Source organism: Equus caballus, chromosome 12 (genome assembly GCF_041296265.1).
Source record: "Equus caballus isolate H_3958 breed thoroughbred chromosome 12, TB-T2T, whole genome shotgun sequence".
NCBI lineage: Eukaryota > Metazoa > Chordata > Mammalia > Perissodactyla > Equidae > Equus > Equus caballus.
In genome coordinates this window covers 40,803,166-40,874,016 of record NC_091695.1, presented here as the reverse complement: position 1 = coordinate 40,874,016, position 70,851 = coordinate 40,803,166, and the positions used below count along the sequence as shown (strand labels likewise).

General features: G+C 47.2%; 3 protein-coding genes and 1 long non-coding RNA gene across 8 annotated transcripts in view; 2 read left to right on the top strand and 2 right to left on the bottom strand.

Moving 5' to 3' along the window:
* The window catches only part of LOC106781485 (phospholipase A and acyltransferase 4), a 13,625-nt gene extending 13,083 nt beyond the window's left edge, over nt 1-542 (bottom strand). For 2 of the 3 annotated variants that reach the window (XM_070228828.1, XM_070228829.1), the window contains exon 1: nt 489-542. In XM_070228828.1, the coding sequence (XP_070084929.1) occupies nt 489-530 (42 nt within the window). In that variant the 5' untranslated portion in view covers nt 531-542. Of the gene's footprint in view, nt 1-129; nt 303-488 lie in introns of those variants that run through there. The other variant, XM_070228830.1, reaches the window with a different exon arrangement.
* A 21,582-nt stretch (nt 543-22,124) lies between these two features.
* On the top strand, nt 22,125-24,586 carry LOC106781484 (uncharacterized). Its single transcript, XR_002811931.2, has 3 exons — nt 22,125-22,180; nt 23,459-23,497; nt 23,848-24,586. It is a non-coding gene; the product is annotated as an uncharacterized lncRNA (long non-coding RNA).
* A 2,352-nt stretch (nt 24,587-26,938) lies between these two features.
* Nucleotides 26,939-31,736, bottom strand: LOC100053834 (phospholipase A and acyltransferase 2). The gene is made up of 2 exons (XM_023654254.2): nt 31,361-31,736; nt 26,939-27,046 (listed from the first exon to the last, which is right to left on the bottom strand). The coding sequence occupies exons 1-2, from the start codon at nt 31,664-31,666 to the stop codon at nt 26,939-26,941; spliced, it is 414 nt and encodes a 137-aa protein (XP_023510022.2). The 5' UTR covers nt 31,667-31,736.
* Nucleotides 31,737-44,399: 12,663 nt separating this feature from the next.
* Nucleotides 44,400-60,936, top strand: LOC111775957 (phospholipase A and acyltransferase 4). 3 transcript variants are annotated; one of them, XM_070230052.1, is made up of 5 exons: nt 44,413-44,958; nt 47,778-47,886; nt 49,941-50,209; nt 58,342-58,491; nt 59,004-60,936. In XM_070230052.1, the coding sequence occupies exons 1-5, from the start codon at nt 44,950-44,952 to the stop codon at nt 59,148-59,150; spliced, it is 684 nt and encodes a 227-aa protein (XP_070086153.1). In that variant the 5' UTR covers nt 44,413-44,949; the 3' UTR covers nt 59,151-60,936. The 3 variants fall into 3 exon arrangements, with proteins under 3 accessions (XP_023510021.2, XP_070086153.1, XP_070086151.1); XM_070230050.1 differs by having other exon boundaries at nt 58,258-58,491; XM_023654253.2 differs by lacking the exon at nt 58,342-58,491 and having other exon boundaries at nt 44,400-44,958.
* Nucleotides 60,937-70,851: the final 9,915 nt, after the last annotated feature.

Sequence of the window (70,851 nt, the reverse complement as noted above, 5' to 3'; positions counted from 1 at the left end):
TGAAATTTGAATGCGCTTAATAAGGGAGGACTAATGCCATGGGGGAAAGAGGCGAGAGAAAGGACTGGAGCCGGGAAGGCCCCAAACTCCAGCCAGCAGCTGAGGCAGACAAGGAGGGGGTTCACTCACTTTCAAGTTCCGCGGTCCCTCCATGGCCATACTCCAGCTTCTTTCCCAGCTCAGCGAGCCACAGCTCCCAGATGCGCACAGCTCCTCCTACACGTGGATCCCAGCCCCACCCCCACCACATACACACACTGTGCCAGACACAGAGGAGCCTGACTCTGCTGGAAGACCGCACAGTCCTGCAGGAAAAGGGACTTTTAAACCACAAATACAGTTTTCTGTGAAAGCCATGTAAAGCCTTTCCAAGCTCTAGAGTTAACAGTGCCCAAGGCCAGGAACCCAGACCGAGCTCTTTGGAGCAGCAAAGTGCCCACGACCCGCCCTGCTATAGAGCCACTGATGGAAATGTCCCAGGGACTTACCTGAACCATGGTGTTCTGGCCTTCTGGGCTTCTGCTGCTCATGGATCAGCTTTTATACCAAATTGGAGAGTTTCACTTTCACTTTCTTCTGACACTCAATTCTGCTCAGTCCTAACCACTTTTTAAAGAGAGACTAAATATTTGCTCAAAATGGAGAGGACCTAACTCAGAACACGGCATCATTGGTGCCTTAAGCCACGGGGAAGCAGTGAGAGCAGGAGGGGAGGCTGATAATTTGCTCCTGCTTCAGAGACCCCAGGTCTCTCCCAACAGAAGCCCTGGGCAAGTGTTCCTGCTGCACGAAGGGGTGGCCTTTAGGGTGCTGGTCATCGAGGTTGCACTGCTCGCTCAGTGAGCAAGTGACAGGGGCTGCCGGGGGTCTAACTCTGAGATGACTACCCCATGCAATACCCAACACACAGTGGGACCTCACGTTGGAGTGTTATTCAACAGGAATCATCTGAGTGCCCACTGTGTGCCAAGCACTGTTGCAGGCATGGAGGGATCCACCAGTCAACAAGACTGATAAGAATCAGTGCTGTTGTGGGCCACATCTTCTTCTTGGGGAGACCGACAAAATTTAATGAGATAGATATTATGTGAGATGGAAAAGACTGAGAAAAATGGGGCGGGGGAAGGGATGGCGGAATGGGGAGGTGTGATTTTAGATAGTGTGGTTGAGGACGGCCTCACTGAGCAGGTGATTTTTGAGTCATGAACTCAAGGAGGTGGGAGGGAGCCCTTCACATACCCACAGGGAGAGTGTCCCAGGCAGGGAAGCAGCCATTGCAGAGACCCTGAGCCTGCAGGTGTCTGCCAGTGTCTGGAGCCAGGAAGCAGGTCATAGGAGGTGACAGCTGAGAGGTAACAACAGCCCGATGTACATGGGGCTGCAGGCTGTTGTCCCGGTGTTGATGTTTACCCTGAATTAGATGAGAGCCAGTGGAAGGTTGGGGCTCAGCGGTGACATGCTCTGACTCATGCAGTTTTCATAGACTACGTCTGGCTCCCGTGTTGAGTATATTCTATGGAGTCGAGGGTGGAGGTGGAAGAGCAGTTTGCAGTCTTCAGGCAACAGAGCAAGAAGAGGTGATTCGATTCTTGATCTGTTTTGAAGGTAGAGTGTATTAGTTTGCTGGGGCTGCTGTAACAAATACCTCAGACTTAAACAAGAGAGTTTTATCTTCTCATGATTCTGGAGCCTAGAAATCCAAGATCAAGGTGTCAGCAGGGTTGGGTTCTTCTGAGGCCTCTCTCCGTGGCTTGTAGATGGCTGCCTTCTCCCCGTGTCTTCAAATGGTCAGTCCCCTGTGTGTGTCCTAATCTCTTCCTCTTATAAGGACACCAGTTGGATTAGGACCCATCCATGTGACTCCATTTTAACTTAATTACCTCTTAGAGACCCTATCTCCAAATGCAGTCATATTCTGCGATCCTGGGGGTAAGGACCTCAACATGTGAACTCGGGGGAGGGGGACAGACTGACCTATAACATTGACTTTCTGGCATAGCAGTATAATCCAGGGTCGTCTTGTGCTTTCCCTGTCCCTACGCTGGAATCAGCATCTCTCCAAGGAGCCTGGTTCCTTTCAGTGGATAATGGTATATGAAAAGCAAAATCAGATCATTTCAGGAACTTCTAACTTAGTTCTATACCTTGGAGCCAAAAATATTCCGATGGGGACATTGAGCCTTTCTCTCTAAAACACTATAACACACCCCACTGACAGGATTTTCCTTTGTGGGTGAGGGCCCCCTCCGATCTGCACCTACTGCCCAACACATTCTGGGATTTGCAGCTACCTGATGGAGAGAGGGAGAGAGGCTCCTTCTGGCAGTGGTTGTGGGAGCCCAGCACTAAGGTCCCATTAATTTTTATCTCTCTGGGTGTCAGCTCCTAGGAATGCATGTCCTGGGGCTGGGGAGGGAATCTGAAGAGGGAATCCTGTGTCACGTGCCAGGGACACAGTGGGTGGGAGGAACATGGTCGGGCTCTGAGGGTCAGTCTGAAAGGAGGGAAGGGGAAACAGCTAACCCCCAGTTCTCCTGGGCTGTGGCTGGTGCTCTGACACACTGAACGTGCCTGTCCATGAGGCACTTGTGTCCACCTGCACAGACTCATAAAACAACTCGCGCACACACACGGTCAACTGAGCACACATACAATATACTTGTGCACACACACATACACCTGGACAACTCTCCCCTTCTACATCTCTCAGAGGGCATTTCCCTGGGCTCCAGTCCCTGGCACCCCCACAAAGGGGACCCCCCAATGAGCGACAGCAATACTGGGGCAGCCTACCTGTGATAGGAGCTTACCCCAGCTGGATTCACCCAGGAAACCAGAGCCTGGTTGGGGAAGTCGGATCTTAGTCTACACACCTTCCTCTCTGTTCGTCTCCTGGTTTCTCTATGGCAGACAGTCCCAAAGCCTGGGGATGTGATGGCAATTTTTACCCCGGCTGTGATCACTGGAGGATGGTCATTGGTCCACATGGCTTCTCCAGGTAGGAACATGTTTTTCTATTTAAACATCAGCCTTGAGTTTAGAAGTAGGAACCTTTAGTAAACTAAGGTCAGTATGATGGTCTAAGGAGCCGAATAGCTTGTCTTGGTGGAAATAAAATACTAAAGACTTTTATTCACTGTCCAATGGAACTTATTCTACATCAGTTGAGTTGTACTTTTTCCATAAATGCTCTCATGTGTCTCCCACGTGCCAGGTGATAGGATGTAAGAGAAATGTGAGGAACAGAACCTGTTTCTAAATGATCCACCCTGTATCAGCCTGTCAACAGGGAGGGTTAGGCCTTCAGAGCTTGTGAGCCTGGGTCCAAATCCTGGCTGCACAACAGCTCAGCAGAGACCTTGAATACGCTGCTTAATCTCTTTGAGGCTCAAGAGATAGACTGATAAAATGGGGATGATAAAAGTTACCCTGTGAGGTGATGGAGGTGATTAAGTGAGATAATGTATAAAATGTCACCCAGCATAAGTGCCTGGCAGAAAGGAAATACCGAGAAAGTGGTATTCTCTTTCCTCATCAGACAAAGGTACAAAGTTATTCACAACATCATTTTAATAAGAAATAAAATCAGAAACAACCTAAATGTTCAAATTACGAACTGGTCAGATAAGCTCTAGTTCATCCAGGTGGGATTGACGAGGAGCTCGGCAACGCTCTCTGCAGGTGTCCGCTCACATCTGCGCAGGTGGACGTGCACATCCACTCGGACACACAGTAGACACAGTCACTCAAAACATGTGCTCGAGACATGTGCTCATCCAGGGACACAACAGGTCACACACCCAGATAACCCCTTCACTCCCTCTGTCCCCAAGGGCATCTTTGCCAGTCTCAGCACCGTCAGCCATTAGTGGGCAGTGACAGGGATAGCGGGGAAGGGATCCCATCTGTGAGGAGCACTTTCTCCTTCCTGTCACTGAGCCACAGATCCACCCCAGCCAGGGGAGCTGGCATTTCCAGAGACTTCTCAGATTTATCTTTATCCATTTTGTCACATTACGGACAGCGTACCAGAGCCACATTCCAGAGAGCTGATTGAAATTTTATGTCCTGACAAAGGGCACTGGGTCCTACATGTGGGAAATGATAATGCGCTCTGTGTTCCTTATTCATGTAAGGCTGAGCCAGCTCTCCATGTCACTGTCCACTCAGGAACACACTCAATATTTCAAACAGTGGAATTTAACACAGGGAATGGGTACATAGGTGTTGGAAGCCGAGAAGGGGGACACCAAGGTAACATTTATGATGATGAAATATCCTTGGTTATCCCTATTAATGTTTTGGGTCTTGATTATTATTTTATATGATATCCAAGAAATTCAATGCAATAACGATGAACACATCCCACAGGCACGTGCATGTGAACACACAGCTGAGTGAATGACTACTGAGCAGACACACTCCCTGCACCCTCCTTCCTCTCCCACGTCTTGGGTGGTGGGGGTGGAGGCTGGAAGGAGGCTTCCCCAGGCTCCAGTTCCCAGCACCTGCACAAAGGGGACGATGTGAGAGTGACGCAGGGCCTGGCTTCCCTCTTGCGACAAGTGCTCCCATCTCCCTGGTTTCCCATGAGGGGATGAAGCTGCAGCATTGCCCCTTCCAAAAAAGATGCCACTATCTCGGGTGGGTGGGAGGTCAAGTGGATGCACTCCTGGTTGTTCTATCACAGGCAGGCCAAACGCCATACCTGCAGACCTGGTGGTGAGTCTGGAGTGGCTATGAGCACCGGGCCATCTACATGGGAGACTAGAATGTGGCCCAGCTGGCCTCTGCAAGTAGGCAAGGATTTTCAGTTTAAATATCAGCGCATGAGTTTAGCATCATGAGCGTGTGTGCAGTGAACTGTAATATCGTTGTTTCCTACTGAGCACCTTGGGTTCTTTGGAAATAAAAGACTCTGGACCTTTGTTCCCTATAGGATGGAATTTGTTGTACGTCATTTGTGTTGCATGTTTTTGGTAAACCCTCTCATATGTCCAGAACACAACTTGTTTGCAAAAGGTCCACATATGTCAGCCTGGCTCTATGGAGAGGGCAGGCCCTTCAGAGTTTGCGAGTCCTGGTTCCAAATCCTGGCTCCACAACATCTCAGCAGAGACCTGGCGGTGCTGCTCCATCCCCCTGCGGCTCTGGAGACACTTTCACGAAGGGGGATGACAACCCTTACCCCTTTGGGATGGGGAAGGGATGAAATGAGATAGCATGTCAAACACCAGCATGGGGCCTGGCACAAGAGAGGTAGCTAAGAAAAGCTGTCTCCTTCTGAATAATCAAGTGAAAAGAGCAGGATTCATTGAATCATTGAATCTTACACACAGTGAGAGAGAAAGAGAACGAGTGGCAGAGGGTCACCGTGAAAGGTGAGCCTGGAGCTCCCTGTCCTGCTCCTTTCCCCCCTCTTTCTGCCCTGCACCCTGATACTGTCTGGAGCTGAGAGTCTCTCAGTCTGTGATTCCCAGGTGAGTTCTTCCTCCTTAAGCAACGAGGTCAAGAACCCCCTGGACTACATACAATACAGACCCTGCGCCACGGATGCGAGCATCAGTTCTGCAAAGGAGAAGTTTGTTGAATGGATGGAGTACACCCCCATGTGGAAAGCAACATGAGCCCTTCCTCACTGATCTGCCATAGGTGCCCACAGGTGAGACGCCTTTGGCAGGAGGCCTCATTTCCTAGAGTTCTGCTCATGAGAGGGGGCACTGGCAACATCAATGGGGTCAACACATTATTTCTCAGAATGCAAGTAAGAGCCACCATTTATTGAGTTTCAACTCAGTATGAGGCATTTTAAATAATTTCGACTCATGAGTTCTTACAACCACCCCACTAGGTTGATGTCATTTCCTACCTTTTCATGTGAACACACTGAATTCGCCCAAATGGATGAAATCTAAGCCCGTTGAGGTGTGATGGTGGTGTTTTTCCCCCTGGGACAGCACTGCTTGCTTGGGGAACTGTGCTCACGAGGATGGTCAGTGGAGAACTCTGAGAGCGCGCACTGACCAAGACAGAAGAGCTGGTTCTGACTCTGGCGCCCCACGGCCCAGCTGTGTGACTTCTGACCAGTTATTAGCCAGTCTTCCATCCTTCATCCCTCTATCCCGTCTACATCCCAGGGTTCTCACGAGAATGCAGTGTATGGGAAGTGCCAGAAAACTGAGAGTGCTGCTCATGTGTGGGCCACTGTTATGAATGGCTTGTTGTCCCCACAGCCCTGGGGGTGATCAGAGAATGACTTATCATCTCTGTTCTACAGTGGAGGGAACTGTGACTCAGAGAGGTCACATGATCTACCTAAGGTTCACCAGCACAGATCCTGCCACGCTGAGTCTGGCTGTTCTCTAGTCTCCCTCCTGCCGTTGGAATGCACAGGTGACAGGATACAAAGTCAGCACACAGAAATCAATCAAATTTCTACACAACTGCAGTAAACAATTTCAAACTGGAGTTAAAAAATACCATTTCCAATAACCCTAAGAAAATGAGATACTCAGCTATAAATCTAGCAACACTGTACAGGATCTGTATACCAAAAACTACAAGATGCTGATGAAATCAATCAAAGCTGTGAGTAAATGGAAAGACATATGGTGCCAATTGATTCAAAGATTCCACATAATAGAAAGGCCAATTCTTCCCAAGTTGTTCTATAAATTTAATTCCATTCCAATCACAATCCTGAGGATCTTTGGTGGGTATGGACAAGCTGATTCTAAAATTTATATGAATAGGCAAAGGAACATGAATAGCACAAACAATTTTGAAAAGGAAAGTTGAAGGAATTACATTACCCAACATCAAGATTGACTATAAAGATACAGTAGTCAAGACAGTGTGGTATTGGCAAAAGATGCATACACAGACTAACAGAACAGAATAGCGAGTCCAGAAATATGGCTATACAAATGTAGCCAGTTGATTTTTGAGAAAGTTGTAAGAGCACTTGCTTCAATGGAGAAAGATAGTCTTTCAAAAAAAAAATGTTACTGGAAGAATTGGACATCCACACGTAAAAGCAAAAAACAATCACAAACCCTTCAGCCCAAACTGCACATCATAATTAACAATTAACTCAGAATGGATCTAAATGTGAACTATAAAGTACAAAACTTTTACAAGAAAACAAAGGAGAAAATCTTCGATGGGCAAAGGATTCTTAGACATGACACCAAAAATACAATCCAGAAAAGAAAAAAATTGATGAACTGGACTTCATCAAAATTAGACACTTTTGCACTGTGAAAGAAAGTGTTTCGAGTGTAGGAAGACAAGCTAAGACTGGTTGAAATTATTTACAAATCACATATTTGACAAAGGACTTTTATCTTGCATATATAAAGAACTCTTAAAAGTCAATGATGGGGCCAGCCCCAAGGCTGAGTGCTTAAGTCCGCACACTCTGCTTTGGTGGCCTGGGGTTTCCCCAGTTTGCATCCTGGGCATGGACACGACACCTCTCATCAAGCCACACTGAGGTGGTGTCCCACATAGCACAACCAGAAGGACTTACAACTAGAATATACAATTGTGTACTGGGGGGCTTTGGGGAGAAGAAGGAAAAAAAAGATTGGCAATAGATGCTAGGTCAAGTGCCAATCTTTTTTAAAAACAAAATAACACAAAGAAAAAAAAATCACGCGTAAAAGTCAATGATAAGAAAACAAACAACTCAATTAAAAACTAGAGAAAGGAGTGATTTCAGCATCATGGCAGAGTGAGCTTTCCTGGTAATCTCTGCCCTCCACAGCACAATGAAAAAGACATTCATACACCAACAGAGGACATCCAAACACAACACAAAAGATGTCTGAGAGACCCACGCAGCCACACAACAGAGAGCAGACAGGCTGGAGCCCCCTCAGAGGAGGTGGAACGAGGTAAGAGAAAACTTTGCTCCCTCCCCAAAAGACCGTGATCCAGGACAGCGGGCAGCCTCCAAGAGGGAAGGAACAGGGGAGCAGACATTCGTTCACGGGAATGTCAAATATCCCGGAGGGCCCTTGCAGCCTGGAGGGAAGCCCTCTACCGAGGTGGAAGCTAATGCAGGGCTGACCTCATCAAGCCAACACCCCAGGAGAGCAGATAGTGAGAAGAGAGCAAGTAAGCCCATGAGAGCACGCAGAAGAAAGTGCTCCTCCTCCCCATCTGCCCAGTGCTGGCTCCAGTGCCTGGGATCTTGGTGGAATGCAGAAGGCTCAGAATACGTGGCTCTTGACTACCACCCAGTGGTGATAGGCAGTAACTATGGGCAAATAATACTCTGATGCACAAAAACAGAGCCACACCCTCCAGCAGGATAAAAAAATTATATTAAATGACCAGACCAGACAGAAAATGACAAGTACCCAGAAATCAGTCCTGAGGACACAGAAATATGTACTCAAAATGACAGAGAATTGAAAATAGCTATCATCAAAAAACTCAATGAGTTAAAATAGAATGTAGAGAAACAATTCAATGAGTTCAGGAGCTAATTCACAAAAGAGATTGAAACTATAAAGAAGAATCAATCAGAAATATTGGAGATGAAAGACACAATGGAAGAGATGAAACAAAATATGGATTCCCTGAATGCTTGAGTGGACATCATAGAGGAGGGAATCAGCATAATCAAGGACAGACATGTTGAAATGCTCCAGATAGAGGAGGAGAGAGAACTAAGACTAAAAAATAATGAAGAAAGTCTCTGAGAAATATCCGACTCAATTAGGAAATGCAATGTAAGAATTATAGGTATTCAAGAAGGAGAAGAGAAAGAGAATGGAGTAGAAAGCTTGTTCAAAGAAATAATAGCAGACAACTTCCCAAACCTAGGGAAGGAGTTGGAAATCCATATAGAAGAGGATATCAGATCTCCTAAATATGTCAGTGTAAAAAGACCTACTGCAAGGCATATAGTAGTGAGACTGGCAAAAGTGAATCACAAAGAAAAAATACTAAGGACAGCAAGGGAGAAGAAAATAACCTACAAAGGAACCCCTATTAGACGTTCAGCAGATTACACTGCAGAAACCTTACAGGCTAGGAGAGACTGGAATGACATATTCCAGTCTTTGAAGGATGAAACCTTTCCACCAAGAATACTCAATCCAGTGAAAATATCCTTCAGATATGAGGGAGAAATAAAAACTTCCCCAGGTAAACAAAGCTAAGGGAGTTTGTAGCCACAAGACACTCCACCCCCACAAGAAATCTTCAAGAAGGCCCTCACACCTGAAAGAAAGGTAGAAAGGGGTTACAAAGCATGGAGTAAGGAGATAAATAAGTAGACAAAATTAGAAAATTCTACCTATACATCAGAACAGGTTAGCAAACACTCAAGTATAGTATTAAAGATAAAGGGAAGAAAAACACCAAAAACAAAGATAATCTTGTCATTTTAGCCACAAGCTCACAACACAAGATGGAATAAGATGTGAGAAAAACAACTTAGGAGGGGAAGAGGAAAGGGACTCCATTGATTTAGTCTAAAAAATAAGAGGCCATCAAAAAATGGACTATCTTATGTATGAGATTTGGAATACAAACCTCATGGTAATCACTAAACAAAAAAGCAGAACAGAGACACAAATAATAAATAAGGAGAAAACAAAGAAATACATAACTCAATTGGTAGACCAAAATACACAGGACAGGAAACAGAGGAAATGCAGGAGAACTGGAAAATGAGTGATAAAATGGCAGCATTAAGCCCTCATATATCGATAATCACCCTAAACGTAAATGGATTTAATTCACCAGTAAAAAGACACAGAGTGGCGAGGCAGATTAAACAAGACCCAACAACATGCTGCCTCCAGGAAACACATCTCAGCTTTGATGACAAGCACAGGCTCAAAGTGAAGGGATACAAGACGATACTCCAAGCTAATGGTAAACAAAAGAAAGTAAGTGTCTCAATACTTGCATCAGACAAAGTAGACTTCAAGATAAGACAGGTAAAGAGAGACAAAAGGGGCAGTATATAATAATTAAAGAGACACTCCTCCAAGAAGACATAGCACATAAATATTTATGCACCCAACACAGGAGCACAAAAATACATAAAACAACTATTAACAAACCTAAAAGAAGGCATTAAGAATAACACAATAATATTAGGGGACATCAACACTCAGCTCACATCAATGGATTGATCATCTAGACAGAAAATCAACAGGGAAACATTGGAATTAAATGAGAAGCTGGACCAGTTGGACTTAATAGACATATATAGAACAATCCATCCCAAAACACCAGAATACACATTCTTCTCCAGTGCACATGGAACATCCTCAAGGATAGACCATATGTTGGGAAACAAGGCAAGCCTCAATAAATTTAAGGTTGAAATAATAACATGCATCTTTTCTGACCACAATGCTATGAAGCTAGAAATTAATTTCAAGAAAAAAGCTGAGAAAAGGACAAAGATGTGGAGACTAAACAACATGCTATTGAACAAGCAATGGATCATTGAAGAAATTAAAGGAGAAATCAAAAAACATCTGGAGACAAATGCAAATGAAAACACACCATACCAATTCACATGGGATGCAGCAAAAGTCATATTAAGAGGGAAATTCATCACAATACAGGCACACTTTAACAAACAAGAAACATCCCAAATAAGCAATTTCAAATTACACCTAAATGAATTAGTAAAAGAAGAACAAACAAAGCTCAAAGTCAGCAGAAGGAGAGAAATAATAAAAATCAGAACAGAAATAAATGCTATTGAAACATAAAGGCAGTAGAAAGAATCAAGGAAACAAAGAGCTGGTCCTTTGAGAAGATAAACAAAATTGACAAACCCCTGGCCAGATCTACAAAGAAAAACAGAGAGAAAGTTCACGTAAATAACATTAGAAATGAAAGAGGAGAAATAACGACAGATACTACAGAAATACAATAGATTATAAGAGAATACTATGAAAAGTTATATGCCAACAAAATGGACAATCTAGAGGAAATGGATAAATTCTTAGGCTCTTACAACCTCGCAAAGCTGAATTAAGAAGAAATAGATAATCTGAATAGACAAATCACAAGGAAAGAGATTGAAACAGTAATCAAAAGCCTCCCCCAAAATAAGCCCAAAACCAGACGGCTTCCCTGGGGAATTCTAGGTAACTTGCAGAGAGGATTTAATACCTATCCTTCTCAAGATATTCCAAAAAATTAGGAAAGATGGATTGCTTCTTAACACGTTCTTCAAGGCCAACATCACTCTGATACCAAAGCCTGACAAGGACAACACAAAAAACGAAACCTACGGGCCAATATGGCTGATGAACATAGATGCCAAAATCCTCAACAGAATTTTGGCAACCCGTATACAGCAATTCATCAAAAGGATCATACGTCATGATCAAGTGGGATTTATGCCAGGGACACAGGGATGGTTCAACATCCACAAATCAATTAACGTGATACACCACATCAATAAATTCAGGAATAAAAACCACATGATCATCTCAACAGATGCAGAGAAAGCATTTGACAAGATCCAACAGCCATTTACATTAAAAACTCTTAAAATGGGGATAGAAGGAAATTACCTCAACATAATAAAGGCCATATATGACAAACCCACAGGCAACATCATACTCAATGGGCAAAAACTGAGCGCCATCCCCCTGAGAACAGGAACAAGACAAGGATGCCCACTATCACCACTCTTATTCCACATAGTACTGGAGGTTTTGGCCAGAGCAATTAGGCAAGAGAAAGGAATAAAAGGAATCCAAATAGGGAGTGAAGAAGTGAAACTCTCGCTGTTTGCAGATGATATGATCTTATATATAGAAAACCCTAAAGAATCCACTGGAAAACTGTTAGAAATAATTAACAGCTACAGTAAAGTTGCAGGGTACAAAATCAACTTACAAAAATCAGTTGTATTTCTATGCTCTAATAAAGAAGTTACAAAAAGAGAACTCAAGAATACAATTCCGTTTACAATCGCAACAAAAGAATAAAGTATCTAGGAATAAATTTAACCAAGGAGGTGAAGGACTTATACACTGAAAACTATAAGACATTACTGAAAGAAAGAGATGATGATATAAGAGATGGAAAGAGATTCCATGTATATGGATTGGAAAAATAAACACAGTTAAAATGTCCATACCACTCAAAGCATCTCTAGATTCAATGCAATCCTAATCAGAAGCCCAATGACATTCTTCACAGAAATAGAACAAAAAATCCTAAAATTCATATGGGGCTACCATAGACCCTGAATTGCTAAAGCAATTCTGAGAAAAAAGAACAAAGCTGGAGGCATCACAATCTCTGACTTCAAAATGTACTACAAAGCTACAGTAACCAAAACGGCATGGTACTGGTACAAAAACAGGCACACAGACCAATGAAACAGAACTGAAAGCCCAGAAATAAAGTCACACATCTACGGACAGCTAATCTTCAACAAAGGAGCTGAGAACATGCAATGGAGAAAAGAAAGTCTCTTCAATAAATGGTGTTGGGAAAACTGGACAGCCACATGCAAAAGAATGAAAGTAGATCAGTATCTCACACCATACACAAAAATAAACTCAAAATGAATCAAAGACTCCAAGATAAGTCCTGAAACCATAAAGCTCCTGGAAGAGAATATAGGTGATACACTCTTTGACATCGAACCTAAAAGGATCTTTTCGAATACCATGTCTTCTCAGACAAAGGAAACAAAAGAAAAAATAAACAAGTGGGGAGTTCATCACACTAAAGAGCTTCTGCAAGGCAAAGGAAACCAGGATCAAAACAAAAAGACAACCCACCAATTGGGAGAAAATATTTGCAAATCATATATCCGACAAGAGGTTAATCTCCACGATATATAAGGAACTCACACAACTGAACAACAAAAAACAAACAACCTGATCAAACAATGGGCAGAGGATATGAACAGACATTATTCCAAAGATGATATACAGATGGCCAATAGAAACATGAAAAGATGTTCAACATCACTAATCATCAGGGAGATGCAAATAAAAACTACACTAAGACATCACCCTCCAGCTGTTAAAATGGCTGTAATCACTAAGACTAAAAATAAAAAATGTTGCAAACTGGTGCAGTCACTATGGAAAACAGTATGGAGATTCCTCAAAAAACTAAAACTAAAAATACCATATGACCCAGCTATCCCACTAGTGGGTATCTACCCAAACAACTTGAAATCAACAATCCAAAGTAACATATGCACCCCTATGTTCATTGCAGCACTATTCACAATAGCCAAGATGTGGAAACTGTCCAAGTGCCCATCGACTGATGATGAGATAAAGAAGATGTGGTGTATATATACAATGGAATACTACTCAGCCAGAAAAAAAGACAAAATCGTCCCATTTGCAACAACATGGATGGACCTGGAGGGAATCATGTTAAGGGAAATAAGCCAGACTGAGAAAGACAAACACCATATGATTTCACTCATATGTGGAAGATAAACAGGCAGATGGACAAAGAAAACAGTTCAGTCATTACCAAGGGACGAGGGGGTGGGAGTGGGAGTGGGCACAGGAGGTGAAGTGGAGCACTTATGTGGTGACAGACATGAAGTAAAGTACAACTGAAATCTCATATTGATGTAAACTATTACAAACTCAATAAAAAAAATGAAGAAAGATCTGAATAGATGCTACACCAGAGAGAATACACGAATGGCAGATGAGCACATGAAAAGATGCTCAACATCCTTAGCCATTAGGGAAATACAGATGAAAACCACCATGAGATACCCTTACACACCAAGGAGATGGCTAAAATAACAAACACTGACAACAACAAGTGCTGACGAGGATGCAGAACAACTGGAAATCTCATACATTGTTGGTGGGGATGCAAAGTGGTACAGCCACTCTGAAACAACTCTGAGATTAGTTTGGAAGCTTTCTATAAAGTTAGACAGGCATTTACCATATGATCCATCAATCCTATTCCTAGGTATTAACCCTAGAGAAATGAAAAGTTATGTTCATACAGACACTTGTACACAAATGTTTTTAATAGCTCTATTCATAATTGACAAAAACTGGGAAAATCCGAATGTTCTTCAATGGGTCAATACGTAAACAAATTGTGGGACCATGGAACACCAGTGAGCAATAAACAGGAATGGGTCACTGATACACACGGCAACTTAGATTAATGTCAAAAGGATAATGCTGAGTGAAATAAACCAGTTTCAGAAGCCCACGTTCTATATGACGTCATTTACACACCATTCCCAAACAGACAGAACTGGAGTAATGGAGAAGAGATTGGTGGGTCACCGGGGCTCAGGGAGGGGGTGGAGGAGGTGTGACGACAAGGGGTGATTAAGGGCGTATTTGGGGTGAAGGAGTTCTTACACATCCTGATAGTGGTGGTGGTTACACAAATCTATATATATGTTAAAACTAGAATTTTACCCACTCCAAAAGGTCAATTTTATTGTGTTAATAAAAAAATAAAATAAAAAGTAAGGATAACCACTAGAGGCGTAAAACCATATCTATAACTTCCAAGTCAGTCTAAAAAGAAGGGAGGATGATAAAGAGATTTCATCAATCCAATAGCAAGTAACAAAGCTGAAAATATAGGCAGGGTAAATAGAAAACACACAATCAGACGGTGTAAATAAACCCAAAGATACCAGGAATCGCAGTAATAGAACCGTGACTGGGCACACGCCCTCCCCCCAGGGAACATTGCCAGCGTCCCTTGCAGACAGCGTGGCTCTGTGACTGCGTGCTCGCCCCTGAGAGCGAGTGTAAACAGTGTGTGCCAATCCCAGGCCCTGGGCTTAGGAAATCAGGGGCCTTGTCCACATTCCCTGTTTGCCTTCTCAGTGGCTGAAACCTAGACATGGCTGCCACTGAGCATCAGCCTGGGAGACGATGCTGATGCTCTGGGAGTGGCGGGACGATGACCAAGATGACCCTGAAGGTCCATGGGGAGCAGAGCTGCCTCACTGACCTGGACCATTTTCTCCTAAACTGTTAGATGAGAATGAAATAAACGTCTAAATTCTTTAGGCCACTGTATTTTGAGTGTCTTTGTTGGGCTACAAAACCAGCCTCCTGCTCTAGGTCCTGAAGGGACATGAGACACATCTCAGGCTCCTGGTGGAGGGAGGGGCAGAGTTTGAGGAGGCTTCGCACCCTGGTGCCTTCTCTCTGCTGTGGGGCCCAACACTCCTGCAGACACAGGCTCATGGCTCCAGAACTGAGCCAGGCCTGACATGGTGGTGACAGGTGGACAGTCCAATGAGAGGAGGAGAGCCAGGCCATACTGGGGGCCCCGGGGGTAGGATGGTCATTCTCTGGTTGGGACCCTGGATCCTTCCTCAGTAGTGGACACAGTAGAGCTGGACGCCGCCACTGATCTGGAGCTCCTGCAACCGCTCCAGGGCCGGCTGGTCCAGGCTTGTGGCGCCAGCTTCAGCCCTCCCTCCTGGCACAGGAGCAGCACCCGGAAAACGAGGCCATGATGCGCTGCAGGCTTCCAGATAGACCCTCCATCACCTGCCTGATGCCCTGCCCAGCGAGTCCCTCCTCCCCTCAGAGGACACAAGGACTGGACCCATGTGGTGCAAAAGACCAGGACTAGAGGCCCGGCTTGTCACAAGCCCACTGTGACCTTCCACAAGGATCTTCCCAGCCCTGGGCCTCCGTCTCACCATCTTTAACTTGGGCTGCTTCCCCTGGAGGAGTGGTTTTCAACCCAGGCTGCAGATTGGCGTCATTACGGGGCTTTTTAATAATGCTGTTGCCATGGCCTGCCTGATTAATTAGATCTGGGTTTCTGGCTGTGGGATCGCTGGCGCCACCGCAGAGGGCTGAGAGCCACGGCATGATGTTCTCTCCCCTAGCAGGCTCTGGGTTCCACGTCCCGGGACGTAACCCCCCCAGTCTCTGGGATGGGAAGCCTGCTCTCTGCTCCCCCACTGGAGGGTCGGAGGGACAGGCCCCTTCGCTCTGACCAACTTGAAGACTCGCTGGGGGTACAAGAGGAAGGGGCCGAGATCAGCGTCTTCCGTCCCCAGGGCGAGATCCAGGCCAGAGTCCTGTCTGTGAGGGAAGCCCTGAGCATCTGGGGGACGCGGGCGGCCTCGTCCCGCAGGCTGAGTGTGAGACTGCAGAAGGGCCGAGACGGGGCTCAGCTTCCATAGCCGCCAGCCCACAGCTCCCGGGTCCACTGGGCTGTGGCTCCTGGGCCCTGAGGGGAGGACGGAGGTGGGAGAAGAGCTGGAAGATTCAGCAGGTTCCATCCCAGAAACAGGCAAGCGCTTGGACACCTAACAACTCAGAGGGGGGGCAACTGCTCATGGAGTCTTAGGCACACCTGAGGTGACCTGAGATTAACTCCCACTGGTTGGAGGACCAGAGGAGCCAATTACCTTGCCTGAGCCTCAGTTTCCCCTCCCTGAAATGGGGATAATTATAATACTAACAGCTAACATTTGTTGCCTGCTAACTTTGTGCCAGGTATTGTCTTAAGTATTTTTCCAACAGTGAATTAGAACAAATAAGAGAGATTAGAGTGAAGCTGTCTGGGATCAACCCTGCTCTGCTGCTTTCTAGTCCTGTGACCGCCTGTCTCTGTGCCTCAGTTTCCTCATCTGTAATGTGAGGATAACAACAGTATGTGCCTACCTCATGGGTTGTTGTGAGAATTAAATGAGTTTTTTTAAATTGAGTTCATAACAATTTACATCAATGTGAGATTTCAGTTGTACATTATTTCTTGACTGTCACCACATCAGTGCTCCCCTTCACTCCCTGTGCCCCGCCCCCCCCCGCCCCCCCGCCCCGGTAACCACTGAACTGTTTTCATTGTCCCAGTACTTGTTTATATTCCACATATGAGTGAAATCATCTGGCGTTTGTCTTTCTCAGTCTGGCTTATTTTGCTGAGCATAATTCCCTCTAGGTCCTTCCATGTTATTGCAAATGGGATGAATTAGTCTTTTTTTCTAGCTGAGTAGTATTCCATTGTCTATATATACCACATCTTCTTTATCCAATGATTGGTAGATGGGCACTTGGATTGTTTCCATGTCTTGGCTGTTGTGAATAGTGCTGCAATGAACACAGGGGTGCATATGTTACTTTGGGTTGTTGATTTCAAATTGGGTAGATACCCAGTAGTGGGATAGCTGGGTCATAGGGTAGGTCTATTTTTAGTGTTTTGAGGAATCTCCATACTGTTTTCCATGGTGGCTGCACCAGTTTGCATTCCCCCCAGCACTGTGTGAGGGTTCCCTTCTCTCCACACCCTCTCCAACATTTGTTATTTTTAGTCTTAGTGATTATGGCCATTTTAACATGCATAAGTTGGTATCTTCGGGTAGTTTTGATTTGCATTTCCCTGGTGATTAGTGATGTTGAACATCTTTTCATGTGCCTTTTGGCCATCTGTATATCTTCTTTTGAAAAATGTTCATCTCCTCTGCCCACTTTTTGATCAGGTTGTTTGCTTTCTTATTGTTCAGCTGTGTGAGTTCCTTATATATTATGGAGATTAACCCCTTGTCAGATATATGATTTGCAAATATTTTCTCCCAATTGGTGGGTTGTCTCTTTGTTTTGATCCTAGTTTCTTTTGCGTTGCAGAAGATCTTTAGTCTGATGAACTCCCCACTTGTTTACTTTTTCTTTTGTTTCCCTTGTCTGAGAGGACAAGTTGCATCTGAAAAGATCCTTTTTAGTTCAATGTCAAAGAGTGTCCCACCAGTATTATCTTCCAGGGGTTTTATAGTTTCAGGTCATATCTTCAAGTCTTTGATCCATTTTGAGTTTATTTTTGTGTATGGTGTGAGACAGTGGTCTACCTTCATTCTTTTGCATGTGGCTGTCCAGTTTTCCTAACATCATTTATTGATGAGACTATCTTTTCTCCACTGTATGTTCTTGGCACCTTTGTCGAAGATTAGCTGTCCGTAGATGTGTGGTTTTATTTCTGGGCTTTCAGTTCTGTTCCATTCATCTGTGTGCCTGTTTTTGTGCCAGTACCATGCCATTTTGGTCATGATGGCTTTGTAGTACATTTTGAAGTCAGGGATTGTGATACCTCCAGCTTTGTTCTTTTTTCTCAGGATTGCTTTAGCAATTCGGGGTCTTTGATTGCCCCATATGAGTTTTCGGATTCTTTGCTCTATTCCCATGAAGAATGTCCTTGGGATTCTGATAGGGATTGCACTGAATCTGTAGATTGCTTTGGGTAGTATGGACAATTTAACTATGTTTGTTCTTCCAATCCATGAGCAAGGAATCTCTTTCCATCTCTTTAAGTCATATCAATTTCTCTCAGTAATGTCTTATAGTTTTCATTGTATAATTCCTTATCTCCTTGGTTAAATTTATTCCTAGGTACTTTATTTTTTCAGTTGCGATTGCAAATGGAATTATATTCTTGAGTTCTCTTTCTGTAAGTTCATTATTGGAGTATAGAAAAGCAACTGATTTTTGTAAATGGACTCTGTACCCTGCAACTTTACTGTGGTTGTTAATTATTTCTATTACTTTTCCAATGGATTTTTTTTTGATTTTCTATGTATAAGATCATGTCGTCTACAAACAGCGAAAGTTTCTCTTCTTCATTCCCTATTTGGATTCCTTTTATTCCTTTCTTTTGCCTGTTTGCTCTGGCCAAAACCTCCAGTACTATGTGGAATAAGAGTGGTGATAGTGGGCATCCTTGTCTTGTTCCTGTTCTCAGGGGGATGGTGCTCAGTTTTTGCCCATTGAGTATGATGTTGCCTGTGGGTTTGTCATATATGGCCTTTGTTATGTTGAGGTAATTTCCTTCTACCCCCATTTTATTCAGAGTTTTTATCATAAATGGATGTTGGATCTTGTCCAATGCTTTCTCTGCATCTATTGAGATGATCATGTGGTTTTTATTCCTCAGTTTGTTGATGTGGTGTATCACATTGATTGATTTGTGGATGTTGAACCAACCCTGTGCCCCTGGTATGAATCCCACTTGATCATGATGTATGATCCTTTTGATGTATTGCTGAATTCGGGTTGCCAAAATTTTGTTGAGAATTTTTGCATCTATGTTCATCAGCGATATTGGCCTGTAGTTCTCTTTTTTCATGCTGTCCTTGTCAGGCTTTGGTACCAGAGTGATGTTGGCCTTGTAGAATGTATTAGGCAGCAATCTATCTTCCCTAATTTTTTGGAATAGCTTGAAAAGGATGGTATTAAATCCTCTCTGAAAGTTTGGTAGAATTCCCCAGGAAAGCCGTCTGACCTGGGGTTTTATTCTTTGGGTGCTTTTGATTGCTGTTACAATCTCCTTCCTTGTGATTGGTCTATTCAGATTGTCTGCTTCTTCTTGACTCAGCTTTGGGAGATTGTAAGAGTCTAAGAATTTATCCACTTCCTCTAGGTTATCCATTTTGTTGGCATATAACTTTTCATAGTATTCTCTTATAATCCATTGTATTTCTGTGGAGTCTGTTGTTATTTCTCCTCTTTCATTTCTGATTTTGTTTATTTGAGCTTTCTCTCTTTTTTTCTTTGTAAGTCTGTCCAGGGGTTTGTCGATTTTATTTATCTTCTCAGAGAAACAGCTCTTTATTTCATTGATCCTTTCTACTGCCTTTTTTGTTTCAATAGCATTTATTTCTGCTCTGATTTTTGTTATTTCACTCCCTCTTCTGCTTTGGGCTTTGTTTGTTTTTCTTTTCTAATTCAGTTAGGTGTAATTTGAGATTGCTTATTTGGGATTTTTCTTGTTTGTTAAGGTGTGCCTATATTGGGATGAATTTCCCTCTTAATATGGCTTTTGCTTCATCCCATATGAGTTGGTATGGCATGTTATCATTTTCACTTGTCTCAGATATTTTTTTATTTCACCTTTAATTTCTCCAATGATCCACTGCTTGTTCAATAGCATATTGTTTAGTCTCCATATCTTTGTCCCTCTCTCCGCATTTTTCTTGTAATTAATTTCTAGCTTTATAGCATTATGATCAGAGAAGATGCTTGTTATTATTTCAATTTTTTTAAATTTATAGAGACTTGCCTTGTTTCCCAAGATATGGTGTATCCTTGAGAATGTTCCATGTGCACTTGAGAAGAATGTGTATTCTGCTGTTTATGGATGGAGTGTTCTATATATGTCTATTAAGTCCAACTGGTTTAGCTTTTCATTTAATTCCAGTGTTTCCTTGTTGATTTTCTGTCTGGATGATCTGTTCAATGATGTGAGTGGGGTATTGAGGTCCCATGCTATTATTGGGTTGTTTTTAATATCTTCTTTTAGGTTTGTTAATAGTTGGTTTATGAACTTTGGTGCTCCTGTGTTGGGTGCCTAGATATTTATAAGCGTTATTTCTTCTTGATGGAGTGTCCCTTTGATCATTACATATTGCCCCTCTTTGTCTCTCTTTACCTACCTTATCTTGAATTCTCCTTTGTCTGATATAAGTATTGCAACACCTGCTTTCTTTTGTTTACCATTAGCTTGGAGTATCATGTTCCACCCCTTCACTCTGAGCCTGTGTTTGTCGTCGGAGCTGAGATGTGTTTCCTGGAGGCAGCATATTGTTGGATCTTGTTCTTTAATCCGTCTCACCACTCTGTGTCTTTTTGTTGGAGGATTCAATCCATTTGTGTTTAGGGTGATTATTAATACATGAGGGCTTAATGTTGCCATTTTATCACTCATTTTCTGGTTCTCCTGCATTTCCTCTGTTTCTCATCCTGTGTATTTTGGTCTACCAATCAAGTTATGTAGTTTTTTGCATCGTGTTCCTTTGTTTTCTCCTTATTTATTATTTGTGTCTCTGTTCTGCTTTTTTGCTTAGTTATTACCCTGAGGTTTGGCTTCCAAATCTTGTGGATAAGATAGTCCCTTTTCTGATGGCCTCTAATTTCCTTAGACTAAACCCTTTCCTCCTCCCCTCCTAAGTTGTTTTTCTCACATCTAATTCCATCTTGTGTTATGAGTTTGTGGTTAAAATGACAAGATTATCTTTGTTTTTGGTATTTTCCTTCCCTTTTTCTTTAATGCTATACTTGAGTATTTGCTATCCTGCTCTGACTCTGTCTACCTATTTAACTCCTTACTCCGTGCTTTGTAACCCCTTTCTCCCTTCTCTTTTTCAGGTATGAGGGCCTTCTTGAGGATTTCTTGTGGGGCGAGGCATCTCATGGCTACTAACTCCCTTAGCTTATGTCTGTCTGCAAAAGTTTTTATTTCTCCATCATATCTGAAGGATATTTTTGCTGGATAGAGTATTCTTGGCTGAAAGTTTTTGTCCCTCAATGATTTGAATATGTCATTCCAGTCTCTCCTTCCCTGTAAAGTTTCAGCAGAGAAATCCACTGAAAGCCTGATGCAGGTTCCTTTGTAGGTTATTTTCTTCTGCCTTGCTGCCCCTAGTATTCTTTCTTTGTCATTCAGTTTTTCCAGTTTCACTACTATATGCCCTACAGTACGTCTTTTTACATTGACATATTTAGGAGATCTGGCAGCCTCTTCCACATGAATTTCCTTCCCTAGGTTTGGGAAGTTCTCTGCTATTATTTCTTTGAACATGCTTTCTGCTCCATTCTCCTTCTCTTCTCCTTCTTGAACACCTATAATTCTTATGTTACATTTCCTAATTAAGTCAGATATTTCTCGGAGACTTTCTTCATTTCTTTTCAGCCTTAGCTCTCTCTCCTCCTCTATCTGGAGCATTTCAACATGTCTATCTTCAATTATGCTGATACGCTCCTTTATGGTGTCTGCTCAAGCATTCAGGGAATCCATATTTTGTTTTATTTCTTCCATTGTGTCTTTCATCTCTAATATTTCTAATTGATTCTTCTTTATAGTTTCAGTGTCTTTTGTGAAGTGGCTCCAGAACTCATTAAATTGTTTCCTTACCTTCTCTTTTACCTCGTTGAGTTTTTTGATGATACCTGTTCTGAATTCTTTGTCATTTATATTACATATTTCTGCGTCCTCGGGAGTGATTTCTGGGTACTTGTCATTTTCTTTCTGGTCTGGAGGTCTAATGTAGTTTTTGATATTGCTAGAGGGAGTGGCTCTGTTCTTTTGCATCCGGCATTATTTGGTCACAGTTACTGCCTGTTGCCACTAGGTGGGGGTCAAGAGCCGTGTATGCTGAGCCCTCTGCCTTCAGCCAAGATCCCAGAGGCTGGAGCCGGGTGCTGGGCAGGTGAGGGGAGGAGTGCTTCCTCCTGTGAGCTCTCAGGGTTTTCTCCCTCTGCTCTTGTTATCTACTCTCCTGGGATGTTGGCTTGACGAGGCCATCCCCCGGGGAAAGCTTTCACCCTGGCAGAGGGCTTCCCTCTAGGCTGCAAGGGCCCTTGGGAGTCCCTGACGTTTCCGAGAATGAACGTCCCCTCCCCCTCCTGGGGTCCCAGATTACGGTCTTTAGGGGAGGGAGTGAAGATTTCTCATGCCCTGTTACACCTCCTCTGAGAGGGGCTCCAGCCTCTCCGCCCTCTGTTGTACAGCTGTGTGGATATATCTGATGTTTTTGTGTTGTGTTTGGGTGTCCTCTCTTGGAGTATGGATGTTTTTTCCATTGTGTATTCTAGGGGAAGGATGTTTGAGAGACCTCACTCTGCCACAATGCTGATGTCACTCTCTGTACTTTCTCCTGATAAGCTCATAAAATGGTTGTGCTGCCTCTGGACAATCCTTGGTCTCAAGAAAACTTTGTTTTAGGACTATAACTTGCTTTAGAGAGCATGCATATCTTCCACAGACTGTGTTTCAGCTCAGGAAAAGTTAATCCAGACTGTTGCTGGAGAAACAAGAATCCTGAGGCCTGTGTAGTATGATGCAGGTTCCTCTTTTAATGTCATTCTGTTACTTTTGTAAGACAGCATCTCTGTCCCCATCTTAGAGCTGTGGGACAGCTGGCAGGACACAGGGAAGTCTCCAGTGTTGACCTCCTGCCTTGTGGATGGCTAGGTGTTTTCCTCCGTGTGCATCCACCAGAATCACCATGTTCTGAAGGTGGTTGGGATCTGGGACAACAGGGTTGTGAGAGAAACAAGTGAGCTCTCAGGGCTGCCAGCCGACTGGATGCGCCATGGAGACGTCCTCCAGGCGAGAGACCCTGTGCTGCCCTGGGTGAGGGGACAGGTGCTCAGGGGAGCCACCTGCCAGGGTGACAGCAGTGCGGAGAGCACAGGACCCCTCAGCAGCCCCTCTCGCTGCAGAGAAAGGGCCAGTGTCCCAGCTCCTCATGGCTGGGTCACCTGGAGAGCTGCCAGGGTCATCACTGGCCACTCCCATCAGTCCCTCTGTAGGTTTTGGGGGGACGGCCTCCTAACCCCAGTCTGTTTCTATCTGCCCACCTCTGCCTGAAATTTGCCATATTGAATTCAGGTTTTAGCATTTGCCTTCCCACGTGACATTTGCATTCAATCTCTTTTTAAGCCACTGGAATTTTAGTAAAAATGAGTCCTATCATGGCTTTCAGATCACTGGTAGGACATGGAAGAAATGGGACTTCGGACGGGTAAGTCTTGGTGTGTGTTTGTGTGTGGCCTGGAACCAGGGTGGTGGGGAGGTGAGTGTGGCTGTGGCGGGTGGATTCTTTGAAATAAGTGATCAGGGTGGGAGTAGGGGAAGCAACAAGGGGTCAGGAAGGAGGGACGCTGAAGTGGGAGGTGGGGGACGTGAAGACGAAGCCCACTACAGATTTCCCAGGAGCCCCCTGCATCCTACACAGCATGAGGGTGAGTCCTGCTCTGGGAGCTTCAGGAGATGAGGGGGGCGGAGGGCTCTGTGGATTTCCTCGGGAGGGCTGGTGAGGAGTGAAGGCAGGAGGCCAGGTTTGTGGGGATCCCCTCTGCCTTTCCTCCGCAGGGCACGTGTTGGCCCCATCAGACTGCTCTCTACGCCCTCCCTGTCTGCTTTGCTCTCTGGGCAGCTCTAGCTGACCTCCTCCCTTTAGACTTTTCTGGATAGAAGTCATGCTCAGTCCCTAGGCGCATTCTCCTGCTGCCTCAGAAACAAGAAGGATAGAGGCTGGGTTCCCCCAAGGACTCCCAGGTGTGGCCAGCTTCTACTCAGGAAACCACACCCAGGGCAGCAGGCTGGCACTGTGTCTGAAAGAGGCAGTTACCACAATGTCTTTATCTCTGATCACCGGATGTGTTTTGAATCAGCACAGTGAATATTCAAAATGGTTTTTCCTTGGACAAATTAAGGACTCGATGATCAGCGTAACAGGGGTAGAAAGGACCTCTCACTGGCGAAGTGGGCGCTGTTCACGGGAGGTGGACTGGCTACCGCATCTCAGACCCTCCTCACCTTGTGGGAGCAGAGTGTGAGAGAGGAGACTGCAGACCGTTCTTTAGGGGCGACACCCGAAGCTGATCTCTGGCTATGCCCGTGCCCTCCCTGCGGGATGATTTCTGGTTACCTAAGGCTGACAGTTCGGACAACAGAATCCTGCGCTGGGTGAACCTTTCATGCAAGATGGGGTCACAGCACCTAAAAGGACAGAGGCTTGTGTCTTCATTCAGCTTTCAGAACAGGATGGATGACAGCTCTGTGCCTCTGTGGTGAACATGTTTAATAAATGCCTGTGTGAGTGACGTAATTTGGTGAGATTTACTTTCATTATAAGCTGCAGGTGAGGCTTGGGGAAGAGCTAAGGTGAGCTCAGGCAAATGTTTCAGTGGTGACCATTATTCCCAAATGGGAACCCAGGAGCTGTGCGTGCTGGTGAGAGTTCAGCCGCCTTTGCTGCAGTGGGTGACAGGCTCTGGCTCAGAGAACCAGTTCTGTACCTACAGTGGTCCTCACAGGTGCTGGCCCTCTTCCACTTCACACCTTTGGTCCTCAGCGGAGACAGAAGGTCTGGCCAGGTGAGGGGTAGGAACAGAGGGGACAGAGCTGTCTTCCTTCTCACTGCTCCTGATGCCTCCTAATGAAATGGGCATTTGAGACACGAAAAGATAAATAAAAGGTTTGGAATCAAACAGTTTATTATCCAAATAGTAGTGGTAGGTTGGGGAATGAGGCCTTATGAGCGATGTGAGTTCCACCCTGTAATTCCAGCCATTGAATCTGCCCTGGGACAAGACCCAGGCTCCCAGCAGCTCTTGAGGGGCCAAAGACTGGTGCTGGCTCTGGCCCCTCCCCTGAGCCCCTGTAGTGGGTGTGTCACTCACACTGGGCTCACCCACAGTCCCCTCCAAGTGAAAGTGCCTCTGGGACAGGTTGGAACCATGTGACCCCATCCCACTGGGCAGAGCTGATTGGCCTAGTGGGGGTCACCTGACCCAACAGCAGCAAATCCGTAGGCTTAGCTAGGATGTGGTGAGTCAAGCCAATTGGATTCTCTTGCCCACAGGCAGCAGGAACTGGACCTGGGAGAACCAGAGGCAGCTGGAGAGATGGAGCTGAGCTGATGCAGGAAGAGAAACCACAGGAGGGGATGTGGGATCAGAGACTTGGGGGTGGCTGAGTCACATTCATGGCCGGGAATCTTCCACACAATTCCAGGTGATGAGGCCCCAGTCCCTGGCAGGCCAATGGTCCTTGTTCTGTCCATCACAGTTCTGTCTCTCCCTGCCCCTCGCGTATCCTCACATCACATAAAGAACACAGCCCCACCAAGAGAAAACTAAGAAAAGCAGTGACTAGCTGGGACCCACCTCCGTGTAGCTGGGAAGGAGCCTGTATCAGTCAGCTCCAGCTGTGTGATATTGTGACTTATATAAGAAATATATACTTAGTCTTTATCCCGGATTCTGAGTTCCTAAAACCCTTGGAATTTCATAAGCGGTGAGAATGATAAAGGTGTCTTTTATGTTAATGAGGTGACTTTTGGAAAGCCCCTAGGTCACCTAAGGATTGAACTGGTTGCCAGTGGAGCCAACCATGTGATTGGAGGGTTGGAACTTTTGGTCCTACTCCCTAACCTCCCTAAGCTTTATATGGTGGAGGATACACGAGGGGCAGGAGAGACAGAACTGTGATGGACAAGGAGGGGAGAAGGGCTGGAGATTGAGTTCAATCACCAATGGCCAATGATTTAACCAATAAGCTTATGTACTGAAGCCTCCTTAGAAACCCCAAATCCAGGGTCCAGAGATCTTCCAGGTGGATGAGCTGTGGAGATTTGGGGAGAGCGACACGCTCAGAGAACATGGAAGCTCCGTGCCCCTTCCCACGTACCCTGCCCTATGCATCTGCCCTATATCATCTTGTAAGACTGAACCCTGAAGCTGTGGAATTGACCTATCTCCCAGCAGCTGGAGTCAGAACTGAGTTGAATTATAGGTCACCCAGCTGGTGTTAGAGAATTGCTCGATGGTGTGCGGAAAACACACACACACACACAGACACTAGAATTTGGTATCAGAATTGGAGGCTGCCATAACAGCATACCACAGACTTGGTCACTTAAACAACAGACGTTTATTTCTCACAGTTCTGGAAGCAGAAAATTCCAAGATCAAGATTTGGTTCCTGTGAAGACCCTCTTCCTGGCTTGCGGATGGCTGCCTTCTCCCTGTGTCCTCACATGGAGGGGGGAGAGAGAGAGAGAGAAAGAGAGAGAGAGAGAGAAAGGGACAGAGCTCTGGTCTCTCTCTGTCTTCTTGTAAGGACACTAATCCCGTCATGGGGGCCCCATCCTCATGACCTAATGGTAATTATCCCCCAAAGGCCCCGCCTCCAGGTCCCATCCAATTGGGGGTTGGGGCTTCAACATAAATTTGGGGGGACACAAACGTTCAGTCCATAACAGAGCCCAACTGTGTCTTTAATAGAGTTCACGCTAGCCTGCATTTCCCCAAATAAAACCTTCCAGTGCTTTTATTTAGCTCCATTAAAATAAATCTAAATGACCACAAAGAGCGAAATCAATAAACCAAACTCCATGCCTGCTGGCTAAACCAGGTTTCTCCATAAAACGGGCTGCTCTCGGGGCAATTCCTTGTCCTTATTGCTTTTCCCGCTTGCTTCTGGCCATCCCGATGAGGACTGTGGCAGCCAGGCCCACCCCTAGGACGCCTGCTGTCACGCCTGCTGTCCTGACCACATCAGTGACCTGCAGCAGAAGAGAGGAGGGGTCACACTCAGCATCAGGCATCTGACGACAGATACATACACCAAGAACCTTCATCTCAGGAACGATCTCTCTGGCCCTTGTTCTCTTTAGTGGAACCACAGAGGGAACAAATATGGGCAAGGAGGGCAGATCCCAAGAGGGCAAGCCACCCAGGAAAGAGCGGAGGAGGTGCCCGGTGGGGAAAGAATGAGAGGAGGAAGGAGCTGTAGGTGTGAAATAGAGACTCGAATAGAGACTCGATCCCCCTGTGGGGATTTAAGGCATAATAACCCTTCGAGGAATGGCTGTGGAAATGACAGAGGGACAGTGCCCGGATGTTCCAGGTCAGGGCTGGCCAACTGGGCACCTTGAAGCAAGTGTGAAGTTGGGAAACCCGCCCTGTGAACTCTCACTACTCAGGGCTTGAGGGCAGAGAAAGCGCCTGGATTGTCCTCAGAGTCCCAGGTGTTCACTCAGCCCACCTCCAGGCAGAGGAGGCACTCACGATCCGTCTGCTGAACAAATGTCTTCACTATGAGTAGCACTGAGTCTGTGCTTTTATGAAATAAGATGACTTCACTTGTGATCTGATAGGAAAAGGGCTCTGCTAAAGGAAGTGACTACTCTGAAAAAAACACACGATGCAGTAGAGACATAAGGTTGACCCCTGAGCATCGTTGTTCTCAGCACAGCTGGTGAGAGCCTGTGGGCCCCACCCTGCCCACATCACTGTGTCGGGGGACCAGCAAAGGCCACGAGAATGGCTGCTTTCCAGCTGTCAGCGCTGAGCTGGGAACTTAACAGGCACCGTATTTTTCTTAATCTGCCCAACAACCCTATTTATAACCATAGTATATTCCCACTTTACAAAGGAGAAGACTGAGGATGGACAGTGGAAGGAACTCACACAAAGCCACACAGCTGGCAAGTGACAGGGCCCAGAGCTGCTTGACATCCTAGCAGACACACTTAAGCCCTTCACAGGGAGTGAACAAATACTCCAAATAGCGGCCAAAGAGCAGATTTCTGCGGCTCATAGATGAATTTGAGCTGTGTGCGTGGCTGGGGAAAAGACAAACAAAAAACGCTGTTTCATTCAAAGGCACCCAGAAACCTCTCCAAGTGTCAAAAATAAACAAAGCTGGATATTAGCTAAAGCAGTGAAAACAGATTTTGTTCACAAGTATTGCCAGTCGGGAAAAGAGCTGAGATCCATTCTGATTTGCACAGAGGCAACCGGGTGTTTTAAAGAGAGAATGAGGGAGTTGGGAGAGCGGGGGCTCAGGAGAGTCAGAAAAGTGAAAAACTGTAAAGAATTGGTCAGGGTAAGTGGGATTAGGCCAGTTGTGTCTGCTAGTTGGCAAATACGGAAGTTAGGATTCTACCCTCCCACGAGACAGGGGACGGGCTGGTCCTTCCTAATGACTGCATTCAAGGGAATGGCTTCCAGGTCCCGGAGGGAGAGCTTCTGAGTTGTAGGATATACGAGATACACATACACCTCACAGGGGCAGAGATGGGATTTATAACTGTAAGCCCCTTTTAAGTAAAGGCTCTAAGACAGGGAGGTCATGGCCCCATCCTCAGACGTTGGCTGGAAGGAGCAGTAAGTTCTCCTGGCAGCGGGAGCTTTTCCAGGCAGGCATTTAAGGGGAGCTGGGGTCACCCTAGGGACGTGGCCTCCTGTTGCTGGAAGCCCTGCTAGAGTGTGGTCATCTCTAGTGCAGAAGTTTGGATGGAGTCTTCTGTGCTGAGAGCTCTGCCCTTGTCACAAGTCCACTTTCTTACAGAGAAGGAGATGGACAGAGGAGTGTCTTTCTGGAGAGACAGAGTCAGAAGAGGAGTGGAAATTAATGTCAAAAAATCTTAACTAAATTGGAGTCAGGAAGGCCTGTAGGGGGAGCTCTCATGCCCTGTCATGCATCGTCAATTAGACCAAATGAGGGAAAAGGTGGACGGGAAGTAAAGCTACGTAACTACTGAAGGAAGCGCAACAGCCCAGCCAGTGAGAAATTCTGTAGCTCAGCCAATGAGAAATTCCACAGCTCAGCCAATGAGAAACGCCACAGCTCAGCCAATGAGAAACGCCACAGCTCAGCCAATGAGAAACACCACAGCTCAGCCAATGAGAAACGCCACAGCTCAGCCAATGAGAAACACCACAGCTCAGCCAATGGGAAGCTGTTGCTGCCCTGCAGTCTTACTTTCCCCCCATGGACTTTCCTTTAGAAAGGCCCCTCCCCACGCCCCCCCCCCACCTTTTCTCTATAAAAGCAGCTCCTCTCCTTTCTTTTCCACATTTGCCTGTGCTCTGCCGTAGCATGCACGTCGTGAGTTACAGTTCTTTTGGCTTTTCCCGAGTAAAGTCATTTTGAGATAAAATAACAGGCAAATTTTCTTTCTAAATTGACAAAGCAGTGAGAGGGAGAAAGAAAGGTAAGCTAATGAGTTACCTGCAGTGGAAGGAGTTCAGAAAGAGGGGTGGCGGGGCAAGGGGCACATTAACTAGATGAAAAGACCCGCCTCCCCCGAGTCCTTCCTGCTGTCTCGACTTCTAACCCCTCAGAAGCACAGCAGAGGGCCAACCACCCTCGAAAAGCTGGGGTCTCCCACGTTGATCCTGGGGGCTTCAGCACAGCCTTTGGGCAAGCTTTTAGATGCATGATACGGCAGCTCAGCCCCACCCCACAGCCTGCCACCCCTGCCAACCAGAGGCAGGTCTACCCTCCTCAGCTAAAAGGAGGGGGACCCCATCAGCAGGGTGACTGCCCGGCACCCTGGAGCAGTTCCCACTGGGCCCCGGGGCCAGGAACGGTGCCTCAGCTAATAGCCCGGGCTCCATCCTGGGGTCCTCATTTCCAGCAGGTGTGGTTCTCTTTGCCCACCTCCCCTTTCACCAGAGCCCTTCTCCTGACTTACAAAAGAAGCCTAACCTTCAGCCATCCTGCATCTACAGTGCATGGCCTAAGGTGTAAGCCTTCCTGGATGCCAGTAGGGATGATTCGGGAATGCTCTGCTCCCAAACAGACAGGACTTCAGGGAGAAATATGTCACCACAAACCCACCTCCAGGGAAGCTCCCTCTTATCCATCTAGTGTTTTAGATTCAAATTCTGAAGTGAGACAGTTGTCAGAAAAATGTACTTTAACATGTCTGTTTGACATGAAAATTTGCCACCTTTTTTTCTAAAAGAAATTAATTCTGACTTGGCTGATTGGTTTGACAATAATGCCTGGCTTGGCTATTTAAATTACACGCAACAGTTTTCATTAATTGAATGAGCTAAACGTGCAACTCCAAGGATATGAGGAAAATATGTACTTAAAGCATGTACACCATGTTCAATGTATCAGAAATTCCATCCTTTGAAATATTTTGTATTTATGACTTTTTAAAATGCTTGACATCACCTAAACATGTGTGCAGGGGTACGTGGTTTTTCACATTAATTTAGACCAGGAGTCGGCAAACTACGGCATGTGGGTCGAATCCAGCCTGGCGTTTGTCTTTGTAAAAATGCTTTTACTGGAGCACGGTCTGGCCCCTTCAGTTACATATTGTCCGAGGCCGCTTTTGTGCTACAAAGCTACCACGGCAGAGTGGAGCGGCGAGACCATGTGGGCCACAAAGCCTCACAGATTTACCATCCGGCCTTTCACAGAAAAAGTTTGCCTGACATAACCTGGGCTGTTCTTCCTCCCGGCTCACACTGTTCCCTCTGTCTACACTTCTCACTGCCCCTATTCCCTGGTAATCTCCAGCTCATTTTCCAGTTTCAGATTAATCAAAAGAATGAAGTCAGACTCAGCTCAGGTGTCACCTCCTCTGTGAAGCCTTCCTTGCTCAAGGCCTTGGGAGCAGGGCAGACCTGGGTTCAAATCCCACCTCTGCACAGTGGCAGTCGCGTCCTAGAGACTCAATACCTAATTGTCGAGTGAGTTTGGACAAGCTACTCAAGTGCTGTGAGACTCAGTTTCCCCATCTCTAAAGCGGGCATAATAACACCTGCCTCTGGGGCTGTGGGAAGGGTTCACCTCAGGGCCAGGCGGCCAGGCAGGGCTCGGCAACGGGGCTGACCATCATTCTGCGACTCACGTCCTGGGCCATCGCCCCCTAACTGCACTAGTCTGCTGTGCCTTCCCACCCTCGTCCCCACCCTGACAGTGACGTTCTCAAGGACAGGGTTCTGTCTCTGCTGTTTTGTGTTGTTCATGCCCCTGTCTCCACCCCAGCCCAGCCCAGGCTGACACCCAGCCACTGTCAGCTGAGGGAATGGTCTGGGTCCAGGGGACGGGACACGGGCTGAGGACGCACCTGGTCGCTGCGGGAGACTCCGTAGCGCAGCTCGTTCACAAAGTGCTCGCAGTTCTCGCTGGTGAGCGAGTAGGGCCACACCTGCCCCACCAGCTCCTCCGCCCGCTGGATGATTTTGTTGGAAGGCAGCGGCCGGTACTTGTCATCGTGTTTGTTATTGACCTGGTACTTGTCCCTCCCGGCCACGACACACAGCGGTTCCTTCTTCACTATGGCCTTCTCAGTCAGGGTGCACATGATGCTGGAGGCAGCAGCTCCCGCGATGTCATCTGTGGATTCACACAGAGGAAACAGGGAGTCCGACATGGGCAGGCCCACAGGGGCTCAGAGCGGGCCCAGCAGGCTGCCCCAATGCCCTTGGCACCATCAATAAGGATGAGCTGAGGAAGGGTCTGGCCAGCCTGGCCTCAAGAACGAGTCAGACTCCAGCCTGGGTGACTCTGGAGAAGTCACCAGAAGTCCCTGGGCACTGGTTTCCTCATTTCTAAAGCAAAGGACATGAGTTGTTCTGAAGGACCACGTGACGTCCCCGACAGAGTCAGGTCAAGGCAGAGCCATGCAGGGCAAAGAGAGGAGGCAGAAGACACGCAGGTCCTCATCCCAGCTTCCCCTCGCTAGCCTGTGGCCTGGAAACCGTCACTGGGCCTCCCTGAGCCAGAGCCGTGGGGCCCGCAGGCGAGGGTGGCATTTAGAAATATTAAGAAAGGAAGCCGCAGAGCAGGATGGAGGCCTGACCTGGGAATCCAGGGCCCAGGGTCAGCCCTGGCTCACTGCTGTGTGGCTCAGGCAAGTCCCTTCTCTTCTCACCCACTTTTACCATCTACAAATTAAATCAGGAGGTGCACACTGTCCTAGATCTAAATTCTCCGATTCACTTCTAAAGGGGACCCTGGCCTGCTGCCTCACCCAGGGAAGCTGGAATGACACGGCGAAGTGATGGCCCCCAGAACCCTCAGGTTGGGGCTGTAGACCTGCTGGATGCAGTGTGGCTCACAGAAAGCCTGTTGGTGTAACGTCAGTCTCTGAACAGCCAATTCATCTAATGACCAGCTTCTAAGTACACTTGTGTGTGTGTGTTGACACTTTAGTTCACTGGATTTTCTTTTCTTTTCAAAGGGCATTTTAAAAAATGCCTCAGGGCTGCCCAGTGGCACAGTGGTTAAGTGCGCACATTCCTCTTCAGCAGCCTGGGGTTCGGTGGTTTGGATCCCAGGTGCCGACATGGCACTGCTTGGCACACCATGCTGTGGTAGGTGTCCCGCATATAAAGCAGAGGAAGGTGCGTATGGATGTTAGCTCAGGGCCAGTCTTCCTCAGTGAAAAGAGGAGGATTGACAGCAGTTAGCTAAGGGCTAATCTTCCTGAAAAAAAAAATTCTCTGCCCTGTGTTGTGTTCATGGGAGGAGATGAGTTCAGAGCATGCCTATGCCACCATCTTGACGAGATAGCACTAAGTTGTATATATTTAATTGTAAAAGGCCATAAAGGGAAAGGTCAGCCTCCATATCCCCCACTTCCAACCCCCAACCACCCATTTCCCCCCTTTAGAGGAAAACATCAGTTTCTTGGTATCCTTCCAGAAATATCTTAGACTATGCATACTTTTAAATGAGCTTTGTTAAATCTTATATCTATATAGGAGAATATCTGTAAGTGTAAGATGTAAGAAATAACAATGAAACACCATGTAGCAACAACCTAGTTGCAGAAATAGAAAATATTCAGGATCTTAAATAAGTCCCATGACACAAGAAAATCTGTACACAGATGTTCATAACAGCATTGTTTATAATTATAGAAAGGTGGACAGAACCCAATCGTCCATCGACTGATGATAAACAAAATGGGGTGTGTTGATACAATGGAATATTATGTGGCCATAAAAAGGAAGGAAGATTCATTCTACAACATGGAAGATTCTCGAAAGCATGCTAGTGCAAGAAACCAGTTCCCAAAGCCGCATATTACAAGATTCTATTTATATGTAATGTCCAGATACTACAATGGGCAAATATATAGAGACAAAACACAGATTAGTGATTGTTTAGGGCTGAGGGGGTTAGCGAGGCTGGGGGATGATAGGTAAGGGGTATGGATTTGTTTTTGAGGTGACGAAATGTTCTAAACTTCATTGCAGTGATGGTTTCACAACTCTGAAGATACTAAAAACCACTGAATTGTACACTTTGAATGTGTGAACTGTATGTTGTGTGAATCATTTCTCCAGAAAGCTGTTATAAACAAACATTGGCCCCATGTTCCTCTGCCTCCTAATATGGTTGTAACCACTCTCCTGAATTTTGTGTCCTTTACTGTCTTGCTTTTTGAAAACATTTACACATGTAAATGTATCCCTTTACAATATATGTTAGGTTGCATTTTCTGAATTTGGTAAAAACAGAATCAAAAATCACGCATTCCACATTATTTTTGCTCCAGATTAAGTTCCATGTTGATGGTCTGTAGCCACTGTTCATTCGTGTTCCCGATATTCCCGCTGTAGAATGCAGCACAGTTTAATTATCCTGCGTCCTGTCAATGAGCAGCGCGGGTTCTCCCAGCGTGTCGCCATTACTGACCAAACTGCCAGGAGCATCCTCGCGCAAGCCTCCTGGTGCACCTGGAGGCTCTTCTCTAGGCAGACGCTTTCACACTCTTGTGACCAAGACCCACAGTGAGAAATACATTTCACAATGCGTCAGGATATACATAGACTTGAAGGATGTAAACAAAAGTCTTACCAAAAATTTACCAAAAAACTAGATGAGATACACTCTGATAAATTCTATTCTCTATCATTCTGTTTCATTTAATGTTTTTAGTAATATTGACTGTTACTCACTAAATTGACATTATCACTCAAGGGTCCCAAACCAGAGTTGCTGGGCGGTACGGTACGGCTGTCTCCAGCTTCATTAGAGAAAGGATGCAACATGAAGCTTCCTACCGGCAGCAGACCAGAATGGCAATTGCTCAACATCTTTTTCAATATTTGTCAGCATGGTAGCTGTAGCACAGGATCTTTTAATTCACATTTCTATAATTGCTTATGAAGTGCCCCACTTTGTCACAAGTTTATTGAAGGTTTGTATTTACTCCTCTGTGGAGGGGCCATTAACATATTTGTCTACTTTTCTGTTGGGTTGTTTGTCTTTTTTCTTATCGATTTGCGTGTTATTTATATGTTAGGAATACTAATCCTTTGTCAGTTTTTGTGTTACAAACATCTAGTGTTCCCTTGCCTTCTCATTTACTTTTATGGTGTATTTTGATAAACAGATATTCTTATTCGATGGAATCAGATTTATCTTTTTGTGCTTTACTTTCTTTTTGTCCTTTTTTGGGGGGTGTGTGCTTATGAACTACAGCAATGTCATAAAGATCTTCCCTTCTAAAAATTTTTTATTTTTGCCTGTGATGGTTAATTTTATGAGTCAATTTGACTGGCCTAAGGGATGTCCTCTAGCCTGGGGTAACACATTATTTCTGGGTGTGCCTGTGAGGGTGTTTCTGGAAGAGAACAAACATTTGAACTAGTAGGCTGAGGACAGAAGATCACCCTCACCAGTGTGGGCAGGCATCATCCAATCTACTGAGGGCCCCAAATAGAACAAGGAAGGCGGAGGAAGGACAAATGCTTTCATCTTGAGCTGGGATTGCCATCTTCTCCTGCCCTCAGACATGGGAGCTCCTGGTTCTCCAGCCTTTGGACTCCAGGGCTTCAACCATCCGCTCCCCTGGTTCTTGGGCCTTTGGACTCAGACTGAATTACACCACCAGCTTTCTTGGTTCTCTCCTTGCAGATGGCAGATCATTGGACTTCTTGGCCTCCATACAGTGTGAGCCAATTCCTACAATACATCTCCTCATATCTCCTATTGGTTCTGTTTCTTTGGGGAACCCTGACTAACACATTGCCTTTCACATATAAGTCTGAAATCCTCCCCAAACTGACTGTTTCTGTACAGTGCAGAGTCCATATGGCTACCCAGTTGCTTGAGTCCCATTTATTGGTTGAGGATCAGCAAACCATGGCCCACAGACCAAATCCAGCCCTCCACCTGTTTCCATACAGCCTGGTAGCTAAGAATGGTTTTGCATTATTAGATGTTTGAAAAAAAAAATCCCAAAAAGGCTAATAGTAATTCATGACACATGAAAAGTGCATGAAATTTAAATCTTGGCGCACATAAAGTTATGTTTTTGGCTTTTTTATAAATAAAGTTTTATTGGATACACAGCCGTGTATTACAATACATAGACGAGTATTGCCTTGGGCTGCTTTCACGCTACAACAGCAGAGTTGAATTGCTGCATTGGACGCCTTGAGGCCCACAAAGCCTAAGATGTTTACTCCCTGGCTCTTTACACACACAGTTGCCAGCCCCTGAGTAATTCTCCTTCCCCACAGATCTGCAGAGCCACCTCTGTTGTGAATTAAGGGCTCATATATTTGCGGGTCTGTTTTGGTGGCTGCACTCTCTTCCTCTCTCAGCTTAACTCTCCCTGCACCAAAAATGCACTATCTCATCACAGTGATCATGGATAATAAATCTTAATGTTTCAGAGCACAAGTCTCCCTGCCTGGTGTTCCTTCGTGGTGATCAAAAAAGATAACCCTCTCTCTTTACTTTTTCCATATTCATTTTAGAATCTGGTTGCAAATGCCAGGAAAGACCCTATTGGGATTAGGTTTGGAATTGCATTGAATCTACAGGTGAATTTGGGAAGAAACTGACATACTCATGATATTGAGGTTTCCTATCCATGAATAATGTATCTCTAACCATTTGTTAGATTTTCTTCAATCTCCTTCAATATTTTCTCCATAGAGACCTCACGCATGGGCTGCTTGAATGTTTGGTAAAACCTGCCTATAAAACCATCTGGGCATGCCATTTCTTTGTGGCTAAAATGTTCATTACAGATTTAATTCCTTTAACGGCAACAGGATTTCAATCTTCTTAAATTTATTGAGGCTTGCCATGTTTCGCACCAGATGGTCTATCTTTGAGAATGATCCATGTGCACTTGAGAAGAACATATATTCTGCTCTTTTTGGATGGAATGTTCTATATATATCTATTAAGTCCATCTCATCAAGTGTTTCATTTAAATCTACTATTTCCTTGTTGACTTTTTTTCTGGACGATCTGTTCATTGATGTGAGTGGGGTGCTGCTGAGGTCCCCTACTATTATTATGTTGCTCTTAATTTTTCCCTTTAGGTCTGTTAATAATTGCTTTATGTACTTTGGTGCCCCTGTGTTAGGGGCATGTATATTAATAAGTGTTACGTTCTCTTGGTGGAATGTCCCTTTTCTCGTTATATAGTGCCCCTCTTTGTCTCTCATTGTCTTTTTAAACTTGAAGTCTGCTTTGGCTGATAAAAGTATGGTAATTCCTGCTTTATTTTGTTGGCCATTAGCTTGGAGTATTGTCCTCCATCCCTTCACTCTAAGCCTATGTTTGTCTTTGGAGCTGAGATGCGTTTCCTGGAAGCAGCATATTGTTGGGTCTTGTTTTTTAATCCACCCAGCTACTCTGTGTCTTTATTGGAGAATTGAATCCATTTACATTTAGGGTGATTACTGATATCGAGGGCTTAATACTGCCATTTTATCTCTTGTTTTCTGGTTGTTCTATGTTTCCGCTGTTTCTCTTCCTTTGTATTTCTGACTGCCATTTCACTTTGGTGGTTTTCTGAGGGAGATTTCTCAGTTTTCTCTCTTTTTGTGAATTGTGGCTGTGCTCTGATATTTTGTTTAGTGGTTAACTGTGAGGATCGTATGAAAGATATTTGCGATGAGATAGACTTTACGTGTTCCCTCTTTGGGGGCTCAGCAGCACTGTGAGTGCACAGGCGCGTGGGGCCTGGGCTGTGTTTACCCCAGTGTGTAGACCTGCTGCAGTCTCTGCCTGAGGTCTTAGGGGCCACTGCTTGGCAGGCAGGGCTCACTCCCTGGAACCCAGGCTAGGGCTGCTCCTAGGCGGCACAGGGGCATGGTGGGCTCCCCCTCCTCCCTGGGAGAGTGAGAGTGATCACAGGCACGGGCAAGGATTACCACTGCCTCCTCCTACAGTTGCCCTTGGCATGTTCCCACTTTCAGCACGTTTGCATGCCAGGTTGGAAAGCATTCGTGTGTGTGCACATGGCTGCCAGGGGAGAGCAGAGCATGCTCACTTACCTCTGCCACTTCCCTGGGGTCCAGTCCATCCAGTTGATGTATAGCTGTGTGTGTCTCTCAGGCATCCTGTGGTGCTGTGTGGGCTTCCTCCATTGGTCAGTGGATGTCCATTTAGTTGTAGTTCAAAAGGGGGACAGACAAAGGGAACAGCTCACTCCGCCATGTTGCTGATGTCATCCCCAAATGCTTCATTCCTATGAGAACTCTGGAATGTAGACAGGATAGAGGGGTGAAGAACAGCAGACTGGCTAATAACTGGTCAGAAGTCACACAGCTGGTCTATTGGGCACCAGAGTCAGAACCAGCTCTTATGTCTTGGCCAGTGTGCATTCCCAGAGTTCTCCATTGGCCATCCTCGTGAACACAGTTCCCCAAGTGAGCAGTGATGTCCCAGGAGGAAAAACAGCACCCTGCGTTCAAATTCTGATGCCTCAACAAGCTTAAATTTCATGGGTTTAGGTGAATTCAGGGAGCTCACATGGAAAGGTATGGAATTACATCAACCTAGCAGGGTGCTTGTGAGAACCTATGAGTCAAAATCACTAAAAATGACTCATACTGAGTCGGAACCCAATAAATGATGGCTCTTACTAGTATTGTGAGAAATAATTTGTTGGCTCCACTGATGTTGTCAGCGCTCCCTCCCCCAGCACGAGCAGAACCCTGGAAAATGAGGCCTCTTGCCAAAGGTGTCTCACCTGTGGGACCTAGCACAGATCAGTGAGGAAGGGCTCACCTTGCTTTCCACACAGGGGCGTACTCCATTCGTTTACCAAATTTCTCCTTTACAGAACTGATGCTCACATCCGCGGGCCAGGGTCTGTATTATACGTAGTCCAGGGCCTTGTTGACCTGGTTGCTTAAAGATGAAGAACTCACCTGGGAATCACAGACTGTGAGACTCTCAGCTCCAGACAGTATCAGGGTGCAGGGCAGACAGAGGAGGGAAAGGAGCAGGACAGGGAGATCCAGGCTCACCTTTCAGGTGCTCCACTGCCACACGTTGTCTTTCTCTCTCACTATGTATGGGATTCAACGATTCAATGAATCCTGCTCTTTTCATTTGATTATTCTGAAGGAGGCAGCTCTTCTTAACTACCTCCTTTGTGCCAGGCCCCATGCTGGTGGTTGACATGCTATCTCATTTCATCCCTTCCTCATCGCAAAGGGGTAAGTGTTATCTTCCCTTTATCAAACTGTCTCTTGAGCCTCAGGGAGATGGAGCAGCACACCCAGGTCTCTGCTTAGATGTTATGGAGCCAGGATTTGGAACCAGGACTCACAAACTCTGAAGGGCCTGCTCTCTCCATGGAGCCAGGCTGACACTGTGCGGACCTTTTGAAAACAAGTTGTGTTTGGGACACATGAGAGGTTTTACCAAAAAAAAAGCAACACAAGTGATGTACAAAAAATTCCATCCTATAGGGAATAAAGGTCCAGAGTCTTTTATTTCCAAGGAATCCAAGGTTCTTGGTAGGAAACAATACAGTATTACAGTTCAGTGCGCACATGTTCATGCTTCTAAACTCAAGGGCTGATAGTTAAACTGAAAATCCTTTCCTATTTGCAGGGGCCAGATGGACCTCATTCTCATCTCCCATGTAGATGGTCCAGTGCTCATACCCACTCCAAAAAGTGTCAACCAGCTCTCCAGGTGTGGCGTTTGGCTTGCCTGTGACAGAACTACCAGATGTACATGAACTGGAGCCCCAGCCCCTCTAAGAGAGTAGCTTCTTTTGGTGAAGTGGTGATGCTGCAGCTTCATCTCATGGGAAATCAGGGAGATGGGAGCACTTGTCACATGAGGGAAGCCAGGTCCCCCTGTCACCCTCATGGCATCCCCTTTGTGGAGGCCCTGGAGACCTGAGCCCAAGGACCCACCCGCTCACCCCTCCTCCCCCACCACCCAAGATGAGGGGAAGGAGGAAGGGTGCAGGGAGTGTGCCTGCTGAGTACGCTTTCATTCCGTTGTGTGTTCACATGCACGTGCCTGTGTGGATGTGTTAGTGTTATTGCACTGAGTTTCTAGAATATCAGATAAAATAGTAATCAAGACCCAAAGCATTAATAAGAATAACCGAGGATGCTTCCTGATCATACAATGTTACCTCGGTGTCCCCATTTTTACCCTCTCTGCTTCCAACACCTATGTAACCATTCCCTGTATTAAATTCCACTGTTTGAAATACCCAATGTGTTCCTGAGTGGACAGTGACATGGAGAGCTGGCTCTGCCTTATCCGAATAAGGAACACAGACCACATTCTCATTTCCCACATTCATGACCCAGTGCCCTTTGTCAGAACATAAAATTTCAATCAGCTCTCTAGAATTTGGCTCTGGTACGCTGTTGATTATGTGAAAAAATGGGTATAGATAAATCTGAGGAGTCTCTGGAAATGTCAGCTCCCCTGGCTGAAGTGGATCTGTGGCTCAGTGACAGGAAGGAGAAAATGCTCCTCGCAGATAGGATCGTTCCCCACTGTCCCAGTTAGTGCACACTAATGGCTGACAGTGCTGAGACTGGAAAAGATCCCCTCGGGGACAGAGGGAGTGAAGGGGTTTTCTGGATGTGTAACCCGTTGTGGCCCTGGGATGACCATATGTCTAGAGTATGTGTTTTGAGTGACTGTGTCCATGTGTGTCTGAGTGGATGTGCACGTCCACCAGCACAGATGTGAGCGGACACCTGCAGGGTGTCACTGAGCTCCTTGTTGGTCCCACCTGGATGAACTAGAGCTTATTTGACTAAGTGTCCCTAATTGGAGAAGCCACATCAACCAATGACCATCCTCCAGTGATCACAGCCAGGGTGAAAATTGCCATCACTTGCCCAGATTTTGGGGTTTTCTGCCACAGAGAAACCATGAGACAAACAGAAAGGAAAGTGTGTAGACTAAGCTGCAGCTTCCCTGACCAGGTTCCGCTATTCCTGGGTAAATCCAGCAAGGGGTGAACTCGTGTCACATGGAGGGTGCCCCAGCCTTGCTGTCACTCATGTGGGGCTGCCCTTTGTAGGGGTTCGGGGACTGGAGCCCAGGGAAATGCCTTCTGAGAGATGTGGAAGACGAGGGTTTGTCCAGGGAGTTTTGTACGTGCATGAGTGTATTGTGTGTGCACTCACTTTGTGTGCGTGTGTGAGGTGTTTTCTGTTTCTGTGCAGGTGGACACATGTGCCCCATGAGCAAGCACATTCAGTGTGAGCACCACGCACAACCCAGGAGACCTGGGAGTTTGCTGTTTCCCCTTCCCTCTTTTCAGACTGACCCCAGGGCCAGACCATGTTCCTCCTGCCCACTGCGTCCGTGGCCACATGACACAAGGATTCCTTCCTCAGATTCCCTCTCCAGCCCCGGCACACCCATCCCTAGGAGCTGACACCCAGAGAGACAAAAATTAATGGGAACGTACTGGAGGTCTCCCACAACCACCGCCAGAAGGAGCTTCTCTCCCTCTCTCCATCAGGTAACTGCAATTTCCAGATGTTGGGCAGTAGGGGAAAGGCTGTAAATTGGAGGGGACCCTGCACTCCCAAAGGAAAATCCTGTCGGTGGGGTGTGTTACAGTGTTTTAGAGAGAAAGGCTCAATGTCCCTATCGGAATATTTTTGGCTCCAAGGTATAGAAGTTAATTAGAAGTTCATTAAATGATCCGATTTTGCGTTCTACATACCATTATCCACTGAAAGGAACCAGACTCTTTGGAGAAATGACTGATTCCCGAGTAGGGACAGGGAAAGTACAAGACAAACCCGGATTATACTGCTATGCCAGAAAGTCAATGTTATAGGTTGAATTTTGTCCCCCCCCCCCCCCCCAATTCAGATGTTGAGGTCCTAACCCTTTGTGCCACAGAATATGACTGTATTTGCAGATAGGGTCTCTAAGAGGTAAATAAGTTAAATGAGGTCACATGGATGGGTGCTAATCAAACTGGTGTTCTTATAGAAGAAAAGATTAGGACAAACACAGAAGGCCGACCATATGAAGACATAGGAGAAAGGTGGCCATCTACAAGCCAAGGAGAGAGGCCTCAGAAGAAGCCAAACCTGCTGACACCTTGATCTTGGATTTCTAGCCTCCAGAATCATGAGAAGATAAATTTCTCTTGTTTAAGTCTGTGGTATTTGTTACAGCAGCCCTAGCAAACTAATACACTCTATCTTCAAAATTTATGAAAAATCGAATCACTTCTAGCTGTTCTGTTGTCTGGAAGACTACAAACTGCTCTTCTGCCTCCACCCTCGACTCCACAGACTATACTCAACACGGGAGCCAGACGTAGCCTGTGAAAACTGCATGAGTCAGAGCACGTCACCGCTGTGCCCCAACCCTCCCCTGGCTCCCATCTAATTCAGAGTAAACATCAACACGGGGACAACAGCCTGCAGCCCATGTACATCGGGCTCTTGTTACCTCTCGGCTGTCACCTCCTATGACCTGCTCCCTGGCTCCAGATACCCTGGCCGACACCTGCAGGCTCAGGGCCTCTGCAATGGCTGCTTCCCTGCCTGGGACACTCTCTCTATGGGTATGTGAAGGGCTCCCTCCCACCTCCTTGTGTTCATGACTCAAAGGTCATCTCCTCAGTGAGGCCGTCCCCAACCACACTATCTGAAATCTCACCTCCCCATCATCCCTATTCCCCTTCCTTCTCCATTTTTCTCAGCATTTGGCCATCTCACATCATATCTATCTTACTAACTTACTAAATCTATCTCCCCAACAGGAAGGTGAGAACCACAATGGCACCGATTTTTATCAGTCTTCTTCACTGATGGATCCCCAAGTGCCCACAACGGTGCTTGGGACACAGTAGGTGCTCAGTCGATACTTGTTGATTAAAGGTCCAAGGTGAGGTCCTACCGTGTGCTGGGTATTGCATGAGATCGTCATCTCAGAGTTAGACCCTCGACTGCCACTGGCACTTGCTCACCTAGGGAGCAATGCACCCTCGATGACTGGCACTACCTCTGCCCTCAGATGCCTCGTCCTCCCTGCTCTTCTGGTAGACATGGGAGGTTATGTTGTGACATGAGGGAGGACCCTAGAAATATCTGTGGGGATAAATCCCAGAGCCAGCTGAATATTTCTCAGGGAGGATCGATGCCACAAACTGCTCAAGAGCTGAGCCAACCTGACAGCAGAGCCGCTGAGGAGGAAAGAAGGCTGGAAGGTGAGGCAAGAGTCACATCCCAGATGTGGAAGCAGGAGAGGAGCAGCTGAGGGGAGAGGCACAGAGCTCAGCGGCAGAATCCTCCTGACGGCTTCTATCCTGAAGACGGGCCTCGGTAACTGAAGCCCAGTGACAGAGGTGGCTCCAGCTGGGCCAGCAATGACCCAAGTCGCCACCTTCTGGAGATCCAGGTCCACAGGCTCACTGCCTCTCTGCTGACAAGGATGAAGCCCCCACTTTAAAGAGGAGACAACTGAGACCAGGATAGGTGAGGCGACCACCCAAAGTGACACTACTTGAAAGAGACAAGGCCTGGCTGCTTTTTTATTACTTTTTCCGTTTTGAACATGACTTTAATGCAAGGAGGTGAACAGTCAGTGAATCTTTTACTTCTTTTACACATAAAGCTCTTTTGGAAACAGAACGGGCAGTGCCAGGCCTGGGGACAAGAACACAGGAGCCAAGGGACTTTGGACCACTGTGTCTGGAGCTCTGTCTGGTCAAAGGAACCTGGGGCGGGGGCTGATGCTGGGAGAGGCCGTTCCCTTCCTGAGTGCCCTGGGCGCAAGCTCTTTCTGATGGAGGCTCTGCCGACATCCACAAGCCTGCTGCGTACTCTTCCAGTCTCCAGTGAGTCAACCGCCCCCACTTTCATGCCAGATCCTATAGGGAATCAGGTGATTATTGAGAACTGGTTCCAGCCTCATTGTAATGTCATAATAAAGCTGTTTGTTATGGTGGATGGAAGTAGGTGAGTTCATCTCATGTGCTGGTTGCCTAGTCATTAGCCACCCCCCTCCATACACATCACTGTCACTCACCTTCTCCCAGGCTCACAAAGCCCTGCTGTTCACAAGGCAGCAGGAGCCCCTCCACAGATCCAACCGAGGCACCACGAGTGGTCTGAGCTGCCAGAAAGTCCCTTCCCCCTTGCCCATGATTGGTTTTGGAGTAGAAATGTGACCCAGATCTGGACAGTGAAAGGTGGGAGCAAGACAGCCAGGGGACTATGGAAAAGATTTTACTCCCTGAAAAAAAGGGACAGCTGATGAGAAACATCTCTCCCTACTGCTTTTGGATATTGCCAGGTGAAACTGTGCCACTTGAGGCTGCTGCAGCCATCGTGGACTGTGCAGGGTGTGACCACAGACACAGGTCCAGTGTGATGGAAAAGCCTGGGCCCTCAGTGACCTTTGAGCTGCTGAACTGAACCTGAGTCACCCGCCTCCTGGCTTCCTATTACACAGACAGTGAACGTCCAGGCTGTTGAAACCCCTCTTCTGTTTCTTGCAGCCACATGCATCCAGTGGGGACAATGAGCTCCTGGGCCCCACATGGTCCAAGGCACACACCATCTGAAGGCTTTACCCATGGAACACAGCACCCATCTCGCCTGCCTTTTGGCTCCTGACCCAATATTTTCTGGAGTAGTTACCATACAATGGCCTATGGGGTCCACGGGGGATTGACACTTCCGTGCCGCTAAATGCCACCCCTTCGTGCAGCAGGAACACTTGCCCAGGGTTTCTGTTGGAAGAGACCTGGGGTCTCTCAAGCAGGGGCAGATTATCAGGCTCCCCTCCTGATACCAACCCTAATATCAGTTTCCCTACATTAAACCCAGCATATATGGGGTTAAAACCAAAGCACTCATTCCCTGCTTACTCCCTGGCTTCCTGGTTCCAGAATCCACTGTCCTCCATGGAGACAGTCACAGCCAAGGACAAGCACCTGGATTCGCTATCTCCTTTCTGCAAGGAGCTACAGGCTGGTGGGAAAGCTGCTGACCAGCAAGGCCATATACTCCCCCTCCCCTACCTAAAACCCCCAGTAAAAACCTTTCCTTTTAGCTTTTTGAGGAGTTTGGGATTTCAGCGTTAGCTGCTCTTTCTCCTTGCTCAGCGCTGTGCAATAGTAAAATTCCTGCTTTCTTCCACTACAACCGGTGTCAGAGATTGGCTTGCTGTGCAATGGGTGAGCAGACTCATTCAGGTTCGATATCATCCTGCTCTGACTGCTTCCAGGTGCCTTTAAAGAACCAGTGATTCCATGTTTTCATATAAGTAATCTTTGGCCTTTCCCTTTAGAGCAAATACTTAGTGTCTGTTTAAAAATGTTTAGTGTGGAGTTGTTTTTAAAGAGTGTCAGAAGGAAAGCGAAAGTGAAAGTCTCGACTTTGGTATAAAAGCTGATGCAGGAGCAGCAGAACCCCAGAGCCCCGGGACACCATGGCTCAGGTAAGTCCCTGGGACATTTCCATCCATGGCTCTACTGCCGGGGGGCCACTCTGCTGCTGCAAAGAGCTCAGTCTGGGTTCCTGGCCTTGGGCAGAGTTAACTCCAGAGCTCGGAAATGCTTTAGAAGGCTTTTGTGCAAAATTGTATTTGTGATTTAAAAGTCCCTTTTCCTGTGGACTGAGAAGCCTTCTAGCACTGTAAGCCTCTCCTCTGTGTCTGGCACAGTGTGTGTGGGCAGCTGGGAGCCCTGTGTAGGAGGAGCTGTGGGTGTCTGGGAGCTGTGGCTGCCTGAGTTGGGGGGTGTTGGCCATAAGGGGACCTTGGAACTGGGAAGTGAGTGAACCTCCCACCTTGTCTGCTCAGCTGCTGGCTGGAGTGTGGGGCCTTCTCAGCTCCAGTCCTTTCTCTCGCCTCTTTCCTCCATGGAATTTGTCCTCCCTTGTTAACTGCATTCTAATTTTAGCATGTCGAGTCTGAAACCTCCCTTCTTATCAGCCCTTATGTCCAGATTGAGGAAAATTCCAGGGAGGGGCAGGCAGAGCTCAGTGGTGTGCAGCTGAAAAGGAACCAGCTGACTCAGGCTATTATTAGAAACGGGGGAAATCTTGGAGGTCACACTGAACACTCTAGAGGGCAGACCACCCTGGGTATAACCGGGCTCTGAGGAAGGGCTTTCTTGCTGCCAGAACAGAATCAGGGCTCTGTTGCCTGGGAACCCGTCTCCCTACAGGCAGGGCCCAAGCTCACAGTTCATCTCCCACCAGCTGCTGTGGACGGAGCCCGGGCCTTGCCTTAGCCAGTCAGTTTCAGAGTGAAAAATCTCTTTGTGATTCCAAACTGAAGACGGTCTCTGGACCTGTCCCGCCTGGCTGAGATGGAGGAGGTGCTGGGCGGGAGACCTGTCCCAGTGACCCTCCAGGCCTCTTCCACATACATTTCCTTGGCCCCCATTCCAAGCCAGACCCATCGCTGGATCCCAGAGATGCAGGGAGGCGGGAAATGACAAGTATACAGGATCCGGCTTGAATGGAGCTCAAAGCCTAGAGGGTGTGCAGACAGGCGCACAGTCCATACAGCGAGGGGTGGAGGTGCCGGGGGGCCTGGGGACCCAGAGAGCGGCCGCCAAGCCAGGCTGGGGTTTTCTGGGTAGTTTCCCAGAAGACTGATGTCTGATGGGAGGAGAGACGTTCAGTGCAGGGGCGGGTGGGTGGGGGTGGGGGAGGTGTTTGGGGACAGAAATACCTCATTTGCAGAGCATCAGAGACAAGAGCAAGCTCTGGGGTGAGGGACAGGAAGTGACTCAGTCAGCCTGGGGGGAGCACAGATCACAGGGAGGGTGAGGAGAGATGAGGGGGCGCTGGTCATGAAGGGGCTGGGAGCTGCCCAAAGTCGTGCCCTGTGCCCTGGGGCCAGTGGAAAGTCGTGGCCAGATGGGCCCTCTGGGAGGGCCACAGTGGGTCCTGGGGAGACCGGATGTGGAGTGGCAGGGAGGGACAGGGGGAGAGGGGCCAGTCTGGATAACTGTGGGGGAGTTCCCTGAATTCCTAGAGTTCCCAGTACCTAGAATCTGGGCAATTCCCAGAGTTCCCCAGAGGCAGGGACAGGGCTGCACTGAACCACGTCAGTGGGTGGAAGGTGGACGAGGAAGTGAGTTCAGGAGAAACCTCCCGGGTCAGCGTTGGTTGTTGGTATTGGCGTGAGGAAGACATCAAGGTCAGCTGACCCCTGGTCTCAGATGGGGCAGCCTGCAATGAGGGATGCAGGAGGTTTGTCATTCCCTGAGATCAGGCACAGAGAGGGAGAGAACCTAAAAAATTCTCCAGTCACGAAGCTGCAGTGCCCTGGGCCAGGACAGTGAGGAGGGGAAGGGCTGTGGAAGGGGAGGAAGGCAGGGATGAGTCAGACCCGGGGGAGATGCGGCGGAGAAGACCCAGCTCGGCTGCTTCCCAGCTGACTGTTCTCACACAAGTCCCTTCACCTCTCTGATCCTCAGTTTCCCTTGGAGGAGTGGTGGATGTTGCAGTTACTGTAGGAGAAGGGCCCACAGAGGCCGGCTGTGTGCGTGCAGCAGCCCCCTCAGTGCTGGAAGCTGGGTGGCCCCTCGGTCCCCCCAAAGGCTCAGGTCCCGTTAGGATGATGTCAGTTGGTGTCTCTCAGGTGGGTATCTCCAATGATGGGTGTCCTGAGGATGAAGGAAACGGAGTCTGAGGAGAAGGAGGTGCCTGGTGCAGCCATGCACAGCCAGGGACAGGAGGCACGATGAGGACTTGAGGGTCCATCTGGGAAGGATAGGGAAACTGAGGACTCACCTGCCCGACTTTGCTGGGGATGTGCTTGGGGCTGCCACATGCAGACTGTCATGTCAACACTCTCAGGAGCACAGTTACAATGTACCTGCATGTACATGTCTGCATCCTCAGTATGCTAACATGCACACATAACACACACATACACCACACACATACACACAACAAACCTACATATAGGCATTACATGCACATATATAAGTGTGTGTGCACACACACACACACATCGCACAAGACACACATGCATAATATACACACACTGGACAGATCCCCACTCTCCCACTTCACAAGGTCATTTTTTCCAGGCTTCCAGTTCCTGGTTGTGGGGGAACCTCTAAAATTGACAGCAGGCTGAGGACCTCAGAGGGACCAGGAGCTCCTCCCGCCACCCTAGGCTCTCACCAGGTGATGAATAACAGCAAGAACGTCCCTGGTCTGAGCTGCAGCTCACCAGTGAGGAATCTGCTGTTGCCTAGATGCCTGTCAACACCATCTCGGGTTTTTCTGTTGCAGTTTTGTGTGGAACCTGAACCTGGAGACCTGATTGAGATTTTCCGCATTGGCTACGAGCACTGGGCCATCTACGTGGGAGGTGGTGATGTGATCCATCTAGCTCCTCCAAGTAAGGACTGTTGAAAATATAACTTTCAAAATATTTGTTAATGTCACGAGATCAATGGGAAGAAAGAGCTGAGCAGGGGAACCCTGAGTTGGATTTTCCCTGAGCAGCACTTGAGCAGACCCCACATCCATGTCCTGTTGAGTCATCACAGGGGGTCCCATAGGTCCTGACAGAAGCAGGAAAAGAGGTTCGTGGACTCATCCAGTGAAGCTGGGGGCCTTCAGCCTTTGGATCTGTCCAGCTGACCAGTTTTCTTTGGTATGCAGACTCTCATATGACTTTAACCAGCAAAGTTTCTGAAGGTCCATGGTCTTAAAGTTTCTCTTAAAGAAACTTTAAGGTCTATGGTCTTAAAGAAAGAGGCATGTTTCTCAGTGCTGTGTCATTTGTACTCATCTGGTTTCACAGACAAGGTGTCTTGAGAGTATTTACTTAACATTCCTGAAGAGAAGCAGCTCTCAGAGGTTTACACATAAAAAAAATTTCTCATACAAGCACATAGTGAGTACATTGAACTATTTATTTAACTCATTGATAACGGAAGCAGAAAGATGATAAAGTCAGTTGGAAGGAGAATGCAGGGAACAGATGTATGTATAGTCAATGAAAGAAAAAAAAAGCTGGAATAAGCCTGTCAAATTAGATGCAAATTGTTTGTGTCCTACAGAGCAGTGGTACCACAAACTTTGATGTTCTCTTCTCCACTAAGTGTCTGCATTCTAACTGGACAAAAATCATTGTCGTGATGATCTGAATAATATATTTGCCTCTTATCGGTTTTCTACAGGTTGTCATCTACCTTGGTAGAATTGTAAAAATATCTGAATTGATGGTAAATGGTAAAACAAGTCCACTTCATCCAGATGACCCTGAGGGGGGCCTGTCAGAGAAAGCGTCACAGGGAGGATGTTTGATCCTTTTTGTGTCTAACTTCCAGGGTGTGGACAGTTGTTTTTTAAGGACATTGCTTCTAAGTGCAAATATCAGACTTTAGATTAGAAACTTAAAATAAACATGCTTAATTAGTGACCTCATTAGTGACTCTCCCTCTTAAAAAAATAAAACCTGGGGGCTGGCCCCGTGGCCGAGCGGTTAAGTTCGTGCGCTCCGCTGCAGGCGGCCCAGTGTTTCGTTGGTTCGAATCCTGGGCGCGGACATGACACTGCTCGTCAGGCCACGCTGAGGCAGCATCCCACATGCCACAACTAGAAGGACCCACAACAAAGAATATACAACTATATACCGGGGGGCTTTGGGGAGAAAAAGGAAAAAATAAAATCTATAAAAAAAATAAAAATAAAAAAAAAATAAAACCTGAACTCACCCTAGGATGGAATTTGGATTCCATGAACTGATGGCTCTTCTGTGGCCCTCTCCATGTGCCCAGAGCGATGCCCGGTCCTAGGAGAGAAGACACTCATGTGAGGGATTCCCTAAGGCTCAGCTCAGCGCCGTGGAAGGAGCCTGCCCTTTGGAGCTTGAGAGAGGCAGCTTCACACTCAGGTTCTGGGACTTTCCACAGCACAGAAAAGTCTGAAAATGTCTGTCTGGGTCCAATATTGTTCGTAAAATGGAGATGATAATATTTATTTTGAAAGTGAAAAAGGAAATGACATTAGGTAATATGTGAAAAGTTTCCCAGCATAGTGTCTGAAACACAGTGGGTACTGACACAAAAGTGATGTTTTTCTGAAATTCGCAAGTACATAAAGGTAAACAAAGAACAAATATGATTTACTGTCATTGAGAATAATGGCTAATTTTGTGAACAACCTGAATGTTCAGTAACAGGGGATTGGTCAAGTAGATGTACATTCATTTAATGGAATGCGACGGCAGCCATGACAATCCCATCAGTCATTGAGTTGAAAAATACTCAAAGCTCGTTGAGTTAAAAGAGAAAAATCTGTGACTCCTCCAGTCACATTTGTGAAACGACAAACATGGAAAGCTCAATAGTGGATTCCCTTCATCTTTCTTTCTCGTCCTGCCCCACTCTCTCTCACTGCCTAACCTTCACTTACAGCTCTGGGTGACACTCTCTCTGATTCCAGGTGAGTACCCTGGGGCTGGCTCCTCCAGCATCTTCTCCATTCTGAGCAGCAGGGCGGTGGTGAAACAGGAGCCGCTGAGGGATGTAGCGGGGGGCTGCCGCTATCGGGTCAATAACTACTTGGACCACAAATACAGACCACAGCCTGTGAACAAGATCATCGGTGCTGCGAAGGAGATGGTTGGTGAGGAGATAGAGTACAGTGTTCTGAGCAGGAACTGTGAGCACTTTGTCACCAATCTGAGATACGGCGCAGCCAGCAGCAGGCAGGTAAGGCCCTCTTTGGGGTGGTCCCTGTCCCTCCTGGAAGTCTGCTTGGGGTGGGGGTCAGCGGCTGTGCAGCCAGAGTGGAGAATCACTGTGAAGGATGCAAAATGGGCTCTCAGGGACCCGCTGGCTGGGAGCAAGGATGTCTGAGCTCAAATCTGGGATCTGCTTCTAAGCCAGAGTGTTTCTGGACAGCTTACTTCCTCTCTGGGCCTCAGTTTCCGCAAGTGCAGGAGGAAGAGTTAGTTGGAGGGTCTCTGGAGTCCTGGCCACCTCTGACCTTCTGGGACCCTTCAGCTCTAAGGTCCACCCTGACAGGCAGCTACTGAAGCCCCCAGAGTTGTCTGGGCCAACCCAGGACCACGGCGGGTCTCCTAAGTCCCCCAAAAGCACTCAGGCAATGGATACTCAAGGTCAGGGGGCCTATGTAAGAGCTCAGGAACATTTTTATGTCAGATCTGGAGCACAGCTTCTACTCTCGACACTTTCATAGTCTTCCAGATTCATTATCCCAAAACACATAGCTAATAAGTGGCAGCAGCAGGATTCAAACCCCAGCCGTCCCTGTCTAGAGTCTTTGTTCGTTCCTGCCACACTACAGCACCTCCAGGGCTCCTGGCCCAAGTGGTTGGGTAGATGGGCGACCCTGCAAGAGATGAGCATGAGGGCGGGAGGAGCAGGTTTAGGGGGGAGAAATCAAGAGTTTGGACACAGTAATGGGATGTTTGAGGAGGCCAGAGCAAATAATTCATAATCAATGTATAAAACAAAGCTGGAGTGAGTTTATGACATGAGCCAGTTTGGAGGATGATGACCTGGGAGAAAGCAACCTTCACCAAGGAAGGAAGCACTCCGAAGCAATGGGGTGTACAGAGTGGTTATATGCCATCTTGGGACAAGGAACATACATCAAATATGACAGGAAGATGCCTTTTACTACCAGCACAAGATGCTTTGCTGGCACAGCAGGTCAGTGGTCAGCAGGTCTGGGGTCATGAGATGAGCATGACAGGTCAGTAACTAATCCTTAGTTTCTGGGAAGAAATGCTTATCTATAAAGAAATGTTGATATGGAGGAGGCAACATTGCTATCTTTAAGGGCATCATTCTTGGCTTTGGGACATTATAACTGTTTAAAGCAGGTGTACAATGCATGCTTGACTGTCCATGTCAGCCCTTTCTGGAAAAACAAGGTCAGGACTGACTAGTTTTACACTGAATGGCTTCCTCATAGACTCCAGCATATCTTATTGCTCATCATTTATTTATCCCCAGTTAGACATCTAGGTGCAGATAGTGTAGCAGTTGGACACTTGAGTCTGGAGTTCAGGGCTGAGGTGGGGCTGGAGATGGAAGTTTCCAGGCTGCACTTGTGGACAGTACAGAGTGCACAGTGAACTAAAGTGCCACGGCTTCCCGAAACCTCCCCTCAGCTTCCCCCACAGCCCCTCCCTCGCAGGGGAGTAGCCCAGGCAGAACCCAGACCACAAACAAGTCCCCAGTCTCACCCCCGGAGCAGTGGCTCCAGAAAACCAAGAACAAAGCCTGCTCCCTACCCATCCCAAGTCAGGGACGAATGTCCTCACCCAGAAGCTAACACAAAAGGAGTCCATCAGCCCATCCTGCAGGCTGTCAGAACAAGCCCAGACAAGCCCACCACTAAGTGGTCACGACTTCCCGTTGCCCAGGAAATGGGGCCTCTGGGACACAGCCGGCTCCCTCCCTGGGAGAGGACTCCGGGCTGGCCAGCTCAGACGGAAGCTGAGAGGCCAGGCCCCAGGGAGGACGGGAGAATGAGCGTGGATTCCAGGCCCTGGGGAGGGAGGGAGAAGTGCCTGGACTTGCTGTGGACTCTGAACACGGGCTGCTCACTTCCAGGTGGAACAGGTGGTGATTGGAGGAGAGGTGACCCTGGGACTGGGAATCCTGGGTGTCATTGGATATTCTCTTTTGAAGAAACGATATCAAAACCAATGACAGCCTGAAGGAGCCACAGAATCCTGCATTAGAAGCTGCTGTGGAGGCCAGAGGAGAGGGCCTCCCACAGCAACTCTGTCTGCCTGACCCTCACACTTGGGCAGCATGTAGTTCCCTCCCTCGCTTTTCCTCTCTCACTGGCTGGAGGATGGGCTAATTGTACCAAGACTGAAGAATTGATACATGTATCTATCTGTCCCTTCAGAAAGGACTTTCACTGTGTTTTTGTAGACTTCTGACCCAGAAAGGAAGAGCGTAACATTGACTCAGCGCCTGTTGGTACTTCCAGCAATGTCTAGCTGTGTGACCTTGAGGGGAGCTCTTGACTCTCAGAGCCTCAGTTCTTCCTTCTTTGAGATGTGGGTCATGATCCACTTCATGGTGACATTGTGAGGATCAAATAAGATGATGTGTAGCAGACCCCTGCACGATGTCTGGTACCTGGCAGGTACTCAGTGGATTGTCTATATCATTCCGTGCACACTGACCATTGTTGTAACTATAAAGCTTTCATTTTACTCTCGGGGTGAAAAAAGCTTAATTTTGTCCCGGTTTGTCACAACACGTGGTGCTCGAATCCCCTGACAACACATAAACATCTCCCAGCACGTTTCCACTGACCTCCTTCCCTCAGCCCTGTTTTTAGATAGTGTTTTTCTTTTTTAGCTCGAATGTCTAATCCTTACCCAGCTGTGACTACCAGATGCAATTATGTAGCTTTCCATGAGCAGATGGCCACGGCTCAAGCTGCCCCTGGGTTGAATGCTGAAAATTAGCCCCCTCGGTCTTTCGGGCTGTGAATACTCTGTATTATGCAAAGTGGGGGCTACATGTCATCATACATCTGTCCCAACCCACAGAAGGTACAGCACCCAGAGTGAACCCTAAGGTCAACTATGGCCTTTGGGTGACTATGCTGAGTCATTATTAGTTCACCATTTGTAACAAAAATGCATCCTCTGCTGTAGGATGTTGATCATGGGGGAGGTGATGCATGTAGGGGGGCAGGAGGCCTATGGGAAATCTCTGTAACTTTCTTTCAATTTTGCTAAGAATATAAAACTGCTCTAAACAATAAAGTCTTTCCAAAAAAAATTGGCCACCTCAAAATGTCCCTCTGCTACTTCCCAGCATGCCCCGGGTGTGGTCTCAGAAGTGTTGGGTCCACATATTCTTGTGCGTCTTCACCCAGCCTTTGCCACCAGTGACCCTACTGAATGGCCACTCCCTCTGGGCATCCTCCCCCGTGGTCACCACAGCCCCTACCACTCTGCCTTGAGGATTACAGATTCACCCTCCCCTGAGCGGTACCTTCCCAAGCATGCAGTGCTGGTGGGCCCCTTAATGCCCCCAGCACAGTAGAGACGAGGCTGGAACTATTCACAAGACTCCCCTGGAGGTTCAGGGCTTTCAGAAGGTTGAAGAACAAAGAGAGTAACTTGAAATTGCTTCTACCAAAGGGGACCTTGCTCAAATCCCCAGGTTGAAATGTCTGCCTCCATATTGAAGTTCCAGAAGGTCCATGCCTGCCTTGCCCCAGGGCTACCTTTGGTCAGAGGGCCCCGCTGCTCTGTGCAGAGTCCAGGCCCAGTAAGCAGAAAGCTGAGAGAGAGCCTTTCTCCCTTCCTGCTGTCTAAGGCTCGCCTCCTGGGCCTCATGACCTGTCCAGGATCAATTGCTCCAGCGCGATAGACAGGGGAAGTGTCCAGGCCCTCCCAGGGGGAGCTTGGCCTATGCTACCAGGTCACATCCCCCTTATGATTCTCGGGTGTCCACGTACCTGCCCTTCATGGCAATTCTCACAGCTGCCATTGAACACTGACCATGTGGTTCTTTAAAAATCTCCCTCTCCCCATTAGACCTGCAGAGACCCCAAGAGCTGGCACTGTTGGAATTTGTTACACTGGGACCCCATTATTCACAATGCCTGGCTTACCATAGTGCTCAATAAAAAGTTGTTTACTTAATTAACAATTTCATTATCTAATACATAGAAAATACAACTCTCTGTGATTGGGAGAAAAACTTGCATATGAAAAAAAAGTTGTGACCTTCCCTGTGAATGTGAATACCCGCCAGAAGTGTGCTGCTGTGAAGTTTACAAATACACGGGGCCAGTTGCAGGCCCCTGCTGTCTGCACTGACTTCTGTGAACAGGATTTCTCTAAAATGTGAAAAATATATATAATTAATAAAAGCATACTTTACTTTCTTGTGATAAGCTCAGAAAATGGTTGCGCTACAACTGGACATCCCTTGGTGTCAGCAAAACCTTTTTTTTAGGACTGTAAATTGCTTTAGAGAACATGCATATATTCCACAGACTGTATTTCAGCTCAAAAAAGTTTAAGAAAACTGTGACTGGTGCTGGAGAAGCAAGAATCCTGAGGCCTGTATAGTATGACTCTGATTCCTCTTTCAACATCATTCTGTTACTTTTCTAGGACAGCATCTCGGTCCCCATCTTGGAGCTGTAGGACAGCTGGCAGGACACAGGGAAGTCCCCAATGCTGCCCTCATGAATGGCTAGGCATTTTCCTCTGTGTGCATCCAGCAGAATCACCATGTTCTGAAGATGGTTGGGATCTGGGACCACAGGGATATGAACGATACAAATGAGCTCTCAGGCTGCCAGCTGACTGGAGACCCCATGGAGATGTCCTCCAGGGGAGCGCCCTTGTGCTGCCCTGGGTGGGGGTCAGGTGCTTGGGGAGCCATCTACCAGGGTGACAGCAGTGCTGAGAGCAGTTGTACCCCTCAGCAGTCCCTCCTGAGGCAGAGAAAGGGCCAGTGTCCAAGCTCCTTGTGGCCGAGTCACCTGGAGACCTGCCACAGTCAGCACCGGCCACTCCCATCAGTCTCTCTGCAGGTTTTGGGGGGACGGCCTCCTAACCCCAGTCTGTTTCTATCTGCCCACCTGGTGCCTGAAATTTGCCGTATTGAATTCAGGTTTTAACATTTGCCTTCCCAGACAACATTTGCATTCAATCGCTTCTTAAGGTACTGGAATTTTAGTAAAAATGAGTCCTATCATGGCTTTTAGATCACTGGTAGGACATGGAAGAAATGGGACTTTGGACGGGTAAGTCTTGGTGTGTGTTTGTGTGTGAGGGTGTGTGTGGTGGGGAGGTGGGTGTGACTGTGGTGGGTTGGTTCTTTGAAATAAGTGGTCAGGGTGGGAATGGGGGAAACTTCAGGGGTCAGGAAAGAGGAATGTTGAAGTGGGAGGTGGGGAACATGAAGACGTAGCCCTCCCCAGTTTTCCTGGGAGCCCCCTCCATCCTACACAGCAGGAGCGTCAGTCCTTCTCTGGGAGCTTCATGGTGATCAGGGAGGCAGAGGGCTCCATGCACGCCTCGGGGAGGGGCTGGATGGGATTGGAGGTGGAAGATCCCCTCTGCCTTTCTTCCATGCCCACCCCTCAAGGCAGATGTTGGCACCATCAGACTGCTCTCTACACCCTCCCTGTCTGCTTTGCTTTCTGTGGGCAGCCCTAGTCGGCCTCTTTCCTTTAGACTTTTCCAGAAAGGAGTCATGCTCAGTCCCTAGGCACATTCTCCTGCTGCCTCAGAAACAAGAGGGATAGAGGCTGGGTTCCCCCAAAGACTCCCAGGTATGGCCAGCTTCTACTCAGGAAACCATACCCAGGACAGCAGGCTGGCACTGTGTCTGAAAGAGGCAGTTACCACAATCTCTGTATCTCTGATCACTGGATGTTTTTCAGATTAGCACACTGAATGTTGAAGATAGTTTGTCCTTGGAAAAATTAAGGACTTGATGACCAGCATAACCAGGGCTAGAAATGATCTCTTGTTGGTGAAGTGGGTGCTGTTCACGGGAGGCTAAAATATCTTAGACCCTCCCCACCCGTATAGGAGCAGAGTGTGAGAGAGAAGCCTGCAGAATGTTCTTTAGGGGCGGCACCTGAAGCTTGATCCCTAAATGTGCCGGTGCCCACCCTCTGGTCTGCATTTCTGGTTACCTGAGGCTGACTGTTCCTGCAACAGAATCCTGCTCTGAGTGAACCTTTCATGCAAGATTTAGTCACAGCACCTAAAAGCTGGATTGTCTAGTATTTCTATTTTTAGTTTTTTGAGGACTCTCCATACTGTTTTCCACAGTGGCTGCACCAGTTTGCGTTCCCACCAGCAGTGTATGAGCGTTCCCTTTTCTCCATAATCTCTCCAACATTTGTTATTTCTTGTCTTGGTAATTATAGCCATCCTAAAGGTTGTGAGGTGATACCTCACAGCAGTTTTTGGTTTGTATTTCCCTGACAATTAGTGATGTTGGATATGTTTTTGTGTGCATGTTGGCCATCTGAATATGTTCTCTGGAAAAATGTCTATTCATATGCAGAGCATATTTTGATTGGGTTATTTTTTCATTGTTGAGTTGTACGAATTCTTTATATATTTTGGAAATTAACTCCTCATCAGATATATGATTTGCAAATATTTTCTCCCAGTTGGTGGGCTGTCTTTCATTGATGGTTTTCTTTGCTTTACAGAAGCTTTTTAATCTGATATAGTCCCATTTGTTTACTTTTTCTTTCGTTTCCCTTGCCTGAGTAGATGTGATATTCGAAAAGATACGGCTAAGACTGATGTCAAAGAGTGTACTCCCTAGATTTTCTTCTAGGAGTTTTAGGCTTTCAAGCCTAACTCAACTCTTTAATCTATTTTAGCTAATTTTTGTGTGTGATGTAAGATAATGGTCTACTTTTGTTCTTTGCCATGTAGCTGTCCAGTTTTCCCAACACCATTTATTGAAGAGACTTTCCTTTCTCGTTTCATATTCTTGGCTCCTTTGTCAAAGATTAGCTGTCCATAGATGTGTGATTTTATTTCTGGTCTCTCAATTCTGTTCCATCGATCTGTATGTCTGTTCTTGTGCCAGTACCATGCTGTTTTGGTCACTATAGCTTTGTAGTATAATTTGAATTCAGGGATTGTGATGCCTCCAGCTTTGTTCTTTTTTCGTTAGGATTGTTTTGGCTCTTCGGGGTCTTTTGTTGTTCCATATGAATTTTAGGATTCTTTGTTCTATTTCTATGAAGAATGCTGATGGGATTCTGATTGAGATTGCATCGAATTTGTAGATGGCTTTAGGTAATATGATCATTTTAACTGTGCTTATTCTTCCAAATCACGAGCATGGAATATCTCTCCATTTCTTTATGACTTCTTCCATTTCTTTCATTAATGTCTATAGTTTCCAATGTATAGGTCTTTCACCTCCTCAGTTTATTCCTAAGCATTTTATTCTTTTTGTTGTGATTGTAAATAGGAGTATGTTCTTGAATTCTCTTTTTGCTAGTTCGTTATTAGTGTATAGAAATGCCACTGATTATTGTATGTTGATTTTGTATCTTGTTTACTTTACTCTATTTGTTGATTATGTCTAATAGTTTTTTGGTGGATTCTTTAGGGTTTTCTATATATAGAATCATATCATCCACAAATAATGAGAGTTACACTTCTACCTTTCCAATTTGGATCCCTTTTATTTCTTTTTCTTCCTATAGTAATATATATTTTAAAGTAGGTATGATTTGATTTGAGTGCTTACTATATCCCAGGTGCTGTTCTAAGTCTCTTACTCCTGTTAACTCATTTAATTCTCACAGCAACCCCACAAGGTAGGTACAGTACTGTTGTTATCCCCATATTACAGATGAGGAAACTGAGGCACAGAAACAGTAAGTGACTTGCTCCAGGTCAAAGGACTGGAAAGTAGCAGAGCCAGGTTGAACGCAGGCAGACTTGCTCTAACATTTAGACTATTTGCAAAATACTTAAGACAATACCTGGCACAAAGTTAGCACTCAACAGATGTTAGCTAGTACTATTATCATAATTATCGCTATTTTGAGGAGTGGAAACTGAGGCTCAGGCAAGGTAATTTGCTCCCCAGTGGTCCTCCAGCCAGAAGTGATAACATGGGGATTCATCCTAAGACTCCATCAGCGGTTGCCACCCCTCTGAGCGGTTAGGTGTCCAAGCGCTTGCCTGTTTCTGCGAGGGAATCTGCCAAATCTTCCAGCCCTTGTCCCACCTCCATCCTTCCGTCAGGGCCCAGCAGCCACAGCCCAGTGGAGTCCGGGAGACATGGCCTGGCGGCTATGGAAGCTGAGTCCCTTCTCGGCCCTTCCACAGTTTCACACTGAGCCTGTGGGACAAGGCCGCCCATGTTCCTGTGACACTCAGGGCTTCCTTCGCAGACAGGACTTTGGCCTGGATCTCGCCCTGGGGACGGAGGAGCTCATCTCGGCCCCCTTCCTCTTCTACCCCCAGCGATTCTTCGAGGTCGGTCAGAACCAAGTGGCCTCGTCCCTTCGCCCCTCAGGGGTGGAGTGCAAAGCAGCATTCCTATCCAGGATACTGGGAGTCACTGGGGAGGTGGGGGAGCCAGAACCCACTGGGGGAGAGAACACCCATGCCATGGCTCTCAACCCTCCATGGTGGCACCAGGGAGTCCACACCCAGAAACCCAGATTTAATTAAACAGGTGGCCCTGGCAACAGCATTATTAAAAAGCTCTCTGATGACTCCAACGTGCAGCCAGGGTTGAGAATCACTCCTCCAGGGGAAGCAACCCCTGTCACAGATGGTGAAACTGAGGCCCAGGGCTGGGAAGATCCTTGTGAAAGGTCCCAGTGGGCTGGTGACAAGCTGGGCCTCTAGTCCTGCTCTTTTGCACCACATGGGTCCAGTCCTTGTGTCCTCTGAGGGAAGGAGGGGCTCGCTGGGTGGGGCATCAGGCAGGTGATGGAGGGTCTATCTGGAAGCCTGCAGCGCGTCATGGCCTCGTTTTCCAGGTGCTGCTCCTGTGCCAGGAGGGAGGGCTGAAGCTGGCGCTCAATGGACAGGGCATAGGGACCACCAGCCTGGACCAGCTAACCCTGGAGCGGCTGCGGGAGCTCCGGATCAGTGGCAGCGTGCAGCTCTACTGTGTCCACCATTGAGGAGGGATCCAGAGGGCCTGACCAGGGAAGAAGAAGGCCAGCCTATGCCTGGAGCTACACAGTATGGCCTGCCTCTCCTCCTCTCATTAGACTGTCCACCTGTCACCACCATGTCACGCCTGGCTCGCTTCTGGGGCCATGAGCCTGTGTCTGCAGGGGCTTTGGGCCCCACAGCAGAAGGGAGGCACCAGAATGTGAAGGCTCCTCAAACTCTGCCCCTCCCTCCACCAGGAGCCTGAGATGTGTCTCATGTCCCTTCAGGACCTGGAGCAGGAGGCTGGTTTTGTAGTCCAACAAAGACACTCAAAATACAGTGGCCTAAAGAATTTAGACATTTATTTCACTCTCATCTAACAGTTTAGGAGAAAATGGTCCAGGTCTGTGAGGCAGCTCTGCTCCCCATGGACATTCAGGGTCATCCTGGTCATCGTCCCGCCACTCCCAGAGCATCAGCATCATCTCCCAGGCTGATGCTCAGTGGCAGCCATGTCTAGGTTTCAGCCACTGGAATGCAAACAGGGAATGTGGACAAGGCCCCTGATTTCCTAAGCCTGGGCCTGGGATTGACACACACTGTTTACACTCGCTCTCAGGGGTGAGCACGCAGTCGCACAGCCACACTGTGTGCAAGGGACGCTGGCAATGTTCCCTGGGGGGAGGGCGGGTGCCCAGTCACAGTTGTATTACTGCGATTCCTGGTATCTTTAGGTTTATTTACACCGTCTTATTGTGTATTTTCTATTTACCATGCTATTTTTTCAGCTTATATTTTCAGCTTTCTTGCTTGCTGTTGGATTGATGAGATCTCTTTATCATCCTCGCTTTTTTTTTTTTAGACTGATTTGTAAGTTATAGATAGGGTTTTACACCTCTGGTGGTTATCCTTACTGTATATTTTGTTTTTTTATTAACACAATAAAATTGACCTTTTGGAGTGGGTAAAATTCTACTTTTAACATATATGTAGATTTGTGTAACCACCACCACTATCAGGATGTGTAAGAACTCCTTCACCCCAAAAACGCCCTTAGTCATCCCCTGTTGTCACACCTCCTCCACCCCCTCCCTGAGCCCAGGTGACCCACCAATCTCTTCTCCATTACTCCAGTTCTGTCTGTTTGGGAATGGTGTGTAAATGACGTCATATAGAACGTGGCCTTCTGAAACTGGTTTCTTTCACTCAGCATTATTCTTTTGAGATTCATCTAAGTTGCTGTGTGTATCAGTGACCCGTTCCTGTTTATTAATCAATGGTGTTCCATTGTCCCACAATTTGTTTATGTATTGACCCACTGAAGAACATTCAGTGTGTTCCCAGTTTCTGCCAATTATGAATAGAGCTATTAAAAACATTTATGTACAAGTCTCTGTATGAACATAGCTTTCCATTTCTCTAGGTTTAATACCTACCAGTAGGATCAATGGACAAGACAAACCTGGATTATACTGCTACAACATAAAGGAAGTGTTATAGGTTGAATTGTGCCCCCCATTCATATATTGAAGTCCTAACCCCCAGTACCTCAGAATATGACTGTATTTGGAGACAGGGTCCCTAAGAGGTAATTAAGTTAAAATGAGGTCACATGGATGGGTCCTAATCCAACTGGTGTCCTTAAAAGAAGAAGAGATTAGGACACAGACACACACAGAGGACCAATCTTGTGAAGACATAGGGAGAAGGCAGTCGTCTACAAGCCAAGGAGAGAGGCCTCAGAACAACCCATCCCTCTAGAATTTCTAGCCTCTAGAATCATGACCAAATAAAATTCTTTTGGTTAAGCCACCTTGTCTGCGGTATTTGTTACAGAAGCCATAGCAATACACTCTACCTTCAAAATGTGTCAAGAATCGAATCATTTCTTGTTGCCTGGAAGACTGCAAACTGCTTTTCCTGCCTCGACCCTTGACCCCGCAGACTATTCTCAACACGGGAACCGGTGAGTCTACAAAAACTACATAAGTCAGATCATGTCACTGCTGTGCTCCAACCCTCCAGTGGCTCCCACTTAATTCAGAGTAAAAATCAACACCATTACAATGGCCTGTAGCCCCATGTACATCAGGTTCTTGTCAGCTCTCAGCTGTCATCTCCTGTGACCCACTCCCCGGCTCCAGATACCCTGGCAGACACGTGCAGCCTCAGGGCCATGACAATAGCTGCTTCCCTGCCCAGGACACCTTTCTACATATTTGCCAAGGGCTCATTCCCTGCCTCCTTGAGTTCATTACCCAAAAGTCACCTACTCAGTGAGGCCATCTCCAAACACACTATCTGAACCTGCACCTCCCCACCACCCGCATCCCCATTCCCTTCTCCATTTTTCACAGCTTTGACCATCTCATATAGTGTCCATCTCACTATATTTTTGTCGGTCTCCTGGACAAGAAGATAAGATCCACAATGGCACCTATTCTTATCAGCCTTCTTCACAGGTGCATCCCCAAGTGCCTACAACAGTGCTTGGCATGCAGTAGGCACTCAGTCGATACCCGGTGAATAAAGGTCCAAGGTGAGGCTCCACCAAGTGCTGGGTATGGCATCAGGTGGTCATCTCAGAGTTAGACCCCCTGACAACCCCCGGCACTTGCTCACCTGGGGAACAGTGCAACCTCGATGACTGGCACTACCTCTTCCCTCAATGCCTTGTCCTCCTGGCCCTTCTGGTTGACATGGGAGGTTATGTTTGCATCTGTTACTGGCTACCATGAGGGATGACCCTAGAAATATCTGTGAGACAAATGTGAATGAATGGTAATCAGTCTTTGGCTGGCGAACATGATGCATTCTACACGGAAATTGAAATATAATGATGCACATCTGAAATTTGTGTGTTGTAAACCAATGTTACCTCAATCCAAAAAAAAGATGTGGAATAAATCCCAGAGCTAGCTGAACATTTTTCAGGGATGAACAATGCCCCAAACTGCTCAAGAGCTGAGCCAACCTGACAGCAGAGCCGCTGAGGAGGAAAGAAGGCTGGAAGGTGAGGCAAGAGTCACATCCCAGATGTGGAAGCAGGAGAGGAGCAGCTGAGGGGAGAGGCACAGAGCTCAGCGGCAGAATCCTCCTGATGGCTTCTACCCTGAAGACGGACCTCGGTAACTGAAGCCCAGTGACAGAGGTGGCTCCAGCTGGGCCAGCAATGACCCGAATCACCACCTTCTGGAGCTCCAGGTCCACAGACTTACTGCCTCTCTGCTGACAAAGATGAAGCCCCCACTTGAAAGAGGAGACAACTGAGACCAAGAGAGGTCAGTTGACGACCCAACGTGACACTACTTGAAAGAGACAAGGCCTGGCTGCTTTTTTTTTCTTTTTCCGTTTTGAACATGACTTTAATGCAAGGAGGTGAACAGTCAGTGAATCTTTTACTTCTTTTACAAATAAAGCTCTTTTGGAAACAGAACGGGCAGTGCCAGGCCTGGGGACAAGATTAGAGGAGCCAAGGGACTTTGGACCACTGTGTCTGGAGCTCTGTCTGGTCAAAGGAACCTGGGGCGGGGGCTGATGCTGGGAGAGGCTGTGCCCTTCCTGAGTGCCCTGGGCGCAAGCTCTTTCTGATGGAGGCTCTGCCGACATCCACAAGCCTGCTGCGTACTCTTCCAGTCTCCAATGAGTCAATCACCCCCACTTTCATGCCAGATCCTATAGAGAACCAGTCTGATTGTTCGAGAACTGGTTTCAGCCTCTTTGTCGCCTTATAATAAAGCTGTTAGTGATGGTGGATGGAAGTAGGTGAGTGCATCTTATGTGCTGGTTGCCTCGTCAATAGCCACCCCCCCCCCCCCCCCATATCCACACCAGTGTCGCTCACCTCCTACCAGGCTATAAAGCCCTGCTGTTCACAGGGCAGCAGTAGTCTCTCCACAGATCTGGCCGATGCATTGGACAGTGAAAGGTGGGAGCAAGACAGCCAGGGGACTATGCAAAAGATGTGACTCTCTGAGAAAAAGGGACAACTGATGAGAAACATCTCCCTCTACTGCTTTTGGACATTGCCAGGTGAAAATGTGCCACTTGAGGCTGCTGCAGCCATAGTGGACCATGCAGAGTGTCACTGCAGACACAGGTCCTGTGTGAGGGAAAAGCCTGGGTCCCCAGCGGCCTTTGAGCTGCTGAACTGAACCTGAGTCACCCGCTTCCTGACTTCCTGTAACAGAGACAGTGAACACTCTGGCTGCTGAAACCCCTCTTCTGCTTCTTGCAGCCACGTGCATCCTGTGGGGAAAATGAGCTCCTGGGCCCCACATGATCCAAGGTGCCCACCATCTGAAGGCTTTCCCCATGGAACACAGTACCCATCTGGCCTGCCTCTTGGCTCCTGACCCAATATTTTCTGGAGTAGTGCATTAAGGGTTGACACCTCTGTGCCTCTAAATGCCGCCCCTCCGTGCAACAGGAACATTTGCCCAGGGCTTCTGTTGGAAGACACCTGGGGTCTCTCAAGCAGGGGCAGATTATCAGGCTCCCCTCCTGCTCTGACGGTTTCCAGTGGCTTAAAGGCACCAGTGATTCCACGTTTGGAGGTACGTAGTCATTGGCCTTTCCATCTAGAGCAAATGTTTAGTCTCTTTCTAAAAAAAGTTTAGTATTGAGTAGTTTTTAAAGAGTGTCAGAAGGAAAGTGAAAGTGAAATTCCCAACTTTGGTATGAAGCTGGTCCATGAGCAGCAGAACCCCCGGACACCATGGCTCAGGTCAGTCCCTGGGACATTTCCATCAGTGGCTGTACAGCGGAGGGGCCACTCTGCTCCTACAGAGAGCTCAGTCTGGGTTGCTGACCTTGAACACAATTAACTCTAGAGCTTGAAAGGCTTTGGAAGGCTTTCACAGAAAACTGTATTTGTGATTTAAAAGTCCCTTTTCCTGGGGCTGGCCCCGTGGCCGAGTGGTTAAGTTCGCGCGCTCCGCTGCAGGCGGCCCAGTGTTTCGTTAGTTCGAATCCTGGGCGTGGACATGGCACTGCTCATCAGACCACGCTGAGGCAGCGTCCCACATGCCACAACTAGAAGAACCCACAACGAAGAATACACAACTATGTACCGGGGGGCTTTGGGGAGAAAAAGGAAAAAAAAATAAAATCTTTAAAAGTCCCTTTTCCTACAGGGCTGTGAGCTCTTCAGGCAGAGTGAGCCTCCTCTCTGTATCTGGCACACTATGGGGAAGGGGGGCGCAGGGACCCCAGTGTAGGAGGAACTGTGGGGGTCTTGGAGCTGTGGCTGGCTGAGCTGAGAAAGAAGCTGGAGTGTGGGCCATGGCAGGACCCAGAACTGGGATGCGAGTGAACCCCCACCTTGTCTGCTCAGCTGCAAGCTGGAGTCTGGGGCCTTGTGAGCTCCAGTCCTGTCTCTCTCTTTCCCCCACGGCATTTGTCCTCCCTTACTAAGTGCATTCGAACTTCAGCATTCTGACTCTTAAACCTCCCCTCTTATCAGCCCTGATCTCCAGGTTAATGCAAGTTCCAGGGAGGGGCAGACAGAGTTCAGCGGTGTGCAGCTGAAAAGAAACCCAGCTGACTTGGACTATTGCTGGAAACGGGGCAATTGTGGCAAGACACACTGCACATTCCAGAGGGCAGTCTACCCTGTGTGTCACCTGGTTCTGAGAAGGGGTTTCTTGCTGCCAAAATGAATCAGGGCTCTGTTGCCTGGAGAACCTGTCTCCTTATCCAGGCAGGGACCAAGGTCATAGTTCATCTGCCACCAGCTGTTTCGACAGAGTCCAGGCCTTGCCTTAGTTAGACAGTTTCAGAGTGAAAAAATCCCCTTGTGATTCCAAAGTGGAGACAGTCTCCGGGCCTGCCCTGTCCTGGCTATGATGGAGGAGGAGCTAGGCAGCAGTCTTGGGCCCACTGGTCCTCCAGCCCTCTTCCGTGTATATTTCTTTGTCCCCCTTTCCAAGCCAGGCCCTTTGCTGTATCCTGGAGATGCAGGGAGGGAAGGAGAAGAGCACACAGGATCCTGCTTGAATGAAGCTCAAAGCCCAGAGGGGTGCAGACAGGCACAGAGAATTGCAACACATGACCCATGCAGGGAGAGGCAAAGGTATTTGTGGCCTAGGGACCAAGAGAGTGAAGTTGAGCTGAGGTGGGGCCTTCAGGGCAGTTTCTCAGAGAAGGAATGTCTGATGGAGAAAGAAAAGGAAGAGTGGGTATGAGGAAGATGGCTGGGGATAAAAATAACTCATGTGCAGAGCATCAGAGACAAGAGCAAGCTCTGTGATGAGAGAAAGGAAGTGGTTCAGTCAACCTGGGGGTCAGAGCACAGGGAAGACAAGGAGGGGTGTGGAAGGACCAGTCATAAAGGGCCTGTGAGCTGCCCAAAGGGCATGCCCTGTGCCCTAAGGCCAGAGGAAGGTCATGGCCAGAGATGTCCTTTGGGAAAGCCAAGTGGGTCTTGGGGAGACTGGATGTGGAGTGGCAGGGATAGGAAGAGTGGGGCTGGTTGGGAGGCCATGGGGGTCACAGAGGCAGGGACTGACTGCCCTGATCAAAGTCAGTGGGTGGGAGATGGGAGAGGAAGTAAAGTCAGGAGAAACTTCTAGAGTTAGCATTGACTGGACTTTGTGATTGGCTGCAGGTGGCAGTGGCTGGGGGGTAGGTGGGGCAGAGGGAAGGGATGAGGGAGGGAGTTGGAGGACCTAGGATGGCCCTCTTTTGGGGCTGGGAAACCTAGAATGAGGGGTTGGAGCAGGGGATGTTATTCCCCAGATCAAGAACATAGAGAAAAGGGGGTCAGAAAAAGAATTAATTCTTGCAACCTGGGTGACCTGCAGTGGCCCATTGACGTTGTAGGGAAGAAAGACAATTCCTCTACCCTCTAGGTCCTTCTGGCTGGCTTCAGAATTAAACTGACGTGAGACAGAATAAGAGGACAGACTAAAACAAGGTTTAATAACATGTACATATGGGAGAAACCCAGGAAAACCGAGTAGCTTGCCAGAATGGCTGAAGTCACCACCTTAAAAACCATCTTCAGCTAAAGACAAAGGAGGATGTGAGGGGTAGCGGTTTGGGACTTCAAAGGGGAGAAATAAAATTTACAGAGAAGGAAACATAAATGTTTGCTATTTGCTGAGCCATCTATAGACAATGTGACCCGAGAGATAGAACTTTAATAAAAAGGGGCTTGCTGGTGCCTTTCTGTCTATCATAGCTATTTTACATTGTACTGTAGTTATCTTATGGTATTAGATCCTTCCTGGGACAGGCCTTCTGTCTTAAACTCTTTTAGGCAGTTGTGGGAGAGGTCAAAATTTCTTTCAGACTCTTTTGTCCTTAAAAATAATCTAGGAGGTGCTGGCCCAGTTGTCGGGTGGTTAAGTTCTCCTGCTCCGCTTTGGGGGCCCAGTGTTTCGTCAGTTCGAATCCTGGGCACGGATATGGCACCGTTCATCAAACCACACTGAGGCAACATCCCACATGCTACAACTAGAAGGACCCACAACAAAGAATATACAACTATGTACCAGGGGGCTTTTGGGAGAAAAAGGAAAAAAAATAATAATCAAGGAAGAGAGACACATTTTGAGATGGCCAAGTCTGATCCCCCAAAAGATCGAGGAATGGGGTGAGGAAAGGAAGGAAGGCAAGACTACGGGGTGACTGGGGAGACATGTGGGCAAAGAAAAGACCCAGCTGGGCCTCTTCACACAAGTGACCTTGAATAAATCATCATTCCCTTGGAACCCCGGTTCCTGCACCTGTACAAGTGGGTAATAACCCCTCTTCCTCAGGTTGCTGTGTGGATTGAAGAGCCAGATGGCAGGGGTCTACCACACTGCTGACAGCTGTGTGACCCCACAAGATTCTGGTCCCTGGCCAGACTGCCTGTTGGGTCACAATAAGATCCCTTCAATTTGCATCTCTCGGAACATCAGCTGTGAGAGAAGGTCATCCCGAGGCCACAAGGGGATCTAAGGAGAGGACTCGATGTGACTATGGACACCATGAGTAGAGGGTGCTGGGCCCCAGGGCCAGTCTGCAAGGAGAGAAGAGACTCAAGACCGACTTTCCAATGTTGGAGCTTGGATGGCCCTGGAGCTTGGACATATAGGAAAGATGTGGCACATACGACCTCATGAGAACATATGTGCAGAAACACATCCACACAGACACAAGCATGTGAACACACATCTGAATGAATCAGACACACTCCCTGGACCCGCTCTCCTTTCCCACGTCTTGGGTAGGGGGAGGGAGGAGGAGGGGTTCCCCATGCTCAGGTCCCCGGAGCCTTCACAGTGGAGATGCTGTGAGAGCGACAGCAGGGCCTGGCCTCCTTCATGTGACAAGTGCTCCCATCTCCCTGGTTTCCTATGCGGCGATGAAGCTGTAGCATCACCCCTTCCCCAAAAGGAGCCACTCTCTTGAACAGGGGCTGGGGCTCCAGTTCATGTACATCTGGTAGTTCTGTCACAGGGAAGCCAAACGCCACACCTGGAGGGCTCGTGGAGACTCTGGAGTGGCTATGAGCGCTGGGCCATCTACACGGGAGATGAGAATATGGTCCATCTGGCCCCTGCAAATAGGGAAGGATTTTCAGCTTAAATATCAGAACTTGAGTTTGTTTGTTTGTTTGTTTGTTTGTTTGTTTGCTGAGGAAGATTCGCCCTGAGCTACCATCTGCTGCCAATCTTCCTCTTTTTTTTCATACGAGCCCCTGCCACTGAATGGCCACTGACAGACAACTGATGTGGGTCCACTCCTGGAAACCGAACTCTGGCCACCAAAGAGGAGTACGTCGAGCTTAACAACTAGGCCAGCGGGGCCGGCACCAGCCCTTGAGTTTAGAAGCATGAATGTGTGCGCACTGAACTGTAATATCGTATTGCTTCCTACTGAGCACCCTGGATTCTTTGGAAGTAAAGGACTCAGGACCTTTATTCTCTATAGGATGCAGTTGTATGGCATTTTTTGGTAAACCCTCTCCTGTGTCCCAAACAGAACTTGTTTTCAAAAGATCCATACATATTAGCCTGGCTCCATGGAGAGAGGGGCCCATCAGAGTTTGCGAGTCCTGGTTCCAAATCCTGGCTCCACAACATCTCAGCAGAGACCTGGCTGTGCTGCTCCATCCCTCTGCGGCTTGGAGACAGTTTCATGAAGTGGGGATGATAACACTTACCCCTTTGGGATGGGGAAGGGATGAAATGAGACAGCATGTCAACCACCAGCATGGGGCCTGGCACAAGGGAGGTAGTTAAGAAAAGCTGTCTCCTTCTGAATAATCAATGAAAAGAGCAGGATCCATTAATCATTGAATCCCATACACACTGAAAGAGAAAGAGAACGAGTGGCAGAGGAGCACCCTGAAAGGTGAGCCTGGAGCTCCCTGTCCTGCTCCTTCCTGCCTCTTTCTGCCCTGCACCCTGATACTGTCAAGAGCTGAGAGTTTCTCAGTCTGTGATTCCCAGGTAAATTCTCCACTTCCTTAAGCAACGAGGTCAACAACCCCCTGCACTACATAGAATACAGACCCCGGCCCGCAGATGCGATTGTCAGTTCTGTAAAGGAGAAGTTTGTTGAACGGATGGAGTACACCCCTGTGTGGAAGGCAAGGTGAGCCCTTCCTCACTAATCTGCGCTAGGTCCCACAGGTGAGACACCTTTGGCAGGAGGCCTCATTTTCTAGGGTTCTGCTCGTGCTGGAGGAGGGGTTGCTGACAACATCAATGGGGCCAACACATTATTTCTCACAATACTAGGAAGAGCCACTATTTATTGAGTTCCAACTCAGTATGAGGCATTTTTAGTAATTTAAACTCATAGGTTCTCACAACCACCCCGCTAGGTTGATGTCATTTCACACCTTCCCATGTGAGCACCCGGAATTCGCCTAAACCCATGAAATCTAAGCTCATTGAGGTGTGGTGGTGGTGTTTTTCCCCCAGGACAGCACTGCTTGCTTGGGGAACTGTGCTCACGAGGATGGTCAGTGGGCAATCCTGAGAGCGCACACTGACCAAGCAGAAGAGCTGGTTCTGACTCTGGTGCCCCACGGCCCAGCTGTGTGACTTCTGAGCCGTTATTAGCCAGTCTGCCATCCTTCATCCCTCTATCCCAACTACATCCCAGGAGTCTCACGAGAATGAAGTGTGTGGGAAGTCCCGGAAAACTGAGAGTGCTGCTCATATGTGGGCCACTGTTATGAACGGCTTGTTGTCCCCACAGCCCTGGGGGTGATCAGAGAATGACTTATCATCTCCGGTCTGCGGTGGAGGGAATTGAGGCTCAAAGGAGTCACATGATCTACCTAAGGTTCATCAGCACAGATCCTGTCACTCTGAGTCCAGGTATTCTCTAGTCTCCCTCCTGCCCTTGGAATGAACAGGTAACAGGATACAAAGTCAACACACAGAAATCAATCATATTTCTATATAATTGCGGTAAACAACTTCAAAACCGAAGTTAAAAAATACCGTTTCCAGGGCCAGCCAGGTGGCGCACTGGTTAAGTTCGCACATTCCCCTTCGGTGGCCCGGGGTTCCCTGGTTCAGATCCCGGGTGAGGGCATGGCAGCACTTGGTAAGCCATGCTGTGGCTGGCATCCCACATATAAAGTAGAGGAAGATGGGCACGAATGTTAACTCAGGGCCAGTCTTCTTCAGCAAAAAGAGGATTGGCAGCAGATGTTAGCTCAGGGCTAATCTTCCTCAAAAAAAAAAAAAACCATTTCCAATCACCCTAAAAAAAGTAGATACTTGGCTATAAATCTAACAACACATATACAGGATCTATATACCAAAAACTACAAGATGCTGATGAAATCAATCAAAGATCTGAGTAACTGGAAAGATATATGGTGCCAATGGATTGAAAGATTCAACATAGAAGAGAGGTCAACTCTTCCCAAGTTGTTCTATTAATTTAATGCAATTCCAATCACAATCCTGCAGGCTATTTGGTAGATATGGACAAGCTAACTCTAAAATTTACATGAAAACACAAGGGACATGAATAGCTAAAATAATTTTGAAAAGAAGAATAAGGTTGAAGGAATTACATTATCCAATAAGAAGATTTACTATAAAGGAACGGTAATCAAGACAGTGTTCTACTGGCAAAGAGATGGATACATAGATTAAGAGAAGAGAATAGAGAGTGCAGAAATACAGCTACACAAATATGGCCAATTGAGTCTTCACAAAGTTGCAAAAGCACTTCAACAGAGAAAGACAGATAGTCTTTTAAAAACAGTTATGGGAAGAATTGGACATCCATATGCAAAATCAAGAAACAAAATAAACCAAAAATCTTCAATGCAAACTGCACATCATAATTAACAATTAGCTCAAAATGGATCATAGATCTAAATGTGAACTATAAAGTATAAAACTTTTAGAAGAAAACAGAGGAGAAAATCTTCATTAGGAAAGGAATTCTTAGATATGACACCAAAAGGACAATCCATAAAAGAAAAATCGATGAATTGGACGTCATCATAGTAGATAAAAACAACGACAAACAAACATATAGCAAGAGAGATTGGATTGGTGGTTACCAGAGGCAGAGGGAGGAGGGTGAAAGGGGTGATTAGGCACACATGTGGTGATGGATTATAATTGGTCTTTGGGTGGTGAACATGTAATCTACACAGAATTTGAAATATATTATGATGTACATCTGAAAGTTATGTATTGTTATAATCCAGTGTTACTGCTATAAAAACAAAAATTAAAATAAAAAATAAATAAATAA

Coding starts and splice junctions, on each gene's coding strand:
- LOC111775957 (XM_070230050.1), top strand. Junction 50,210..58,257: donor GCGCAGCCAGCAGCAGGCAG/GTAAGGCCCTCT, acceptor TCCTTCCGTCAG/GGCCCAGCAGCCACAGCCCA. Junction 58,492..59,003: donor ACCCCCAGCGATTCTTCGAG/GTCGGTCAGAAC, acceptor CTCGTTTTCCAG/GTGCTGCTCCTGTGCCAGGA.
- LOC100053834 (XM_023654254.2), bottom strand. CDS start 31,666: ATGTCGGACTCCCTGTTTCCTCTGTGTGAATCCACAGATGACATCGCG. Junction 27,047..31,360: donor GAGTCTCCCGCAGCGACCAG/GTGCGTCCTCAG, acceptor CTTCTGCTGCAG/GTCACTGATGTGGTCAGGAC.